Source organism: Cupressus sempervirens, chromosome 8, assembly GCF_028749045.1.
Source record: "Cupressus sempervirens isolate cs-2001-9-10 chromosome 8, ASM2874904v1, whole genome shotgun sequence".
NCBI lineage: Eukaryota > Viridiplantae > Streptophyta > Pinopsida > Cupressales > Cupressaceae > Cupressus > Cupressus sempervirens.
The window spans coordinates 479,282,710-479,354,798 of NC_143125.1; positions in this window are offsets into that span (position 1 = coordinate 479,282,710).

A 72,089-nucleotide genomic window follows, 5' to 3' on the forward strand; every position below is an offset into this window, starting at 1 on the left:
AGATTAATTTCCACATTTGTGTGGACTTTTTCACAACATCCTCAATCTTATTCTAGAGAATACTAAATGTTCTATATTTGGGTTCAAATTTGATCCCATGCTTCTTATTTGCCTTGCTTATTTTACCTTTAGTGAGATTAGGAATTACTCAAGCCAATGTTGATTCTCTTATTTCTTTCCCCATATTAAGGTAGTAATGCCATTTATTTTTAACAATAAAATATAACTCCTTAGGCATTGAATTGTTAAGCTTAAGTGGAGTGTTCTTGAACTTGGCTATCATAGTGTAGATAGATTCTTCAACTATGTTCTATTCTTCTCCACTCAATTTATTAAAATCAATGCCTTTTAAGCTAGATATGTCTACATTACCTCTAATGTTATCACATACATTTTCTAAATCAGATTTGGTGGTGTGACTTAACACTCTAAATTGGTCATTATCATCAGATTTAGTCCTTTCCTCATCTGATTCAGGATATGTAATATAATTTCTTCTTAGCTTCTTCTTAGCTCGACTTCCTACTCAGTATCCTTCTTCTTTTCTTGATCCTTAGCCTCCTTTATTGTAGCTCTTGTACTTGCCCTTATAGTAAGTTTTGCTGGGCTTGGCTTGGCTATCTTCTTGCCTTTGGGCAGGCTATTTTTGAGATTTACTTTTCTTTGGCTCTAGCCTAATAGGTGTCTCATTGAATTGTTCTTCTTCCTCAACACCTTCTTATTCTTTGACATCTTCATCGATGCCTTGTGTTAAAGAAAGTGGCCCTTGGCCCTATTCTTCTTCTTCTTCTTCTTCAGCAGTCCCTTCACCAAATTTGGACTTTAGTTTCTTGACCAATTTATCCTTCTTCTTTAGGGTTGAAGTATTCCTTAACTCCATCTCTACCTTGGATTTCACAACATAAAAATTACCAAAGGGCTTTGCAATTTTATCAATGTCTTCTACTAGCAATGTTGTGATTGTTGTTGATGCCTCATCAATGTTAATTTTGTAGCCAAGTGGCCTTAGCCATCTTACACTTGGTACTGCTACTTGGATGTATGTATAATCAATGTCAACCAAGAAACAAATATCATTTATATGTTGATCTACTAGAGATACTAGTTTTCTAAGCCATTTCTTCATAGACTTCTTGAAGTCTTCAAAATAGCTTGTTATTAAGGTTTCAAAATTAGCTCCCATCTGCTCTATATACTCATTAACTTGTACTGCTATAGACCTATTTTTTTTCCAACTTATTTTACCAAAAGAGGGGAATTCATTCTAAACATAGGAAAATATACATATCAAAATTGATCCAAACTTACACTGAGCACTCTTGGATCTCCTTATTGCTCCTAAATTTTCTATAATCTATTCTAGTTGTAGCTTTACTAGATCATATGTATGTTCATTCTTGACAAGTTTGTATTCTACATCAACTACAATGCATGAGACACTATTTAGTTAGTTTGAATAGTAGAATTTATTGGATATTATTCTAACAGAAAATTCTACAAGTGGATCTCTGATTGTGTCTATTGTCATGCCTCTTTTGTTCCATTTAGCCTTAGTGTTCTTCTCTATAGCTTCCTTTGAGTCACTCCTTAGGGTCTTTGGTCATTCTAGGGTTGGGTACCTTGTTACTCTATGTATGATTCTCTTTGACAACCTTATAGTTCCACTCTCCAACCATAGGCATGGGTCATGAATACTACTCAACACTATCCCTATACATTCAATTTTGAAAACTGGAAGGAAATGTAGGGCATGGGTTAAGCCCTTTCTCTCAACAATATGGAATTCCTTCTTTAATACCCTATTTTCGCAAAGTTTGTCATAAGATTTCCTAATATCCATTGTTACCTATTGCTCCAACTTTGCAATTGTTATATTTTCTAACATCTTGCACCATAACAACCTTAGGTGGGATAATAGATAAATTGCCAGAAGGATCATTGTTATAAGTGACTTCAAGAATTGCTCTGAAATCTGATTGTTTTACTTCATTGCTAACCAACTAAACCTCAAATGGTTCCTTATCCTTTGGGTTTCTAGAGCTGGATGCCATTTTTGAAAACTAAGGTTTCAAAATATGGAAATTTCATAACTACATAGCTCGACACTTAAGTAAGTACATTAGATCGTTGAAAAAATGCTAAATCTTTGCAAAAGCATCAATCTCTACTTTGAAATATTTTCTATGCTCTTCTCACTCTTGCTCTATCTTTGCAATGATGAGAAATGATCAAAAACTTGATCTTATACCCTTTATTTCATAGCATTTAATGCTTAGTGCATGTACAACAGTCCACTTAGCTTCTAATGCAATTCTATTTTACTCGGCCTCCATTGATTTTCCAACACTCAGCATCTATTAGAGTTTCCCTTACTCAACTTCAATAAGAATTTTCCTTTTACATGGAAACCATTACAAACTTAGCTCATACTAACTTTGGCAGACAACTTGACATACACTAGAATTTTACTTGGCATTTGACGGCAACTTTCCTTACTTGATAGCATTGTGAAAACTTTTAAAGTTTTAACCTTGCATCTTTATTCATGTTGATCTAAGCTTTTCAATGCTAACTCATTCTAGGAATTGACGTATGATAGAGCATTTAAATACTAGTCCCACATACCTTCTTGCTTAGTTTGATGAAGTGTGACCACTTAACCCTTTAGGTGAAGTGATCCCTTCATTTGATGTGCTGCATCCATCTTTCTTCTTCCATGTTTTATTCATCTCTCCTCTAATATGCTCAACATCTACCTTAACTTTTCCCTTGTTTGAGTTAGAGTTAGGTGCCTTTGTCCTTGTTGGGTAGTGCTTGCTGATGTGACTAGTCTTCAAACAACTAAAGCATGTAGTTTGGCTTGACCATCAACTATATCTTCTACTAAAATGTGTTCTTATGCAATTTTTAGGGATGTGTCCATACTCTTGATAGTAGTGATAGCTGTGTGTTGTGTTGTAATCCCAATTATAGGAATTTCCATGGCTTCTTCTCTTATTTGATGACCATGTAGGCTTGGATCTACATTCAAAAGATTTATGTTCATACTTTTGACAATTTTAGTAGCATCCTTCAAATCCTTGTGCATACATTGTCCTTATTCCTCATTCATGTGCTTGATGACCTTGTTTGTTACAGTTGTAACAATGTGTCATATTCTTTGGCTTAACATTGTGGCTGTCATTCTTGTTCCTAAAAACATTAGCTGTATGTCCTTTCTTACCACAAAATTGACAAGTGGGTTTGGAGTTCTTACCTTTGTCATTCCTTTGTTCAGTAGTTTTGGATGACTCACCTTCCTTAATACTTGTACAGCTCAAACCTGATGTGTCTTTACTGGATCTAGGGGATTTTAGTAGTTGGTAAAAGTACTTGATGGCTTCATTTGGCTTGTTGAAGCTTTTAGAAAATTCCTTCGCTCTTTTTAGGACATTTTGTAGCTGCTTATTTTGCAACTTCAATGTGGTTATTTTAATGTCCTTGACATTCAATTCATGATGTGCATTGACCATTTGGTTCAAGGTATCCAACTACATGTTTGACATCCTAGACAACTCTGCTAACTTTTCTTCCAATCTATTTGACAAAATTCTTTTGTCTTCTTCAATCAATGGCTTTCTTCTTTTGTTCAGTTACTTCAAATAGCAATATTACCTATGATTCTTGCTCCAACTTGAGATTTCTAATCTCTTCAATTTGTGCTCTACTCTTATCCATGAGATCTACAATTGTTGCATCAAACTCACATGAGGTACCATCTACAAATAACTTTGTGGTGTCAATATCCTTGTATTGAGTGTCATTCATAGCTATGGAAATCTCTTTCCTTCTCTTTAGCAAATGCCTCAAGGCATTTCTAGCTTCATCCAATTGTTGTAGTAGGAGGTGTATCTCAATCTGCTGAATAGTTTTTCCCAACTTGTAGACTTCCATGTCAAGATCTTTTCTCCATGCTGTAAGGCTTCTCCTAATGAGAACTAGGCTCTAATACCAATTGTTGGGAATTGACAAGTGGGGAGTATACTTTCGAGGGGGGGGGATGAATCAGAAGTATTAAACTTTGACCAATAAAAAATTTAACTTTAAAAACATTGCATGCATAAAAATAACATTTAAAGTAAATGCATCCATATAAACACTTGACACTAGATATGATTATCAAAAAACCCTCCAATGAGAAGCTAAAACTAGGGTGGGGATGACACCCACAACTATTCACTACTACAGCAATAAACTTCACCTATTAAGGTGACATATTTTGACCATTCTCATGATCTTCCCTGTGAAAGGTCTGCTCTGTTAAAATCTTACAAGGATTGTTAGATCCTACCCTATTAATAGATTTTAACACTCTATCAAAAGTGTACCTAGCTAAAAGACTTACAAAACATTCCCTTGGAATGTCACCATGTTAAAGGCTTTATATAATGGCTATTAAACCAACCTATCTCTATAGGATTTCATTCTTCTAATACAATTGTTAGAAAGTATAGTAGAATGTTTGACCTAATTACTTGTAATCTACTAATGCTAATTTTAGATGCTTGTTCTATCCAATCTGACCCTCACTGATCTGGTATGAAACTATTGTGATCTTGATTCACTGTTCTACTAACTGATACTGCAATTCTATCCTTCTTCTAATTCAATTCACTCCTTTTACTTCCTTCAAACTTCACTAGTATTCTCTCCTTGCATGCATTCTCTTCTCGTATCCTCTCTCATACATTACTGAATTATGGGGTTTCCACCTCTTTAAAAAGGTTTCATGACTTAGGGTTAGGTGTGAATCTACGATTGAGATTCATCCATCTTTCTCACTCAAATCTTTCCATTTTTCTGATTGCTTGCATGTTGATTGCATAGGGAATAAAATAGATTTGATCTTATCTTTTAATCCTTTGAGATTTATCCATATGTTGGCTTAAAAATGGTTTACATCTTATTTTTTGAGGGCACAAAATCTTATGTTGATTCTGTGTTACTTGACACTTACAGGTTATTGATGCTCGACACATACTAAATTCTATGTTGCTCGACACTTGTGTTGGAATATTCAAATATTGAAAGAGTACTTATGAGAGGGGGGGGGGGGGGTGTGAATCATAAGTATCAAACTTTAGCCAATAAAATTTTAACTGAAAGTAAATTGTATGTATATCAAATAAACATGTAACAAAACACATGCATCAATAACTCACAACACAGGAATTTCGGTAACCCAAAAACCCTCCAGGAATAAGAAGGTAAAATTGGGGTGGGGATGATACCCACAAAAATTACTACAGCAATATTGTTCAACCACTTCCGATGGTTTGCCCTGTTAAAGGCTTTACACTGTGTTAATAGTAACCTGGTTAGAAGATTTGCAAACACTTAACATGAAGTGTCACCTGGTTAAAGGATTTTAATCACCTAATCAAAAGGTTCTTACAAAATAGCTGTAAAGCTAACCTATCACCATAGGATTTTTATTCTATTACAATTGCTAGAGAGTATTAGATGCAATAAACCTGATAGATTACAATCCTTGATTGCTAACTACAGGCTCCTTTTCTGCCTTCTCCTAATCTTGATCCTTTGTGATCTGATAACTCTTGCTTCTAAAAATAAATTTGTGCCCTTGTATGTCCTTCAATATGTCTCATCTCTCACTATTACAGTGAAATTTCATCTTCCTTATAAAGACTCCAAAGACTTAGGGTTTGTTTTGGATCTACGATTCATATTGTCATCTCAATTTATCGCTCAATACTTGTCTTTTGCTGATTGGTTGCATGCTTTTTGCATTTTTCTTATTGGCCGCATACAAATTGCATAGGAAAATTAAAAGATTCGATCTTATCATTCAATCCCTCAAGATTTACCTTCTGTCAGTTTCAAAAACTATTTGTATCATAATTTGTGCAATTCCAAACTTTTATGTTGTTCTACTGAGTTACTCGGCTCCTGAAGTATTCTTGACAATCGACACATACTATTTTTTGAATAGCTCAGCACTTGAACAAAAAATGTATCACTCGGCACATGTTGCTCTCGGCACTTATTATCACTCAACACCTGTTGTCACTCGGCACTTGTTATATCACTCGACACATGTTGCGCTCGACACTTATTATCACTCGACACTTGTTCTTGATCTTGGTTAAGTGTATTGACAATTAGTTGTCAAATTTATTCTTTAAGCTAACAATCTCCCCCTTTGACATGAGTGGAAAAAAACTTAAATAAGATCCATGTGACTCAGTAATTTATCCTTTAATCAAACTTTGCTCCCAAAATTTGCTATCTCCCCCAAAATTTCACAAAATTTGCTATCTCTACTATCTCCCCCTATTATTATACTTATCATTTCATTCCTGTATTCAATGCTATCTCCCCCTTTTTGACACTTATGTCAATGGTATTTATAGTGAAATGCCATACTTGGCCAAAAATGAGCTATTTACTTCAAGGAGTACCTTCAGAGCTACATCCCAATTTGCTAATGCAACATCCAATGTCTTATGCTGGATGGCAATCTCTGCTGCTAGGTGTACAAGTCCATCAGATGAAGAAAGGTTGGGATCTTTCCTGAGGACTATCTCTGCATTTATCTACTCCTTGTGAAGTAACTCCAAATGAGGAGTAATTGATGATTGAATTTGTATCAATTTGGCTTTTTTGGTTGCCTCCTCTACTGCTAAAATAGCTAGCTCTCTTTGTGTGTGAAGCGATTGGACAAAATGCTTCTCACTCTGAGCTGGATCTATGGGGAGTTGCATGCTAGAATTTTTTAGATTGTTTTCCAATCTTAGTATTTTCTAGCTAGTGTCTTGTGTGAATGTGGAAAAATCACACAACTTGTTGTACAGGGAAAAAATGTTTCCTAGTACAGTTTTAACTGTTATAACTTTTTTTTCCAGTTCTTCTCGTGACAGTGCTATATCACCAAATATTTTACTATTTATTTTACCTTGGAACTTCTTTCCTAACCATTCAAGCAATCTGGCATTTGTTTCCTAGTATTCATTAGTCACCTAGTCAACTATATCAGATAGTTTTTCCATGATTGGTCTTGACTCATCTGGAGATTGTAAGAAAAAAGCTTCTGTGAATATGTCTTTAATTTCATTTAATGTAAGCTTATGCTTGTCTTCCTTTCATAGTGCTTCTTGTCTCCTTCTTTTGTCTAATGCACTCTGAATTTCATTAATCTTTTCTTCAGTAAGAGTGCTAGATTCATAATATGGGATCTTTATTTCTTCATCAAGCTTAGGAACTCCATAGTGAAGTCTCTTGACTACCTTTGATGAGCTCGAGCCTGGTGTCTTGATTTGCAACTGTAGTCCATCTGTGCTCGGTTGTTGAAGAGTTTGTGTAGGAGTACCAGATTTTGGTAATGCAACCAATGTTTGTATTGTAGTCTCCTCCTTTTTCTGTGTCTCTTTTTCTTCAGCTTGAATATCCCTTTTATGAATGCTAGGTGGGGTTGAACTTGTTGATTTTTCAGATATTTCTTTTATTTCACCTTCTATTGTACTCAGCACTTGGAGTGTATTAGTGATTATACTTGGTGGAGGTGGTGGTGGAAGGAATAGAATACCAGTAGTTTGTGTGGTCAAAGGTGGCACTTGTGCTTTTACCTTGACTTCTGGATTCTGTAATTCATCAACACTAACCAATACAGGATTTGAACTTAATTTTGCTACAAGTGATGATTGGTCAAGGATTTCCAAATCCTCTGTAGTTAATGGATTGATGTTTAGATTTGAAGTATCTGTAACATCCTTTATTTTTATGATATCTGTAGGTGTGATAGTGGCATGAGGAGGACTAGGAGGAGATGCCTGTATGTCTTGCATACTTTGATCTTGTGGCTCAAATGTATCTTTATCTTCCTCTTTCTCCTCATTGTGTGCCTCTTCTTCCTTTTCTTCTTTACTCTCCTTCTCCACTAGTTTCTTCTCTTTTTTTTTTGATGCTTTCTTTTCCTTTGTCTTGGCAATTGCTTCTGCCTTATATTCTTCATTATATACATCTTCAATTTTCTTGTAAACTATTTTCCACAATCTTGTGGATTTGGTAACTACCTCTTCAATTTTATTATGCAATATACTAAATGCTCTATACTTGGGAGTAAATCTGTTATTATGCCTTTTTATGGCATTTATTATTTGATCTTTAGTTAGATCAGGAAACAATCTTGCTAATGTAGACTCCCTTATTTCTTTTTCCATTTGTAAAAAAAAATGCCATTTATCCTCTATAATTTTATACAATTCTCTCGGCATAGATTCATCTAATTCTAGAGGTGTGTGCTTATACTCAGCCATCATAGCATACACAGATTCCTCTAGTTTATTTTGCTCTTCTTTGGTGAGCTTAGAAAAATTCAGGTTCTTCAGACCTTTTAAATCATTATTTCTAATTTTTGAACATAATTTATCAACAACAGTCTGAGGTTTGTGTCTTACCACTTGAAATTGACTATTGTCCTCAGACTCTGTTTTCTCCTCATCTATTTCAGGTTGGGGAATAAACTTCCTTTTCTTTATCTCAGTAGCAATCTTCTTTGATTCTTTCTTCCTTCCATTTGCCTCTTCTTGGGATTTTTGTGCTGTAGCCCTTGTGGTAGGTCTCTTTGATGCAGGGGCAGCCACTTTCCTTCCTTTGGATTTAGGAGCAGAGGGAGTTGTGGTCTTTCTCTTAATTGGTGCTTCCTTGGCTTCTTCTACCTCAGCACTTTCCTCTTTGTCTTCTCCTAACCCTTGAGTCTAACTTTGAAGTTTGAGTCTAACTTTGAAGTTTATCTCCTTCTTCTTCAATGTCTTCTCCTTCTTCTTCTGTTGTTCCTTCTTCTTCTTCCATGCCAAACTTTCTTTTGATTTGTCTCACCATTTTCTCTTTCTTCTTTACTGCTGAAGCAGTCTTCAAATCTATTATTACCTTTGATTTGACAACATCATAGGTTCCAAAAATTTGTGCATTCTTATCAACTTCTTCTACAAGTAGAGTTGTTATTGTTGCAGAGGCTTGATCAACATCAAGTTCATAACCTAGTGGCCTAAGCCATCTTATTCTAGGTATAAATTCTTGTATGTAAGTATAATCTATATCTACAAGAAAACAAATGTCTTTTTCATATTTTTCAGTCAGTGAGACTGGAATTCTCATTCTTTGTTTCATGGAATTTTTGAAGTCCTCAAAATAACCTATCATTTGGGCATCAAAATTTTCACCCATTTGTTCAATGTATCCATTAATTTGTTCAACAATTGTTTTATCTAGATTCCATTTTACTTTCCCTATAGAAGGAAATTCTTTCATTAGATAGAAGAACATACACATCAAAACTGATCCAAATTTGCATTGAGCTCCCTTGCTTTTCCTTATAGCTCCTAGATTTTCATTAATTTGTTGAAACATGAGCTCTGCCAGATCATAAGTGTGATCTCTTTTGATTATCTTGTATGCAACATCAACTGCTATACAAGGTACAATGTTCAACCTGCTTGATTGATAGAATTTGTGTGAAATAATTCTCACAGCAAAATCTAGTAGGGGATCTATGACTGTGTCGATAGTCATTCCTCTATTGTTCCATTTGGCACCTGTATTTTTTTTCTATTATTTCCCTTTTGTCACTTCACAGGGTCTTTGGCCGATCTAGGGTTGGAATACCAATAACCCTATGAACAGTTTTCTTGGTAAATTACTAGCCCTGATTCTAACCAAAAAGCTCCGTCATGTATTTGGCTCAAAATTATCCGTACCCATTCTGTTTTGAAAATAGTTGGAAATGCTAGGGTTTTGGTCAATCCTTTTCTTTCTACTATTGAAAACTCATTTTTTAGTACTTTTTTTTCACAATGTTTATCATATGCATTATGAATTTCTAAGTCTCCTATGGCACCAATTTTGCAATTGTAACATCTGCAAACATCTTGTACCATAACAACCTTATCTAGAATAACTGATAATGCTCCTGCAGGATCATTCTTGTATTCTACTTCTGGAATGGGCTTAAATTCAGGTTGTTTTACTTCGTTACTGACCAACTAAACTTCATGACTCTCTAAACCCTTGGTGCTTCCTGACCCAGATGCCATTGTTTGCTAAACTAGGGTTTATAATTCAAACAAGTTTATAAGTCCTACGTAGCTCAACACTTAAGTAAAATACCTTAAATTGATGAAATTTGTCTTGAATCGCTGCTGAAATCTTTTACGAATGGCTTCTAAGCTGTTCTTGATATTCTTCGCTCCTTTTTTGACTTTGCTTCTTGTTCGAATGGTGAGAAAATGATCAAAAATTGGATTTATGTACCCTTCAAAATAGAGTAATAAATGCTTAGTATGCTGCCAACTTTCTACTTGGCTCTTGAAAGGTTTCATCATAACTCTGCTCCCATTATGTTTTACTTTACTTGGCTCCTATTGATATTTCATAGCTTGGCATCAACTATTAACTTGGTCGTTGTTAGCAATCGGCTCCTGAAGACAATTTTGACATATTTTCACAAAGTTCTCAATTTTGATTTAGCATCTTTATTTATGCTGATTTCATTTTTGTAGCTCTTATATGTCTTGGGACTAATTTATGATGTAACTCAATTTATCAATCCCTCACACTTATTCTTTACTTAATTTGATGAAGTGTGATCACTTGACCTATTAGGTGAAGTGATCTTTGTATTTGATGTGCTAGACTCATCTTTCTTCCTCCATGTCTTATTCATTTCACTTTTGATATGTCCAACATCTATCTTTGCCTTTCCATTGCTGAACTCAGAACTTGATGCCTTTGACCTTGTTGGGCAATTCCTGCTGACATGACCAGTTTTTAAGAAACTAAAACATGTGGTTTGACTCAACCATCTTTTTTAGTTCCCTCTAAGATGTGTTCTTATGTAATTCTATGGGATATGTCCATATTCTTGACAATAGTGACAGCTGCTCCTGGTGTTGTAATCCCAAAATTCATGGTTTGATGTCTTTGCTGGTTGATTTACTGTCCACATAGGTTTTGATCTGCCTTCAAATGCCCTATGTCCATATTTTTTGCAATTATAACAATTTCCATCAAATCTTTGAGTCCTTGTAACATTGGATTTGCAATTTTGAGTCATATGTCCTTGCATGTTGCACTTGTGACAAAAACTTTTGGGTATTTTTGATTGATTGAATCTTCTACTCCTGCACACATTAGCTGTATGTCCCTTCTTATTACAGAAATGACAAGCGGGTTTTGAATTCTTACCTTTATCACTTCTTTGTTCAGCACTCTTTGATGATTCTCCAACTTCAGTGCTATTGTATCCTAGTCCTGATGTATCATGGGTAGATTTTGGTGATCTCAACAACTGCTCAAAATATTTGATTGCTTCACTTGATTTGTTGAGATTCTCTGCTACCTCTTTTTCCCTGTTCAATTCATTCTGCATTTGTTCATTTTTCATCTTCAATGTAGAGATCTCAATATCCTTTACATTAATTTCATGATGAAGATTCATCATTTGCGCAAGTGTATCCATCTACATGTTTGAGATCCTTGTCAGTTCAGTACATTTTTCTTCAAGTCTATTTGCAAGATTCCTTTTGTCATTTTCCATCATGACCTTATCATCAACTACTCTTTTCTTTTGTTCAGTAATTTCACATATCATTATAGCCTGTGATTCATGTTCCATCTTGAGAGTTCTTATTTCTTCTGCTTGAATTTTATTTTTCTCCATCAGTTCTGCTATTGCTGCATCAAACTCTTTTGTGTCTCCACTGGAAAATATGTTGGTGGTGTCAATCTCCTTGTAGTGTATATCATTTTCATCTATGGCTAGATCCTTCCTCTTTTTTAATGAGTTTCTCAATTTGTTTTCGAATTCCTCCAAGCTATGCAGAGCAAGTTGCACATCTATCACCTGATTTTCAATGATCTTTCGAAGTTTGAAAGCTTCCATCTTTAGATCTTTTCCCTCCAAGCTGTTAGGCTATTTTTTGTGAGAACCTGGTAGGCTCTGATACCAATTGTTGGAATATTCAAATATGGAAAGAGTACTTATGAGAGGGGGGGGGGGGGGGGGGTGAATCATAATTATCAAACTTTAGCCAATAAAATTTTAACTGAAAGTAAATTGTATGTATATCAAATACACATGTAACAAAACACATGCATCAATAACTCACAACACAGGAATTTTGGTAACCCAAAAACCCTCCAGGAATAAGAAGGTAAAACTAGGGTGGGGATGATACCCACAAAAATTACTGCAGCAATATTGTTCAACCACTTTTGATGGTTTTCCCTGTTAAAGGCCTACCTTGTTAAAGGCTTTACACTATGTTAATAGTGACCTGGTTAGAGGATTTGCAAACACTTAACATGAAGTGTCACCTGGTTAAAGGATTTTAATCACCTAATCAAAAGGTTCTTACAAAATAGCTGTAAAGATAACCTATCACCATAGGATTTTTATTCTAATACAATTGCTAGAGAGTATTAGATGCAATAAACTTGATAGATTACAATCCTTGATTTCTGAATGCAGGCTCCTTTTCCGCCTTCCCCTGATCTTGATCCTTTGTGATATGATAACTCTTACTTCTGAAAATAGATTTGCACCCTTGTATTTCCTTCAAAATGTCTCATCTCTCACTATTACAGTGAAATTTTGTCTTCCTTATAAAGACTCCAAAGACATAGGGTTTGTTTTGGATCTACGATTCATATTGAATCTCAATTTCCTGCTCAATACTTATCTTTTTCTGATTGGTTACATGCCTTTTCCATTTTTCTTATTGGCTGCATGCAAATTGCATAGGAAAATTAAAAGATTCGATCTTATCATTCAATCCTTCGAGATTTACCTTCTGTCGGCTGCAAAAACCGTTTGTATCATAATTTGTGAAATTCCAAAATTTTATGTTGTTCTACTGAGTTACTTGGTTCCTAAAGTATTTCCGATACTCGGCACATACTATTTTCTGGATAGCTCAGCACTTGAACAAAAACTGTATCACTCAGCACATGTTGCACTTGGCACTTATTATCACTCGGCACCTGTTGTCACTCAACACTTGTTATATCACTCGGCACATGTTGTGCTCAGCACTTATTATCACTCGACACTTGTTCTTGATCTTGGTTAAGTGTATTGACACTCAGTTGTCAAATTTATTCTTTAAGCTAACAACTTGAACTTTGCTTGACATCTATTAGTCACTCAACATTTGAAACTTGCTCAGCATTGTCTATTTTCTCGATATCTAAATGACTTGGCACTTGATGAATTTTTGGCTCAACACATTGTTACTCAACATCTATATTATACTTGGCATCAACTTATAAAATTTCTTAAGTGTTTTGATACTCAATTGTCAAAACCAATTTGAGATCAACAAGAGATTCTAAAAGAAGGGTAATAAGGAACATAACCACACAACAAAGTATCTTTATAATTTTCATAGTAAATGAAAGGCAATAAATGTTTCCCTATTTTATGGAATATATAGATTTTGTTTTTTTAAATTTAAAATGAAAGAGCATAAACTAAATCTAATTTTAATGCATTAAAGACGTAATGAAAGGAAATATAATAGCACAAAGCACAATAGGGCATCTAATTCCACAAAAGAGAGGGGATAAGTTTGTCAGATTCACCAAATTGAATAGTGATGGTGAATGCACAAAATAATATGAAAGGAAAACTAATGGAATATTTAAATCTAACAACAAAAAGAAAGAGTTGTCTATCACAGGTTCACCAAAATGAATAGGAAGAAAATAAGGTTTCCACCCTTAACCCTAACTTTTAATGTGATGATCCCAATTGATTAAGCACAAGAGAGTGATCACTAAAAACATGGATCATGCGATGGAAAATAGGGAGAAAGTAGGTTATATGATCTTTCTATTATGGGGGAGTATGTGCTTAAATCTTTAAATAGATAAAAGACAAATACTAACCTTGAATCTGGAAAATACTATTTTCTAATGTGTGTATGTAATTTCTAAAAAGTTTGTAACCTATTCTAGACTATAAATGTTGAGACAAACAAAACCCACAAATATTTTGTCTTTTTTATGGGAGGTTGACCATGACCCTATTGGCGGGGCATAATTGTACCCCAAAAATTCAACCTTGACTTGCACTACTCCAATTTTTTTTTGTTTGTGGTTCTCACAAGTTCGATGACAAGGGTATCCAAATATGCTCTCCAATTCACTATTCAAAACTTGTATCTATAAGAAAAATGGTTTTGTTTTTTGCATGAGAGGTTTTCCTTGGTCAAACCTCAATTTAGAATCAACCTTATGTTGGACTAACCACTAGCCTTCCCCTTCAAGATTCGTGACATGGCTTAACTGCCTCCTATTTTCTATAAGTCTGGTGGTTGTATCAAGCATTAATAGGTCAATCTTTTGGTGCAATGACAACTCTAGCTTCTAACAAGTGGTATCAAAACTTGGTCATAGGTTTGAATCTCCTAGGGTAACACTGATGGGGGAATTGTTGGACTAATTACCAACCTTCCTCTTTGAAATTCATGACATGGCTTAACCACCTCCTATGTTCTATAAGTCTAGTGGTTGTATTGTGCATTAATAGGTCAATATTTTGGTTCAATTAAAAATCTAGCTTGTAACACCTTAATAATGGAAGTGAAATAGAGAATGCTAGCAAGTAGTAGAAGTAAATCTAACAATAAAGCTATGATACTCAATAGATATGCAATTGTATTTGAAATGTAAACAAGTATATTGTTATGGAAGCTTGAACATAACATTAACAAATGTAAATTAAAAACTCCATTATTTTATGCTTAGAATTCATCTTGAAAGAAGTATGAATAGATCTTGAATATGAACAAAGGATCCTTAAGGAAGATCACACCATAATGATGTCTAGATGTAAGGTTTTGAATGATGAATCTTGAATCCTTGATAGAATGCTTTCTCGCTTGAAAAGTAGGTAGTTGCTCATATATTGTGAATGTGCTTATGAGTAATGGATAACTTGTAGATAAGCATGGATGCTCTTCATAAAGGGTAGATGTCAAAACAAGGGAAGCAAACTTCCTTATATAGTGATCTAGGGCACTAACTCCTCGAGAAGGATGCCATACAAGCATTAAATCCCATTTAAACTTAACATGAAAGTGCTTCTATTTTAAGATGATACAAAAAACTATCATAGAAGAATCATTATTTTGTCATTAGTGTCAAACCTACTACTTGCTAGTGAGAAAACTACTTTTTTGTTTGAATGTTATCATTTGTTTGATTGATGAAGATGATTTGAAAAGAAAGGATAACAAGAGAACCTAGAGAAAGGTTGAGTTACTTGGTGTATACAAGGAGCACTAAGACCAAGTTAGACATTGATGATATTATTTATTGTTGATCTACTTAAGGCTAAAGTAAATGGTTACTTAAGCTAAGCCTAGAAGAAGAATTTTCATTAAAAGTGCCTACCAAGCCTAGCCGAGAAAAAAATATAAGTTAAGAAAACCTAGTTTAGGCCTAGTAGGATTTAGTATGTTTCAGGCATTAGAAAAATATAGTTAGTGCCAAGCATCATGTAAATAACAATAGTGACTAAGTAAGGAAAACTTAGTTGATGTCAAGCAACCCAGTGTTGACCAAGCATCAGAAAACTATTATTGCCAATTGAACAGTGTGGATGCCGAGTGATAGGTTAAAAAGTTTAATCAAAGATTTGACAAATATGAGCTGACAAAGATAATTTATTCAATTGTGTGAAGCATGTGGAAGATTTATTTGATGAACTAGTGGCACAAAATTTAAGATAAACTATTTTGAGGTCAATTCAAAGAGGATTGTAGAAGAAGTTTCTAGAAGGGACTAAAATGGAAAAGAGGGTAGATTCATTAAATCTCACCTAACCCTTGAATGTACAATTGTGTTTGAGTGAAAAAGACCTAAATTATCTATTTATAGAGATAGAAGGCTAGAAGAAATAGTTGTCATGTGTGAGAACCTAAGGAAGACAACAAGTCTAGGGTGTTGCTTCATATCGTGACTGAATAGAAGAGTATGCAAAAGGCATAGAAAGCAAGAAGGCTTGAGAGGATGAATGCTTGAAGGGAAAACTAGTTGTCAGAGATAAAGAGTATGAATGGAAAGTAGAATGGAATACTGAACTAGAGTTCTGTAATCTACAAGTGAGTTGTGTTTATTATCAGGTCAAGTCCTATTATTACTTTCTAAAAACTATATCAGTTTGGATAAATCCTTTGGATTAAGGTTGATCTAAAAACCATATATAAATCTTTTAACTAGGTGAAATTCTAATGGAATGTTCTAAAGTCCTCTAAAAAGGATCACTCCTAATAGGGTGATTGAAATCCTTTAACCAGGCCACATTTAACAGCGTGTATTGTAACCTTTAATAGGGTTGGCCTTTCACAAGGCATCAATTCAAAAGAGTGAAAATTGGTAGCATGTTATTGATAGTTTTTTCCAAATTGGATTTCCATGTAAAATCCTTGTGTCAAATTGTGTTAATAAGTTTGTGGTATTTCATGCTTACATTTCTACAAAGCTATTTTGACCTAGGATAGTAACCTACTAAGTTAAGGTATTGGATGTTCTAATGTATGAATGCATGATATGGTTTATGGATATGAAATTTTTAAGTAATAAAAAGTTTTATTTGTACATTTAGACAATGGATAATTGATTCACCCACTCTCTCAATTATTCTAAACATTCCAACACCTAATTCAACAAACATAAATATTAAACATACCTGAATTGAAATGATTAGTACAAATACAGTTGCTTCAGCTAATGCACCTAATGTGGACTCCCAATTTGACATGATGAATGCATATAATTAAAGTAATAGAAATATGGAACATGCACCTAAATTAATTTGTAGAAAACCAAAGTTCCTTATTAACATTGATGAAAATATATTGAACGCAATGCATGATAAAATGTTAGAAAGAAATTGAAGAAAAATGTTAAAAATATTCGTAATAAATATTTAAAAAAATTAAATCAAAGTGGAAGAAGCCAACTTGTTGTTAAAATTCTTAAAAGTTTGAAATTTAGAGAGACAATGAGAATTTTGGGATTAAGAATATCTGAAAATAGTAGTGAAAGAACCATTATAAAATATCTCTTTGATGTATAACTATTCATTGGTTTCAAAAACACAAACTAAAGATGCTAATGTTAGTTGATGTATCCTCAAATCAAACATAATGAGAAAAGAAATGACAAAATATTGTATATCAATAAAAAACACATAAATCATTAAGGATAAGTAGAAAAATATTTGTCAAAGCCTTAGAGAGGTGAGAGAAACTTGAGAATCCTAAAAAGACTTCTTTTTAGTCATTTAAGGGTAGACTCTAATGTAAGAATAAGGTTATTATTGATGTACAAAGAGCATTAATTGAAAACTTTTAGTGTGAAAACACAAGGGCTGCACCAAACAAAAAGGTTATTGTCAAAATGAGAATTGAAAAAATAAACCACAATCCATATGAAAATTATTGTTTGGATATGACTCGAATAAAATTATATGAAATATTTCTTCAAAGATTTACTCAAATTAAAATCAATCAAATATTTTTTGAGATGATTGAACCAATCTAAGTTAAGATAAATCATACATGCACTACATGTTGTGCTAGGGTCCATATTGAGTTTTCTATGCATTATGATGTTTATCATTATATATGTTCTACTTTGCATAATAACAATATATTATAGTAGTGTGGTCTACAAGTACCTCATGAGTCACCAAGAGAATTTATTACAAGTGTACTATATAAATGGGATGATGGGTGCATAATACAATGCATTTGAAAGGTTGTTTCCTTGAATATAGTGGGTTGCAACACTTGCATAGGTTCCTACATCTAGATAGAACACATGAAATTTGTAAGACACTAGTTTATCTTAGAAAGTACAAGTCAATTTTATATGGTGTTAAAGATGGAAAATAATTAAAGAGGCACGAGTTAGTAAAAAATGATCTATGCGTAGCTATTTTTATGATTTTTTTCAAGAGAAAATAGTTTATGAGTACATATGTCATATACATAGAGCTATATAAAGATGAGAAAATCAAGTTTTGTAAGGACACTTTCCCCTGGGTATGATTGTATCTGTTGTTGACTTTTCTAAAAAGTATACACTAAAATCTTGAAATAAAGTGCAACAAATGTATTTCCACTCTAGAGAAGTGTCAATTTTTGTACACATGCATTTTCTCATGCACATGATAGCATAGATGAGTACATAAAGGTTTTAAGTGAATATCACATCTATATCAGTGATGATCAAACTCATTCATCAGATTTTGTGCAAGGATATTTTAAATTTTTTCTTTGAAAATTTAAAGAAAATAGATGTAAGATATAATTAACACATAATATGGTCAGATAATTACACCAAACAATTCAAGAACACAAGGATGCTCTATTGATTAAGTAGGATGCGTGTGACAAGTGGAGTGCAAAATTTTTAAAATTTCATTGAGGTAGAAAATGGAAAGGGAGAGAATTATTATGTTGGAGCATGTGTGAAAATATCTCTTGGTAGAGAGGAATTAAAGTATGAATGTGGCACAACATTAGAAAATGCAAAAACAATTATAAAATGGCATAACTCTATGATAAGACAAAGTAATATAGGAAAGTCTATGGTTTCTAGATATTTTTGGTTGATATGTTAACCTAATATTGAAAATATGCAAGATTTTTGTACATTTATGTGATGAAGTGACATGCATACATTTAGAAGTTCAAGTGTAGTATCACTAGCTATTCATACTAGAAAACTTGCATGCTTTTTCTCTTCTTGTATGCATCTTTAATGGGATGAATGTGAGTCAAAAGAGTGGGCTTACCAATGGTCTTGTAGAAATTTACATTGAATTGATTTATATCAACTCCCTACAACTCTATAGTCAAACTAGGTTGAAGCATCAATAGACTGTGACCATGTATTTGACCTAGTTGAACTAGACACTTTATCAATTTAATACTTGGTTAAAATAAATTTTTGCATAATTTTAGTTCAATCTCCATTTAAATTTTGAAATCAAATTATTATTCCATTTAATGCATGTCATGTATATGTTTACCCTAAAGGTAATCTAGTATTGTCAATTAGTGCAAAATATTTAGCCATTTACTAGGTAGTGTTAGTCAATCAACACCATGACCGAGTGATTCTATATAGGCCAAGTGATGTTATGGATAAGATGTATATGTTCAATTATTGTTAAGAAGTATTTAATACAAAGTATGTCAATAGTCAGCAAGGGCTCTAGTGAATGCTGAGAAGTTTAGTTAAATATCAGTATAGTTAAAGTTGAGTGGCAACATGGGAACCAACATGGAAGAGCATTAGAAAGGTGTATGTGTCGAGTAATATAGTTTTGTATATTTTTTTCTAATGACACAAAATATTATGTAAACCATTATTGTCAAGATGGAAGCATAATTTTATGATCGAGGAGAGAGTGAAAGAGGTAATTACATATGTAATTATGGATCATAAATCTTTGTGTAATGAGATCAACTAGTTAGAAAATTAGGATGAAGTAGAAAAAAAAGAAATTTGGATCATTGGTTGATATTTAAAAACTTCTAATATGGTTATTTGAGGAGGATTTCAACCCAATTTTTTTTTGTTGTGAGTTAGAAGTTTGGATGCGAAGCTGAAGGTGAATTTTAGAGGAGTTAAGTGTTAAGGAGTTGTAAGGCATCTGAGCAGTGCAAAGAGAAGCTATTGAAGATCTATCATAGAGAGGTGATATCAGATTGTATAAAGGTGTTATGTTATCAACATAAGTTCAAACCAAAGGATCAAGGTACTAATATATATTAACAATTATTTTAGGGTAAATCTCATAATCAAATGGTCCTAATAGTCCTTTGTAAATCTCCTAAAAAATGCTCATTTAATTGTGCAGTTAAAATCCTTTAATTAAGGTGGACTTAATAGTCTTGTAAGATCTCAATAGGGAAGATCCCTTATAGGGTAGATGATTAGAATTGATCAAAATTTGTAGCCCCAATAGATACACTTTATTACTATAATAGTGAAGATTTTGTAGGTCTCATCCACACTGCAATTTTTATCTTCTCCTTTGAGGGTTTGTGTTACCATATCTTGTTTCATGTGTTAATCATTGCTTATATGTTTTATTCATGTTAGATCTGATACTACATGTGTGTGGTGAATTAAGTATGAATGTGATTCATGTTTGAAGTGGTGAATTTCTCTTTTATAGATCCTTATTCACAACGCGCCCCCTGCACCCCCCCCCCCCCCCCCCCCCCCAGCATCTTACTTTTTCCAACAATTGGTATCAGAGCTTAGTTTTTTTGGAAAGAAGTTTAACCAATTGGGAGTCAAATATCTTGCAGATGGAAGCCTACAAGTTGGGAAAGGTTATTGAGAATAAAAATATTGATTCACAACTTGCATTTGATAAAGTCAAGGTTTCAAAGGAGGAATTCAAGATATCCCTAAAGAGAAGTAAGGAGATGACAATTCAACAAAAAGACACAAAATACAAAGAAGAAAGAATTGAATACCTATGTGATGAAGGTAGATCCTATGAAACTAATGTAGCAATAGAGGATCTTTTGGAGAATAACAACATTTTGAATGAAGAGATAAGATCACTAAAAGGAAAACATGAAATATAGTTAGTGAGGGTATGTGAAGTAACTAAACAAATAAAAAAGGGTTGAAGAAGACAAGGTGATGAGTGAAGAAGAAAAAAGATATATGGCTGCAAGACTTGATGAAAATATCAATGGAGTAGAAAGGATACCTCATAATCAATTTGACAATGTCAATTAGTTGCTAAGTACTAATCATGAGATTGCTAGGAAGGTAGAAGGGATTGAAAATCTAATATCTAAGAACAATCAAATCAATTCTAAATTGAGAACTATGAAGAAAATTATTGAAAGAATGAACAAACCTAAGGAGGCCATAAGACTACTTGATGAGAACATGCAAGAAAAAAGAAGACATCATGTTACTACTAGACTAGGTTATATTTATTTCATATCATTTACCAAGAAAGGAGATTCATCAAACCATGGAGATCAAAGGAATTTCTGCGAACCAGAAGCCTACATACTATCACAATGGAAAATGAGGCCATACCAGAGACATCTATAGGAGAAAAATTGGTCATAAGTACAATCCTCAGCCATATTTAATGGTAATTGTTTCAATAGCAATAAGCATGGACATTAGGCACATGAATGTAGATCAAAGACTAGTAAGACACAAGCTACATATGGGTTTGAAGGATATTGTAGCACATGTTAGAAGTATGGTCATAAGGCACACGATTAAATATCTAAAGAAAATAATAGTTGGACACATAAAGGTCAAGGCAATACCATAAGTTAGGACTACAATACTTGGGTCAATTGTTAGTTATGTGGAAAATATGGACATATTATAGAAAATTGTGCAAGGATATATCTTATAGGAAGATCAAGTAACTAGAGAAATTTTGGACCAGCATACTGTAACTATTAGAAGGTCAGTCATCTAAGAAGGGAACATATAAGGCAACATGAATGTAGGTATGGGAAAGTTTTGTCACATCCAAATCAGTTGAGTCAAGGTATCATCAGCATTTTATGATGTATTTAAGATATTTTAGTAGTATAATGGTTTTCATCATTGAGGAAGAGATATTTCAGGTTTTTTACAAAACAATGAAAGATAAGAGAGGTTTTACAATTGTAGGGAATGAGGATTCAAGTGGACACATGTCACTTCAAGATTAGATCTAGGATTCCATTCTTCCTCTATATCTTTCTCTTTCTCATCCATTGTAAGGGTTGGTTCTAGTTTTGGAGAAAATTTCTCACTTCTATGATACCTGGTTGGCTATTTTCACTATGAGACCATGGGTTCTAGTTTTGAACATACTTCACTTTTGTGATACCACATTCTTCAACAATTTCCCTTGTAATGAACAACAAGAAATAAGCATACTAATAGTTCTAATCTATTAAGCAATTTTACATTCATTTTCTTGCATTTGATTGTATTTGTTTCAAAGAAATGAATGAAAATGCAGTAGCAAGCTAATCTTCATTCTGATATCTTGTGTCCCAGTCAAGTTATTTGTGATCTTTTGTGTTTTGTAAACAAAGGGTATGAAACTTAATTGTAATCTGTTGGTTGTATATGTTCATTTATTTTTCTAAGGAGTTATGTAAATGCTTATTTCATCATCATAGGACTACAGATCTCATGAAGGGATAGGTCGAGTATGAGATTCAAAAATATGTAGATGTATGATTCACAAGGTGAATAGATAGATCAGGAAGCCCTAATGTATGGGATATGTCAATGAATTTCAAGGATGTGTGTTAAGGTTTTGTGGGATTTCCTAATAGATAAGTCACTGATCAACTACAAGATAAAAGTGTTATGTTGTTCGTATCATGTTCTTGCTGAAAACCAACATCATAAATCAAGTATTTTTCCTTTAATGTTGAAGAACTAAAATGTGATGCCCTCACTTAGCTTAGCAATTTCTTTGGCCATGTTATTATCTATTCCATTTCTAAAATATACACATAAGTGTTAGAAAATTTAGGGTTTTTATCTTGTTTGTCAAGATTCAAGTGTAGGTTTTAGCACTGGTACCATATAAATGAATATGAGGTACACCCACCTAGGTTTTATAGAGCCTAAAGTAGAAGAAGGGTCTAGCCTTATAGTTGGCCCAGTGTCTAAAAGGGTATGTTGAAAATGTGAAGTAGCTATCCCTAGATGTATCTTGTTCTCATCAAGGTAATTTGAAACTATGTTGTTTTAAAACACCAAGAAAATGGTGACTCTACTAGGGACTATATTGAATCTGAATGGTAGAGAAACCTTGAGAGTTCAAAAAGAGAAGATTCAATACAGTAGAAGAAGTGCATGAAAAAAGTTGCAATAGTAAGTTCTTTGATATGTTTTCCAATTTTCTTACTCAAATATCATGCATCCCAATGAAGCTTTGTTTAGGACAACAATATCTTTGATAGTTGAATGCAAATTGTATTGTTACTCAGTTTCATCTTCAATCAATTTAGTTGAGTATTGCTGTAAAGTCAGAGTCAGAATTAATCAAAAGTATTTTCTCTCTTCTAAGTGTTTAATGACTTGCAAGTTCTACAAATTGAAAGTTCAATTCACATTTATCATGTTATAAATCATGTTTTAAAATCTTTCTCACAATTGTGAGTGGTGACTCTCTAAAAGATATATACACTAGTAAAAATTGGTTCTATGTAAATGTTTTCAAGAGATTTCAACTAAATTTTTTAGATCTGAAAGTTATGATAAGATTTGGGAAAGAAGAAAGAATATACAAGTTCTTGATTGATAAGTTTTGAAGTGTTGAATGTGATCTATTGTCATAATAAATTCAAACGTTAAAATGGGTCATAGCAATGATTTCATTTTGTTCTCCTCAAGGAAATGGCGGCTCTACTTGCTTTTGATCAATGGTGTGAAGAAATGAAGTTTGCACCTATGCTAATCAGAAAATTAAGTTTGAAGGCATCAACACTCAAGGTATTTTTCCACTTTCATGAGACTTCCTTTCCATGAAAGTAATTTTTACAATATATTCTCCATCAAGTAGTATTTTCAACACTATATAGGAGAGTGGTTTGATACATCTCAAAATACTTTGTGAAAGATAGATTCAACCAATGTGTGTATATTTTGAAGTATGTTTGGAGTTGAAATTGGTAGAAAATGTTTTCAGATTTGCTACAAGTAATAAATTCTGAAAGTGAATTTGGTGAATGAGTTGTAAGTTTGTTAGAAATGGAAAATTTCTTTTCACCTAGTATGCAGTCCATGGATAAGAATTGTAGATCTATTTTTGCTAAGAGATACATACCATTAATATTTGATGGAATTCATGGTTTCTCAAACCCTATGCAGTATGATCTTAGAAAACATTTGCCTAAGTTTGATGGGAACCATGAAAATTCAACTAGTCATCATGTTTAGATGTTCAGTGATTTGATTGGTGATTTTGAGATTGCTCATGAAGATGTGCATATGAAGTTGTTTATTCAAACTTTAGAAGGTGATGCTAGAGATTGGTTTTCCTTTCGTCTAGCTTCTATTTCATCTTGGGATGAATTAATTCAGCCTTCATGAAGCAGTTTGGGAAAGAGTAAGCATCTTTAATTATTTTGAGAAGTTATTGAAGATTCACATTAGGATTGATGAATTAGTTCCTAAATTTAATATGAGATTTGAAAAAGTTTTGAATGAGATTTTTCTAAAAATTTTAAGCTGGATGATCAAGTGTGTTTGTTGGTTTACCTTGATGAATTTGATAAAAATATGAGTTATCTATTAAGAGATAAAGAACCTAAGACTTTGCATTAGGAATTCATGAAAACAATAGATAGTGAAAATAATATAAAGTATGGACTAACTAAGATTCATTTCTCTAGAAATGTTTGCCAGCAAGATGAAGTCATAAAGAGAAATCAATGTCATGAAGAGTGTCCAAAATTAGATCAGCATGTAGGTGCTACTATTGTTGTAAACCATCTTGTTGAGAATTCAGAATTAAAAACATGTGAAGATGAAGTTTCTTTGTTGCAAAGATGAGCTAATTCTTTTCTTAGAGAATATAATGCACATGTTTGTAGTATCACACTAGCAAATGACAAAATTGATTCACTTGATTAGTTATATGTACAATAAGAAATTTTAGTCACTCCTGTTATTGATTGATTGCATTATATTGAGAATGTTATTAACCTTGAAACTGAAGGATCTTCATCTCATTATGAGGAGGAAGAGACTAAAAGTTATTTTTCAAGTGATGAAGATAAAGTTGTTAATCTAATATATTATAAAGAAGCATAATGTGAAGACAATGATGAGAGTTGTTACTCGAGTTAAGAGGAGGACAATGATAGTATAATTTCAACTTCATACATTTCTAATGAAAATTGGGAAGAAGAAAGCAATAATGGAAGTGAGTACTCTTATACTAGTAGAAGTATGAGTTCTTTTTCTAAATCTGAAAGTGAAGTTCCATTTTAGAATTATACAAATCAACTTGAGGTTGAAAGTTGTAAAGAAGAGTTGTCTACACAATACGAGGATAAAGAGATCATTTATAAGGATGAATTGCTTAGTTGTGTAGATTAACGTTATGAGGTTGTATGGACTAGTGATCAATAGTACATGATTGATTATGAGATTAATACATCACCACCTATTAATAAAATAAAAAATGATTGGTTTGCAAGACATTTGAATGATCTTAGTGAAGACAATGTAAGTAACATTGATCTATATTCTACATGCTTCGTTGATGGAATGAATGGTGCGTCTTTGTGTGATGATTTTGATTTCTCTTCTTCATATGCTGAAAATGCCCATGAAAATGATGTTAGAAATGGTTTCAAGGTTTTCATTATTTCATTGTATGGTGAAGAGTTTGATGTTGATCAACACATCACTTGTCACAATGTCTACAAAGGAGCTTTCCATGGAGTTATCAACTTGCTTTTTGAAGAGCACATTGAATGTTTAGATTTAGTTGAGGATGATCTTAATGGTGATACACTATCCTATTTCTATAAGAGATCATATTGTTCTTCTTTTGGATATGCTAGTAATCATGATAATGATGTTGTATCTCATGATGTTGATAACAATGTGCTTGACAAAGTTGCTATTGAAAATCAACATGCACCTTGCAACACATTCTATGGTGAATACTCAAATGTGATGACTAATATGTTTTCTGATTTTAAAGGACCATTTGAGGACTTTGGATTAGTCTCAAATTCTAACATTTATGACATTTGTGAGTATAAATGTGATTTCTCATTCGAGTATCATTCAATTATACATAAGGATACACAATTTCAAGGTATGTGTGATCTTTTTACTCAAGTTGAATATGAGGCTTTCATATTCATGATTGATAACATGCATGATTCATTCATTAGAGAGGAGTTTTAGTTTTAGTTTGATATGTTTGAGCATGTTGATTAGTACTTTCATAATGGGCAATTTGTAGAGAGTGATCATAATTTTTATATGCATTATAGAAGTGAATGTGTAGGTTCAGTTTTGCCAAGTAAGTTGATTCATAATGCTAATCTAATTCATGAAAGATGATGTTTCTAGCTTATCTCAAGAAAATTTAGATGAAAACCAAATATATGATAGAGGTAAAAGTTTTTGTTAAAGTTCGGTGGCCCGCGACCATTGTTTGTATAGTTTAGGGATAGTTGTTTTGCATTCAATAAGTTGTTTGAGAGAATTTTTTGCTGTCAAGCATGTGGTCTTCTTCTTCTAGATATCTAAATCCTTTAATGCCCATAAGGGACATGCATCCCCAGACAGAGCCACTATTGGGACTTGAAGCCTTGATTTTGAGTACCATCCTAAAAATCAAGCCCTATAAGTGATTTTTGATGCATGTGTACTTGACTGTCCATTTGATGCCTAAGAGCTGTTTAATGTTTCTAACACCTTTAATTCAATATATCCACTCATCCCATGAAGATAAAATTTCCATTTTGAGTCATTTTGTGAAGTTTCATTTTGAGCAATGTCCAAATTTGCATTTTTGCCCAAGCATCAAACAACGATAGGAGGCCTCATTTGCATTTGAATATCTCACACCAGTAATGTTTCATGAATCTCCACTTTGGGATTATTTAGTATCCATACCAAAGAACCTATGTTTCATATTTTGAGTCATTTTGATTTTTTTTGACTAGGTTTTGAATCCCTTAAAGTTGGTCATTTATTTTTGTCATGCTGATGCAAATTGTTTAGAATTCTAGGAGGCTCTATTTGACTTGTTCTAACTTTGACCCAATTAACCAAAATGAGAAAATTCCTTTTGTCAAAGAATTACTATGTTTGAATGTATAGTTTATGAGAAATCCATTTGATAAGTTTTTTAATGCAATTTGTAAAGTTTTACTAGTGTCAAGAAATGTAGATTATCGATACCCCTATTCATGATGTCATAACGCTAGATCTGTGATAGGTGAGATCAAATGGATTGTACTACTATGTGCTACTTTGAAAATATTTTAAGTGTGCTCCTTTTCAAAGCTTGATGAATCCATGTACATACTTTCCCAAGTCCATTTTGTTTGCAAAAAATGCTTTTTCTGCCGGTATTCCTAGTCTGCAAATTTGAGTAGCTCACTTTGAAATTGCCAAATGCATCTGTTATTTGTCATGAGCCAAAATCCTAGAGTTATACTCTCCTCATGATAGTGAACCAATGGCCCAATTTGTGTTCTCTCAAGTGTCAGTTTGTGCTATTTTTGAAGCCAAATCTGAACACGCTTTATTATTTTTTGACATGTTTTCTTGCAGGCAATTTTGAGAGGGAAAATTCAATAGTCAATATCTTTTAATTGAGAGTTTTTCATGAGATTAGATTTGGCAGGGTGCAAGAATGTAGAAAAAATAATCAATAGTTTTATTTTAGAATCTAGCTGGGTGTTTTGGTTAGTTTTTAAGGCCAGTAAAAGGACCTCTTGGCATGAAATTGATAGTTGATAGTTAAATGGTAAAATGAGCTTAATGGATATTTCAATGATGTAGTAAGGGTTAAATTTGATTACAGTCAATGTCAGAGGCTCATTAAATCATTTTGAAAGTTTAGTTGTTTGAAATAGACTTTTTTTAGTTAGACCCACTTTGAGGGCCCAACTAATTGCACCAGACTGATAAAATAGCACTGTGAGGACAATACATTTTAAAGTTAGGAATGATATATTGTTTTCTATAGTGGGTATTAGTAGAATAAAACTTAAAAGGGAGAGAACTCAATTTAAATCCTTCAAATAGTTTTTATGCATGTGTTAATGAAGGTACTAATTCATATCAAAGCCTTTCAAAAGATTCAATGGCTATTGAATAACTACATGAATAGCCAATAGGGTGCTTGACTGAAAAAAAAATGATGTCAGAGGAGAGACTCACACTAATGTGGATTACACAATAAATTTCCTACATGCCACTAAATAAAAGGATAACAAAACCCATATTGGTTGGCTTGATAGTTGGATTGCTATGTGTTTTAGAGAAGAAAAACCACCTTGGTACATTTTTGTTGTAGGACGAGCCCTCTATAAAGCATCAAAAATGAGTGCAACAAAGGTCTTTGAATATATTAGGTACCTTGAGAGAGGGAAAATTATTCCCAAGAGTATCTTTTTAGTAAAATCTATAATATCTTTAAACATTGAAGGGAGAAAATATGTGACGGTAGTAGCCAGATTGTGAGGTAGAAGGTAGAGCAGGATATTAGCACATTCACGCCCTAAAAATGAGCCTTAAAAATGAGGATTATTAAAAATAGGTCTCTAACTAATGCTCATTTTAATAAAATGATTATTTTCACAACTGAGATTCCTTGGCATCCCCTTCAACAAGCCCATCTATGATTAGAAACATTGTTTATGGGGTAATATTTTCTTGTGGTATTGTAGTCATCTTGGTTAATTTCCCAATGCTAGGTTGGGAAGGAAAATTTAGCCATTTAGGTATGTATCAAAGCCTTGATAGGAGGTGGCATAAAGCTATGTGTGTTTTTAACAACATCATGCGATCTTACATCACCTTCAAATAGAGAATGTTTAGAAGCTGTGAAGAGGAAATAGATGGCAAATGATAATGGTGGATGTGGGGAGTTCATGGGAGCAAAGGGAGATGCATGTTAGGGAAATCAATGCATGGATCACTCCTGACAATAGAGAAAGGTTGTACTTTGCCTACTCTCTATTCCACCTACTTCTAGGTAACATTTATGATGCCATCATCAACATATTAACATCTATGGATGAAGAGGGAAGGATAGAGATAGATGTATTTTAATAGCTGTGACATTTGGATGTATTTCACATGTGCTGATGTGAAAAGTCAAAGAGTCTAATGCCATTCAGAGCATTTTTCTAGTAGAGGGGCAAACATTTTGTAAATACACCCAAGTCTATACAAGGTATGATGTGGAAGCCACAGTCAATGAGAATAGTGTTTTATAGTAGCAAGGCTACATTTAATAGAGTTATGGATATGAGAAAACACTTTCAAATGTCTATCTAATTTCACTATAGGGAGCACCATTTGTAAATGAATGTGATAGCACCTCCAGATCTCAAACCTATTCCTCAATCACCTAGTGAGATCTATCCATCGCATGCATATTTTTCTTAGAATATGCAAGTCAATGGAAGAAGTTTAATTCTACATTCCTTGTAGGGGGGTAGAGTGTGAATGTTTAAATATGTCAACACTCCAATACTAAATTTCCTAAAGACAAAAAGGCTTTTGGAGCCTTAATCATGCACATGGGACTCACTTGGCTAGCAAGTGAGAAGTCAAATTTTAACCAAACACGTGGCCTATAGATTGATGACATGGATCTCCAAGCAAATCACAAAGTGACAAGTGGCAATATGTGGTGGCCAACTAGATTAAGATGGACCAATCAGAAATCAACAAGTGGTGGAGGCTCCTAGACATGGCACACTTCTTGAGGTGTTGAGGTCGTGGAAAATGCCACATGTCGCAACATCACTATGTCACAATGATGTCACAAAATGCTAACTAGGATAGCAATATAACGATCAATGACATGGTAGGCTAAGGTGGCACAATGATAGGATAGTGATGTAGTGATGCCAATAGGGTGCTAACGTGTCTACAAATGCCACATGTTGCAAAGTTTCTATGTCGCGATGATGTGGAAAAAAGTTGATTGGGATAGTGACATAATGATCAATGACATGGTAGTGACATGGCACGATGATGTGGCCACCACATGGTGGATAGGTAACTAATGAAATGGTGACATGTGGTGCCCAAGTGGTGGGTGTCAGGTGACTAAGTAGGAAATGGGCCAATCCAGTGATGAAATGTGTTAGATGGCCAGTCAAACTAGTTTGAGCTGGATGGAATTTTAGAGGGAAAAATCAACAGGCATAAAATAATAATTTTTTATTATTCTCCCTTTCTGGGCATGTAGAGAAGTTTTAAATAACTTTGAATTTAAAGCTATAGTTCAAACTTTGAAAAATATTTAGTATTTGCAACCAAGTGCAGTTTCAGACCTTAGTAGAAGCATGTTTTTTGTTTTAAGATTCTAGGAGTTCCTGACAAGCAAATATGACACCATTATATATCACCAAAATTGAGAGGAAATGAACTTTCCATTTATAGAGTTTTTTTTCACATAGGAGTCCACTAGTTCAAGTTATTTGAGGTTTTGTCCTAGGTACCTGATTTCTAGTTTCATTTAGTTAGGGCAGTTTAGATCTGATTTCCAATGAAATGATGAACTAAGTGAACATAAAAGGTAGCATGAATGTAGTTATGGGTGAGTTTTATCAAATCAAAATTAGTTGAGTCAAGGTATCATTAGCATTTTATGATGCATTTCAGATATTTTAGTAGTAGAATGGTTGTCATCATTGAGGAAGAGATATTTTGGGTTTGTTACAAAATAATGATGAAAATCAAATCAGATTTCATGGGTAGAAAGATGAGAGAAGTTTTACAAGTTTGGGGAATGAGGATTCAAGTGGAAAGACCCCACTTCTAGATCAAATCTAGGATTCCATTCTTCTTCTATATCTTTCATTTTCTCATCCGTTGTAAGGGTTGGTTCCAGTTTTGGAGAAAATTTCTCACTGTTGTGATACCTGGTTGGCAGTTTTCACTTTGAGACCATGGGTTCTAGTTTTGAATATACTACACTATTGTGATACCACATTCTTCAATAATTTCCCTTGTAATGAAAAAAAAGAAATAAGCTTATAGATAGTTCTAATTTTTTAGGTAGTTTTACATTTCATTTTCATGCATCATATTGTATTTGTTTCAAAGAAATGAATGAAAATGCAATAGCAAGTTAGTGTTCATTCTGATATCTTGTCTCCCATTCATGTTGTCTGTGATATTTTGTGCTTTGTAAACAAAGGGTATGAAACTCAATTGCAATCTCTTGGTTGCATATATTTATTTATTTTTCTTATGACTCAAGGAGTTATGTAAATGCTTGATTCATCATCATAGGATTGTAGATCTCATGAAGGGATAGGTCAAGTATGGGATTCAAAAAGATGTAGATGTCTGATTCATAAGGTGAATAGATAGATTAGGAAGTCCTGATGTATGGGATATGTCAATGAATTTCAGGGGTACGTGTTGGGGTTTTGTGGGATTGCTTAATAGATTAGGCACTGATCAACTATAGGATTGAAGTGTTATGTTGTTCATGTCATGTTTTTTTTTCAAAAAATCAACATAATTAATCAAGTATTTTTTGTTTAATGTTGAAGAACTAAAATGTGATACCCTCACTTAGCTTAGCAATTTCTTTGGCCATGTTATTAGCTATTCCATGTCTAAGATCTATGCATAAGTGCTAGAAGATTTAGGGTTTTTATCTACTTTTTCAAGATTCAAGTGTAGGTTTTAGCATTGGTACCATATAAATGAATCTGAGGTACACCCGCCTAGGTTTTGCAGAGCCTCAAGTAGAAGAACCATCTAGCCTTATAGTTGGCTTGATGTCTGAAAGGGTTTGTTGAAAATGGGAAGTAGCTACCCCTAGATGTATCTTGTTCTCTTTAGGGTAATTTGAAACTATGTTGTTTCAAAACACCAACACATCTGAGAGCATTTAATCAAGGATTGTGAAGATTTGGTGCATGTTGCTGGCTATTGAAGTGAATTATTTGCAATTGTGTGGAAGCCAAGTTGCATAGAATTTTGTGATCAAACCCTAAGCTTGAAAATGAAATCAAGTATGTACTTAATTGAGAAGAAGATGGAGTTAAAGATTATGAGTGCTAAATTAGTTAGGAATGAAGCTTGTCCCCAACCAAAATTTATCCTAAAGTTATGATGAACGGTGATTCATTGGGTGCCCTATCATCAATCTCACTAAGGGTAATAATGATTCATGATTTGAGATCATGCTATATGTGATAGGTTGGAGGATTTGGATATTTTGAGGTGAGATTGATATATGAAAAATTGTGTGAAAACAAATAATTAAAGGACAAACACAAGATTGTTGGTGAGAAAGGGTTAACTCATGCCCTAAATTTCCCAAGGAACTTCAAGGTAGTATGAATTAAGTTTTTTATGACCAAGAGTCATGACATTAAACTCTAGCTGGAAGATGGACCAGTTAGGATTAAAAAGTAGATCATCCATAATGTCACAAGTTACCCAGTTACAAATAGGGTAATGACAATTCAGTTTCAAGGAAAATATGCAATTGAGGGCAAGACACTAGAAAAGTGGAACAAAAGAGGAATGATGATATCTAATATTGAGGACGTGGAGATTGAATTCATCATTAGAGTCATCACACACAAGTTTTATTAGTCAATTCAGCTTGATAGCATGCCATGTGTTGTTGTTGATGTAGCATGGAAGATTCTCAGAAAGGATCACACCGATGACCTAGCTGATTTAAAGTTGAAACATTTGGCAAACAATTTGGATACCATCATGAAGAAAAAGAATAGTATTTGAAAATTTGGTTCTTTGATTGTTTATTTTATATTTTATGTACAAAACATGTTTCACACCATTAGTGATGTTGTCAAGGATAAGATGAAGCAGTTACCCTACAAATCAATGAATTTATTAATTAGATGTGTGATAATTTTGAAACTATTATGGATGGTTAATTTGAAGAATTCAAGAGGAAAATAAATAATAGGTCTAGGATATCACAATCCCTAGTGGACACAAATTATGATGATATATTTCTTGGTAGACACTAATTTTACCTAGGAACAAGTAGTTCTACCTAAGGTTGCATGGTTGAGACCTCTATCTTATGAGGTTAACATAGATGAAGTGACTTTAGTGATTAGTGCTTTTCTAGATCAGGAAGTGGATAAGGATGTCAATACATTTTACAAATATGAATAGGCTAAATATAAAATTACTATACAGATTAATGCTCCAAATGTGGAAAAGTAAAGAACGAGTATGATTGAAAATGTCAAGACTTTAGGCATTAGGAGAAGGAGACAAGAAGGAAAATCCACTATAGATTACAAAAGGAAGAGGGAAGGATAAATCTATAAGTGATGAAGATGAATAAAATGAAGAAGAAGTGAAAAGTAAAGGCAAGGAGATAATGGTTTCCAAGATATAGGAAAGAATAGGAAAATATATAGTCATTGTTGAGAAAAAAGTGAAGAAGAGTCTCAAGAAAATTGTAACTAGTCCCACTCATAGCCCAAGGATCACTAGGAAGATAACTAGAACAATTACCACTGTAATAAAAATTGAAATAAAGGAAGAATTAGCCAAGACTACTAAATTTTTTTAGAGTAAGATTCTAAAAAAGAGGAAGAATAATGATGAGGAAAAGCCAAGCAATCTTGCTAAGAAGCTGAGGACAAGGCTTGTGGTTGAAAAAGATGATGATGATAATAAGGAAATGAATGAATTTGAAGATTCTAGTAATTTTAGAGTGGTAATTCACAAGAAACTCCAAACGTTAGATGAGGTACATGAAAACATAAGGGGGAGTGCAAGTTTCTCTAGATTTCAATTTGTAAAATATGATAAATTGAGCAAGGTAGATAAAGAAAAAGTTAAAAAGGAAGTTGCAGATATGATGTAAAAAATTAAATATACATCATTGGAGTTAGGGAAAATGATTCAAGATGAGTTATATGATGGAATTGATTAGCAATAGAAATTTTCACTAATGACCAAGAGGAAAATAAGAGAGGGCACACTTGCACAAATAATGCATGACATGAACCAAAAAAAATTGCTAAGGCAGTCAAGAATAGAATAATATATTTATTCCTAAAAGGAGAGAATTTTTGGTCTTGAAGAATAAAGTTGAAACTATTATAGAGGAGAGTAAAGTTTTGTGGAAGAAAATATTTGGTTTGATACCAGATGATGAACAAAAGAATGAGGAAGAAAAAGATGAACATGTAAATGTGGAACTAAACAACATTGAAGGTATTGATGATGGTTAAGATAATCTTGTTGATGTATTAAAAAATTTGGTGGAAATAAGTGAAGGGAAAAAAAAGGCTATGGTTATCAATGATGAACCTAAAATAAGTCTTTTTGGAAATTAAAATGTCATGATTGAGCTAGAAAAAAAAAGTGTAGGTCTAGTTTAGACCAAGTCACAAATGCTAGTCATGAGAAGTTGGTGGGTCACAATCCCATTATTGTGCAAATAAAAGAGTACTCTAAGATTAGTGCAGAGGGGTCCAATCAACTAATTGATATAACTTCATCTATTTTTGTGAGTTTACATGTCAGAGATGATGGTGCCAAGAAACAAGGTGTCCCAATAAATGAAGGAAACAATGCCCTAGAGCTTTCAAAGCAACAAGATGCAACAAAGGGAAATATTAATATGAGCATAGAAGGTGAGATGAAAGATGAGAGAAAAAATGATAGAGTAGATGAGTCTACTATAGGTCAAACACCAATTACCTGAAGACCTTAGATTAAGAAAATAAAGGAGTTAGGGTAATTGAGTTCCGCTAGTGAGCATGAAACTAATATAGGAGAGAATAAACAAGTAAATATGTACAAAATATGGCTATAGATGTGAGTATATTGAGAAGAAGTTGGAAGATGAGTCAAAGAAATATGGTATAACCCAAGAGTCATAGAAGCCAACTTTGGAGGTTCAAACTCATAACCTACAATAGATTATGCTGAGCTCCAACACACTAGACTCAAAGTGTGAGAAATTAAAGAAGAATGTGAAACACTCACCACAATAAAAACAAGGTAAACCAATCACTCATGATTAAGAAAATTTTATTCTTGATTGGGATAAATCTGACTTGAGTGAGGAGCAGATGACAATATAAAGTGAACTATTTGCAAGGAAGGCTAAGAAAGTTGAGTTGAGGAGAGAACATCAAAAGAGGCACATATTGTATGATATTAAAGACTTTTTTCTTGATACTATAGTTGTTAATGATTTAGATGGAAAAGCTCCAATTATTGAGTAAGTTGGTCAAAATTGTGGAGAAATTTAATGATCTTGGTATAGATATTCAAGAGAACTTGATGCAAAGAGTAGAGAGGAAGTATGCTAATAGAGTGATGGAGAAAGTATCTAGTGAGATAGAAATCAAGAAAGTTGAGCTTTCAACTCTTGTTATTGAGCTAAAAAAGTTAGTCACAAATGCAAATACATTATTTTTAAAGTTCTATGATGGTATTCCCTCTTATGACAAGAATATAAGGGAAATGATGGATAAGATAGATGCAGATCTATAGAAAGGAATAAAAGAATTGAACATGTATCCAAATGCCATCTTATTTTATTATACACAAATCAAATTCTTACAACAGAATCAGTAAAAAAAATTGCATGAAGAATGTCATTTAAGAAATGAGATGAATTCAATTCAAGCAAGGTTGCTACCTCATATGTAAGTTATACAAAGGAATCTACATGCTACTAAGGATCTTGTAAAGAACCAAAACCTATCCATTGAAAATAATATAGTGAATCTAGTGGTCAATATAGAAATAAAAAATAAGTACTTCACACTTTGAAGGCCAATTAGGATGTCAAAATGAAAATCATTATCAGATTTCATCATCCATTTTTGTAGGAATTCATGGTCCTCCTAGATCCTCAATTGAAAATCACTTCAAGTCATAACTGAAAAAAACAAGTGGGAATGATGCATGATCAAATCAAGTAAACAAGTGTATGTGTATGTGTATGTGTATGAAAAAGGGGAATTATTTGATCATATATGTATGTTATCCAATTTTGAGTTGAAACTTTGTTGTATATATATTTTGGCATAGTAAAGAGTCAGTTACTTTGATTCTTAGATGTGAGAATTCAAAAGTTTTTGAAAAACATTTTGAAAATTCAAGTACTATTGTAGTGCCTACCCCTAGTTTGCATTTTATTGTTATTGCCGAACTCTTTTAGGCCAATTTTATGCTTGATGATTAGTAGCATTGTTTTGAGATTATTAGATATTGTTTCAGATTTAGTTGATTTATGATTTGATTACTTGGTGCTCTATACTTCATGTATGCATGATGATTATTATTATAGTGTTTTCAGTTATTGATGATGATTAGTTAGATGGATTATCATATGTGTTTTCATATGGATACTTACCCCATACTGCATGTGTATGGTGTGCGTGTATGTTTTCTTTATGTATGAAATTTTTGATGTGGTTAAGGAAGGGAGTCGTAGTCACCTACTAGTCAGAATCTAAACAATGCACCACTTCCTACCATTACCTATTTAGTTTAGAATATTATGTTTGTACATGCATGGATTTTATGCAAATTGCAGGTACTAGGTATTGACTTCTCTGAATTGCTAAGATGAGTGTACCCTATCGCATTATCTCAATGGTAAGATATGGGAGATAAATTCCTAAGACCAAATCCTAACCTTTAAACCCATTTGTCCTAGAAAATTAGGACAAGTATCTGAGATGTTTACCTTCTGAATGCGTCGTATGATGTAAATTCATGATTATAACCCTTTAGTTTGATCTTGTATGTGTTTTCTATGATGGGTTTTCATATTTTGTCCTATTAGTCTTTGATGATTTTTATATTAATTAAGTCAAATTAAATGATTTAATTAATTAAAAAAAATTATGATATTTTTAATATTTAATTAATTAGGAAATTAATTAAATAAAGAAGTATTAAATTTCAAGATAAAAGTTATAAGTTTAATTTTAGAAGGTGATAATATTTATTTAATTTAATAATAATATATTTAGAGTTCATTTTTAAATAAATACTAAATACTATTATTATTTAAGTTAAAAAATATTTTATTAATTAACATTTCGAAAATAAATTAAAAAGTGAAAAAGATATTAATTTATTAAAAGTTTTAAGATTGCATAAAGTGTGCATGAGATTAAAATTTAATCAATTAATTAAAAATAGAAGTCTAGTAAAATTAAATAAAGTTTTTTTATAATTCAATAAACATGCATGAAAAAGATTAAAAAAGGTTAATAAAGAGTTAAAGTCTATTAAGCAAGGAGTCCTCTTAGGTGATCATACAATTAGTGCCCTGAATTTAGGAGAGAACTCCTTATCAACAATTGAGGGTTCATTTCCAAGGGAATGCGAATTTTGGAAGAAGAATTTTTTGGAAGAGAGAAGGTTTTGAGAGGAGAAATTTTCTCTCACAAATCTTTTTGGGCATTGCGTTGTTAGCATTAGAATCTAGGTAGATTCTTGTGATTAATTCGCATAGTTAATTACGTTATTTTTTTTCCTGTCTTCTTCATGTTTGTGAAATGGTTGTCTAAATAATTCTTTGTGATGGTTGTTTCAATTTGGAATTACTAGTATGCATGTAGATTTCTTCTACATATGTAGAGATTAAATGTCTTAAATTCCCTAATCAACAATTTGCAAATTAGATTGAAATCGGGAAGGGTTTTGAAATTAAAAAGAAAATTTAAAGAGAAAATTTGACTAGTTGGTTGTATTTTCCCTATTAGATTAATGCTAAAACTGTTATTAAAAAAAAAATGTGTTATTAGAAAAAACGGAATTTTCTTTATTTAAACTTTATATTTATAAAATTTTATAAAATTAAAATTAATTAAAAAAATGATATTCTTTTTAAACAATACTTAAACTTATATATAACATTGGGGAGGGTGGAGAAACCCCACACCCCCTCGTACTTATTGTTAGCCTTTGAATGGGCTGTAACAGTAGTTGTACTATTATCTATGGCAACAAAGGTATCAACTGTCGCAGGTACATGGCCTGTGACCTTTCTAAAGGTGTCAATTTTATTAAGCCGACTTCCTTAATTTGTTTTTGTAATTTATTTTTTTATATAAATTGGTTAATAAAAAATTTATTAATATTAAGAATTTAAATTATAATTTATTTAATAAATTTTATAAATATTTATTATTAATAAATAATTATTAAAAGATTAAGATAATTATTATATATAATTATTATTTAATTTAATTAAATGAAATTTAATTAAGTTCAATTAATAAAAGAAAGTTCTTAATGGATTTAGAATTATTTTATTAATTAATTTTAAATGTGACTCAATGACTTGGGATCCTTAGGGAATGCAATCTATTATGTTTTCTTATGTATGATTGTATGTTATTGCTTCTGCTACTTTATGATTGATGTGTATGTTTTTCTTTCTTTAAAAAAAAATGTGTTTGGAAAACTTAGTAAAACTTTAGGTTAATTTTTTTGGATCCCTTAACGGGGCATTACATTTGGTATTAGAGCCCGAGTTTCTATGTTGGGAGCTCTGAGTATATTGGAATGTCACTAGTTGCTAACTAGTTGAATTAAAACAAAACTTGAATTGTTATATGTATCATTACAAACTTGAACACTTGAAAACTTTAGACTTGATACTTGAAACATAGAAAAAGGAAAAACTTGTGAGTTGGATTTCAAACATGTTTTCTTATGATTGTACGTTAAGGTGGTATGCCTTTGATTGATTTTGTTAACATTATGTTTTTCTTATTTAGGTGTATTTAGTAGAGATACAAACTTGAACCTAAACAGTATGAAAAAAAAAAAAGCAGTGGAACTTTTTAACATTGAACTTGGAAACTCATAACATTTATGTTCTTGACTTTACATTTATGCCTATACATTATAACTTGTATGTTTTCCAATGGATTAGGGATGTTGACCCTTTGTTTAGAGTGTTTAAGGAATCTATTTTAGTATTTTTTTAAAGAATAAATGCTAGATCAATATGGTTTTCAATTTACTACCAAACCAGAATCATATTGCTCTAAGTAACTGAAAGTAGTCTATTTTATGGTTATTATAGCACCTTATTACCTCAAATATTATTGTTGTAGTGTTCTTAGTAGAGTCATATCCTCCTACAAGGGGAAAGGGTCCAATGGAACCCGCATAATGAGTTCTTTAGTTTTACCTTTCTTGTAGGCTTCTAGGAGTAAGCCTAAGTCTAGGGGGGTGGATGTAGTGTTTGCCACTAGTTTGCATTTTATTGTTATTGCCAAACTCTTTTAGGCCAATTTTATGCTTGATGATTAGGAGCATTGTTTTGAGATTATCATGTATTGTTTCAGATTCATTTAATTTATAATGAGATTACATTAAAAAGTGAAAAAGATATTAATTTATTAAAATTTTTAAGATTGCATAAAGTGTGCACGAGATTACAATTTAATAAATTTGTTAAAAAGAGAAGTCAAGTAAAATTAAATAAAGTTATTTTATAATTCAATAAACGTGCATGAAAAAGATAAATAAAAGTTAATAAAGAGTTAAAAGTCTATTAAGCAAGGAGTCATCTTGGGTGATCACATAATTAGTGTCCCAAATTTAGAAGATAACTCATTATCAACAATTGAGGGTTCATTTTAGAGGGACTGTGAATTTTAGAAGAAGGAATTTTTGGAAGAGAGAAGGTTTTGAGAGGAGAATTTTTCTCTCACAAATATTTTTGGGCATTGTGTTAGCATCAGAATCTAGGTAGATTCTTGTGATTAATTCGCACAGTTAATTACACTATTTCTTTTCTTATATTCTTCGTGTTTGTGAAATGGTTATTTGAATAATTCTTTGTGATGGGTGTTTCAATTTGGAATTACTAGTATGCATGTGGATTTCTTCTGCATATGTAGAGATTAAATATCTTAAATTCCCTAATCAGTAATTCACAAAATAGATTGAAATTGGGAAGGGTTTTGAAATTAAAAACAAAATTTAAAGAGAAAATTTGACTGGTTGGTCATATTTTCCCTATTAGATTAATGCTGAAATTGTTATTAAAGAAAAATGTGTTATTAGAAAAAGGAATTTGTTTTATTTAAATTTTATATTTATAAAATTAAAATTAATTAAAAAATGACATTCTTTTTAAATAATACTTAAAATATTAAAATACATATATTACATTGGGGAGGGTGGGGAAACACCCCACCCCCATACCTGCTATCAGCCTTTGAATGGGTTGTGGCAGCAGGTACCCTGCTACTCATAGTAGCAATTGTACTGCTATCTGCAGTAGCAGAGGTACCGGCTGCCACAGGCACATGGACGACAACCTTTTTAAAGGCACTGACTTTATTAAGCCAACTTCCTTAATTTGTTTTTATAATTTAGTTTTTTAATATAAACTGGTTAATAAAAAAATATTAATATTAAGAATTTAAATTATAATTTATTTAATAAATTTTATTAATATTTATTATTTTTAATAAATGATTAATAAAATATTAAGATAATTATTTTATAAAATTATTAATTAATTTAATTAAATGAAATTTAATTAAGTTTAATTGATAAATAAAAGTTCTTAGTGGATTTAGATTTATTTTATTAATAATAATATTGAATTTAATAAAATTGAAAATTAGTTTTATTGGAAGATCAATAGATATTATTTTAATAATTTAAATAAATAAGTGATTATCCTTAGAATATTTTAGGAATTGACTTAATATACAATGGGGGTAATTCTATTTTTTTCATTCAAATAAATGAAAGGGTTAACTTGTAGGGTAAACTGAGAATCTCTTCTACTTGAAACATACTTGGAAATGAAAACTAAAACCTTACATTTAACTCAACAATATGCTTTTTTCAAAATCAAACCAAACTATAAAAACCTACACTTTGTTATCTATATGTTGTGTATGTTTTGGGTATGGGTTGACTAGAGTGTTAACCAATTTTAGGATGTCTACCAGAGGCTTGGTAGTTTTGTGAATTTGGTATTATGTTGAATTGATCTTGATCTTTTAAAATCAACCATGGTAATGTGTTGGTATGCTCTTTGATGAGTTGTTTATATTATTGGTTATTATTTTTAGTGTTATTATGGGATAATGGGATGAAAGTTATGACCTACTTTACTTAACCTTTTTGAGTCTTTGATCAGTTGTATTTTGATTGCATTCCAATCCCTTTTATAGGACTAATGTGTTTGTATTATTTGTTCTTGGTGATGTCATGCTATGACATATTTGACTTAACCATTTTGAGTCTTCGATCAGTATTTTTGGGATGCTTTCCAATTGCTCATAGAGAACTAATGTGTTATTGTGAATTATCTTTTGATTCTTTCTAGTCACTTGTATAGGACTGAGGTGAATTTTATATGATTCTTTGATTTATACTTTTATTAGCCTAGGGTAGGTTATCTATATGTAATGTTGGGAAGTGGCTTGCAATGGAGGCAGGGGCCCTAAGTGGCTACTAGGGTAACCCCATTGTAAGTTGTTTAATAAGTGAAAACACTACACTAAATGAGAGTAAAATGAACCTAATAAGAGTCTTTTTATGTTATCACCCATGCCTTAAATGCTGGTACATACTAGGATGGGAGTAGAGAGAATGCTTGGTTGCAACCATGCATCATTAGCATGCCTTGTCAGTACAAGAGGATACTAGTGATGCATATGGATCACTAGGGGGTCAAGGTCTTGAGAGACTACCAGGGTAAATCTAGGGTTGATTCATGCGATGACACTTTCCCACTTACAAGGTATATATTCTATGAGTCCTTGTGTGCCTTTGGGTCTAGATGTCGATTTATCTTGGAACCTTTGAGTTAGACTACTTTTAGGGTTTCCTAGACTTTGAGTTTACTTTTGATTTTTGGATTGATATCCTATTTGGGACTTGAAACTATCTTCTTAGCATAGTGGGAGTGTGCCTTTTCAAGTTACCATGTAGTCGGGTGGTAGTGCTTTTTACTCTTACCATTGAGATCCATCCATTGATGTCATGGCTAAAGTTTCCTTCTCTACATTTCCTTTCATTCTATCTCTATGTATTATGATGGATGGTTGTATCTTTATGATGGATAGTTATATCTTATGATGGATTATTTTACTTATTGTATTTTACTTTGTATCATTGATTTGAAAGAGATGATGTAATATTTTTTTATAAGTGTATATTCTTTTAGCCTTTCATACCTTGTGACATGTATAGTGGATGATTGAGCATTCCAAATTTTATTGCCAAGTGGTATTCAAAACAATTGTATATTATTTAAATGGACTTTGGACATTTTATTAATCTTTCATGTAGATGTGGTAATTGTTAGACTTAGTATTAATTAAATATAAATGTGATTCAATGCCTTGGGATCCTTTAGGAATGTAATCTGTTATGTTTGGTTATGTATGATTGTATGTTATTTCTTCCACTACTTTATGATTGATGTGTATATTGTTCTTTCTTAAAAAAAAATGTGTTTGAAAAACTTAGTAAAATTTTAGGTTAATTCTTTTGGATTTCTTGGTAGGGCATTATGACTATATTATTTATAGACTGAGCTATAGGTATGGATTACATCCCAAGGGGGAGTACATATTTTTAAGTTTGGAATGTCAAGTTTTGATCATGACAATTTTTTTTGCCACTAATGCCAAAGGGGGAGATTATTGATTCTAAAGGAAATCTAGTATTATTAGTTAGTACAAAACACTTATTTATTAAGTAGAGTTAGTAGTTCAACACTTGGATTGAGTGATTCTATATAGGTTGAGTGATGTTATGGAGAAGATGTACAAATTCAGTTATTATTGAGTAGTAGTTACTAGTGAGTATGTTGGTAGTCATCGAGGACTCCAGTGAATGTCGAGTAGTTTAGTTAAAGTTGAGTATAGTCAAAGTCGAGTGACAACATGAGAACCAACATGGTTGAGCATTAGATAGGTATATGTGGCAAGTAAGATAGTTTTATATATTTGTTTTTAATGGCACAAAATTTGATGTAAACCATTTTGTCAAGTTGGAAGCATAATTTTATGACTGATGATAAATTCAAAGAGGTAATTAGGCTTGTAATTATGGATCATTAATCACTATGTAATGAGATCAACCAATTATAAAATTAGAAGTGATAAGTAGAAAAAAGGAGAAATTTAGGTTGTTGGTTGAGATCTGGAAACTTATAAGATGGCTATTTCTAGAGGATTTCAACCTAGAATTTTTTTGTGGTGAGTTAGAATTTTAGATGCAAAGATGAAGGTGAATTGAAAGGAGCTAAGTGTTAAGGAGTAGTAAGGAAACCAAGAAATATAGAGAGAAATTATTAAAGATGTATCATACCAGATTATATAGGGGTGATATGTTATAAACATTCAAGTGCAAATCTAAGGATCAAGGTATTGATACATTTTAATAGGTGTTTCATAGTAAATCTCTTAAAAAGGTGGTCCTAACAAGCCTATGTAAATCTCCTAATAGAGTGCTCACTTAATTGTGTAGTTAAAACCCTTTAATCAAAGTAGACTTAATAGTCTAGTAATCTCCTAATGTGTTAGACACCTCATAGGGCATATCATAATAAGTGATAAAAATTTATAGCCCCAACAAACACACTTTATTGTTGTAGTAGTGAAGATTTTATAGGTGTCATCCCCACCATGATTTTTACCTTTACGTTTGAGGGTTTCTACGTTACTATATGTGGTGTCATGTGTTAATAATTTCTTATTTATTTATTCATGTTAGTAGATGTTAGATATGATACTACATGTTGATGTAAGATATTACATGTTAAAGTTTAAGGTTAAGGAAGGGATGTGTGTGGTGAATTAAGCATGAATGTGATTCATGTTTGAAGTGGTGAAATTTTTTATAGATCCTGATAACATATGTAGTTATTGTAGATGAAAGTGATGAACACAAAATTGATTACTTCTTATGTCATTGTATTGAGGAAAAATAAATTGATAACTACAATCAATGATGGTGAGGGTATTGAGTACCCAATAGAATACGTCGTTGTGACATGCACATAGCTTAGAAGGTAGTATATCTATGTCCAATGGAATTAAGACCTATTTAAGTCAATTTATCATTTTTTATGTATCAATTTTGATAATTATTTTTATAATCAAATGTAGGTACCCTATCAAGAATTCTAGCACCTAGATGTTTGAGGATTTTGAGACACATTCATATTCCTCATTACTCTAACCTTATTATTGCAATGTATATTCAATTGATACCATATTGTGGTAGACCTCTTAACAAGAACTTGTGGAAATTTTTTGAATTTAATCATGAGGCAATAATTGACACAATAAGGGTTAGAGAAGATTTAGAAGGTTCCTTTCATTGATTGTGTGCTATCTTGCTGAATTACTCTACATATGCTAGAGTAATTTTGAGAATTTTGTATATATCTCCTACAAAATGTTGTTACTTCACAGTGATGTACATATGTAGATGCCAATTTTTGTATATAAAAAAGGAGAATAATGTAACATGTGCATATTTAGATGCTATATTTTGTATCAAAAATTAACAAGAGATGTAACATGTGTATATTTAGATGCCAAATCTTGTACATAACATTAATAAGATCTATTTAAATTGTGAACATTTAGATGCCAACTTTTATTTTTTTAAAAAAGGAGATGTAACATGTGCATATTTAGATGTCATTTGGTTGTTGAAGACATAGACCTCGATATGTAGGAAGGCTTTACTATTAAAAATGAGTTTGATAATGTTTGTAATCACCAAAAAATGGCCATCTAGACAATAAGAGCCCTTTCTAGTTTTTTTCTTAATTTATCTATTGCTCATCTTTGATCAAATCCTTGAAAATTTATTTATTCAATTATAACCTAAGGTTTGACCACTTTATCCTAAATATTTTATTTAATTGAAAGAACTTGCTCTACTTTAATTAAATAAAATCCCTCAAGTCCACTTATCCTAAGTGTGCATACATAAAGAATTATTCCTATTTAAAAATAAAAATAAAATACATTTTTGTCTCGCATGAAGTGGACACTTTCCAGGGTGGGTGGAATCTTTAATTCTTCTCCACACATATTTTTTCTTTTAAACACCACTGTTGATCTTGCTTAGGTGAGATTTTTTTGCACATCTATCACTCAAGATGCATCTCCCACCCTTGATTCAACTTCTCTTGCCTCTTGATCTCAATTATCTAATTTTCTTTAAAAAGGAGGGATCTCTCCTCATTCTCCATCTCTTATGTTATGTATTAATGTTATGCTACATGATTTTTAGGTTAGTTTAGATCTTTAGAGAATTTGGAGCATTATTGAATTTAAACTCTCATATTTGTTTTCTCATTTCTTGCATAATGGCATTTTAGCATACTCTTTCTTTATGCTCACAACTTAGATCACATAGTATAAATAAGAAGCTTTGTAACTCTTCATATTTTTTATCTTAGCTTGCATCTTTCACATCATTTTAGTGTAGCTTACATTACATTCCATTCTTATTGTGATTCTTGGATGCTATAACTCTTGCTCTCATATTTGAATCTCTTGTTCCATGGTGCACCTTGTAAGGGTTTCATAGCAAGGTTCATTTGAGAGCCACCATACTTCTATTTGCACCTTTACACATCATAGATAGAGATCTATAAACTATCTTTTGAGATGCTCTCTTTCATTGGCATTATTGAGAATACTAGTTTATATAAGTGTGCGGCATTTTGGTATATATTTTTTTGTAACCACCGTGGGGCTTGAACCAAGTTTCTAGCTGCATTTTCTTGCATTTTTAAAGTTTAGTAGTTTAACTTGCTTTCATTTTAGTTGCACTTCTTATTTATAGGCTTTCACAACCACCTATTGGATCTAATAAAGTGGTTTTGTAGGGTTTCTACTTTGATTTTTAAGGCTAGCTTTTGTGTAGATAGAGTTGAAGGCCAAAACCCTAGGTTTTGAAAGATTTGATCACATCTTCCAAATGACTTGGCATTTAGATTTGACATTGTTTTTGAAGGTTGGAGATGGATCAAAGATGATTCAGTCCAAAATTAAGTTTTTTGAGCTTGTTTGCGTGATTTATAATTTTATTTTATTTTTCATGAAATAGTATTTGTGGTCACAAATCAAATTTTAAAAAAATAAATTAAACTTTTGAAAATCTATCTAAATTCCACTGGGGGTTAATCCTTTTTATTTTTAATTTAGATGTCATATTAGGGTTCAATAACTTGATTTGAAAAAAACTATGTTATTTTGGGAAAATGAGTCCCTAGGGCACAAATTAAGAGATGTTGCTAAAATTCTTGCATTTTTGGAAATATCTTTGATTTTCAATATAGGTCTCTTCTTTGGATTTTTATTTTTAGCTTCAAAATCTTTGCATACAAATCCAATCTTGTTGTCTAGGTAAAAAAAAAGCATTTGGTGATTAACTTGCGCTTTCTTGCACATGGTTCAATGCATGATATGATTTGTCATTTTGTATGGAATCAAATATTTTAGTGTATTTTATTTTAATTTTCTTATTTCTTCATGATTTCATACACTTGATTGAAGTTTGTGAAGGAAACTTGGAGGTTAAAGGAGAAAAAAATGAAAAAATTCAAAAGCTTGCAATCAAGTTGCATTGTTCTAAACCTTCTAATTTGAATTGTAAAAAGTGGACATTGTCTTCTTTTTCATGATAAAATAATTTCTTTCTTTTTGTCAACTTGTTTGGTGTTTCTTCCTAACATTGAAAAAATAGAATAAAATCAATCATTCACATTTGGATTTGGGTTTAAAAATAAACCCATTTGTCTTTTAATCCCCAAGGTTTTGTATTCATGTTTTGTTCTTTCATCCTTGTTAAGGAGTTTGAGGGGAACATAAATAAATGATATTGGTTTTTATTTTTAGGGGTCTATCCAAAGAATTGATCACTCTAGGGGATAACCTCAACTCCTATGTTTCAATGGAGTATAAATAGAGGGGCTTGAATCTAAAAATAGGCCTCTTAGAAGTAGCAATATTGTCAATATTGGTTAAGACCCAAAGAACTTTATACTTTTGGGAAGTGAAGGTGGATATTGGTTATCACTTCCTCCTATATATTTGGCAACATTCTCTTTCATCTATAGATTTGAGCCTCATGTACCTTGCATATATCAAGGATATCCCCTAGTTGAGCTTGTGCATCCTTGTAGAAACTTGAATAGGTTGTGTGTATTTGATGTGCTTGAATATTTAGAACCTACCCCACTTGGAAAAAAAGGGACACATCAACCAAATTGAACCTTAATATTTTTTGTTTCTCTTTTCAATGGTTTCAATGTGTTTTTATTCAAAAATCCCAAAAAACATGAAACTTCAAAAACAAAAATCATAAAACTTCAAAAACAAAAAAAAATTCAAAAAAATTCAAAAAATCATTTTTTTTCCCTCCAAGTCAAAATATCAAGTCTAAACATTTTGTTTGTGTTTCTTCTAGTGGGGGGTTTCATCATTTGACTTCTCTTTGCTATGTCTCTAGTGCTTGAAATTTCTTGGAATGGCTCTTTTGTCTTAGAACTCCTAGTATTTTCCACCTTCTTGGTCTATGTCAACATAGTAGGGCCTTATATTTGGCTGAAATGGTTAACTCAATCTCTTACCTACACTCTTTGATTAGGAAGGTTTTTCACTTGTCACCCTACTTCCTTTATCTATTTGGCTATTTGGCTTCTTTCCTAGATCTTGACTTGATTCATTGGTGTTTTAAAATGTTTGGACAGTTTTCTTGACAAGTTACTCTTTCATTGCTACCTATCTTGGAAAGTGAACACTTTACTTCTCCAGTTTCTACATCAAGTTATCTTGTGTCACCTTACTAGCTTCCTCTAGTCTCCTTCATGCTTAAATTTCTATCTACCCTTTGTTAGGATAAACCACAGATAGAAATAAAAAAACTACATGCAAATATAAACAATAATAGAAAAAATAATAGAACACATAGAAATGAACACAAGGCACCAAGATTTAACGTGGTTCACCCAATCCCTGGGCTACATCCACCAAACAGCAAGTCTAATCTTATTACAATCCAGTGATTACAACCTGATTACAATCTGTAATCCCTTACAGCTCAATACTGCCGCAAGAACCAATTTCGCATCACAACCTTATAAAAAATACCCAACCCTAAGCCCTTTTATACAAGTATTAAACTGCTTTAGGGTTATAACATGTCGGCCATATGTCGGCCATAATATGTCGGCTACCATGTCGGCCACTGCCCAAAAATATTTTTTGGGGCGATGCCCTGAACCCCACTATTTATGAAGTATGTACAATACTTTCCTGATTAGTCACCACAATCTAACAATCTCCCACTTGGGGACTGATCAAGCTCCGCACTAGACAACAATATCCCACTTGGAGATTGATCCTGTAGCAATACCACTACCACATGGGGCTCCCACTGGATCAAACCATCCTGGACTCTACTGTTCTTTTATTCATGTTCAGTCTAAAAGACCAACTAAAGCTGAAGAGGAGTTCAACTTCTCCCTTGTTACAACCTTTGTCAACATATCTACTGGATTGTCATTGGTATGTTTCCTCTCTAGCTTTAACTGTCCATCCTCCAAAATTGACCGAATGAAATGGTACCACAACTGTATGTGTTTGGTCTTAGAATTCAAAGCTGAATTCTTAGCAAGATGAATGGCACTTTGACTATCTATAAAAAAATAATTATCCTTTTGAGGATGTCCCAATTCTTCCAAGAAGAACTGAAGCCATATCATCTCCTTGGCTGCCTCTGTAGCAACAACATACTCTGCCTCTATAGTGGATAAAGCATTAATCTTCTGTAACCTAGAAACCTAGCTCACGGCTGCCCCACCAACAGTAAAGACATAACCTGTAGTACTCTGCCTAGTATCAATATCCCCTACCAAATCTGAGTCAACATAGCCCAGTAAATCAGTAGTAGAGCCCCCAAAGTGTAAACACTTATTGGATGTCCCTCTCAAATATCTGAGAATCCACTTGACAACATTCCAATGCTCAAATCCAGGATGACTCATATACCTGCTAACGACTCCCACTACATGTGCAATATCTGGCCTAGTGCATACCATAGCATACATCAAACTTCCTATAGCTGAAGCATAGGGTACCTTGGACATCTTATCCTCCTCTTCTTGTGTCTTGGGACACATCTCCTTAGTCAATTTCAAATGACCATGTAAAGGTGTGCTGACAAATTTAGCATTCTCCATACAAAAACATTGAAACACCTTATCAACATAATCAGCCTGAGATAGCGTCAAGGTTCTGTTCTTCCTATCTCTGCAAATCTTCATACCAAGGATTTGTTTTTCTGCCCCCAAATCCTTCATAGCAAATGCATGTGCTAACTGGCGTTTTAGCCCCTTAATATGATGCATGTTAGACCCAGCTATAAGAATATCATCAATATATAGACATAAAATAATGTAGCTATCATCATCCAACCTCTTAAAATAAACACAATAATCTGAATGACACCTGTTATATCCATGCTCATGCATAAAACTGTCAATTTTCAGATACCATTGCCGAGGTGCTTGCTTCAAGCCATATAAACTTTTCTTCAATTTGCACACTAAGTTCTCCTTACCTTTGACCTCAAAACCCTATGGCTGAGAAATATATATTTATTCATCCAAATCACCATGAAGAAAGGCTATTTTAACATCCATCTGCTCTAAATGAAAATCTTCAATAGCCACAAGACTTAAAACAGTACGAATAGAAGTCATTTTAACAACAGGAGAAAATATCTCATCAAAATCAATTCCCTTTTTCTGTGCAAATCCTTTTACAACTAAACTGGCCTTAAATATTTTCTTACCTCCTTCCTCTTCTTTCAACCTGCAAACCCACTTATTTTTTAAAGCCTTTTTACCTATAGGCAACTTGTAGAAATCCCATGTCTTATTTTTTAGCAAAAAGTCCATTTCATCTTTCATTGCAGACTCCCACTAAATCTTAGTATCCACCTGCACAGCTTCATCATAACTTTCAGGTTCACCAGCATCAGTAAGTAAAATAGAATACAAAGAGGGAGAAAACCTTTGTGGAGGTCTAATGTGCCTTGTTGACCATCTAACATTTACTAGTGTGTGTGGTATTTGTTGTTGCAGTTGTTGCACATCATGAGGAATGGCTGGAACATCAGCTTTTGGAGTATCATCCAAAACTACATAATCATCTTCTTTCTTCTCATGTTGCTGCAATAGATCTTTGTACAACACTTTCTCATTGAATATGACATCCCGACTTCTAACAATTTTAATATTTTCAAAATCGCAAAGCCTATAACCAAATTCATTAATGCCATATCCAACAAAGACACATTTCTTTGATTTAGCTTCTAGCTTGGTTCTATTTTCAGAGTCTATATGAGCAAAAGCTTCACAACCGAAGGTCTTGAGAAAAGAATAAGTCACCTTCTTACCAGTCCATGCTTCCTCTAGAATACCACAGCCCAAAGGAGTAGAGAGACCTCTATTAATCAAATATACTACAGTATTGATAGCCTCTGCCCACATGTGTAAGGGCAACCCAACATGCAACCTCATGCTTCTTACGCGCTCCATTATAGTCCTGTTCATGCATTTAGCCACTCTATTTTCCTCTGGAGGCCTTGGAACAATTTTTTGTCTATGAATACCATTAGTGGAGCAATAATCTTCAAATTCATGACTGCAATACTCACCACCATTATCAGATCTAAGACATTTTAATTTCTTACCAGTCTCATTTTCAACCAAGCATTTCCATTTCTTAAAAGTTTGAAATACATCAGATTTTTGTCTAAGGAAATAAACCCATACTTTTCTAGTTGCATCATCAATAAATGTAACATAATAATGAGAGCCACCAAGGGAAGATACCTGAGCCGGTCCCCATACATCTGTATGCACAAGCTCTAATTTCTCCTTTTTGTTTTCCTTCCCTGTCTTTACAAAACTCACTCTCTTTTGTTTTCCATACACACAACTTTCACAAAAATCCATATTCACACATTTTAGAACTAGTAAAACTTTCCTTGAATGAAGTACTTTCATACCTTTCTCACTCATGTGCCCAAGTCTATTGTGCCACAGTGCTGTATTAGAAACTACAGTAGCTATTTGTTCTCCCTGCTCAACTGCAGTAATTGTTCCTGAATATTCATTTTTCTCTGAAACAATCAAAGTAGAAGGAACAATATGACCTGTACAAAGATATAAGGTGCCTACTTTCACACCTTTTGCTACTACAAGGGAACCTTTTGAAACCTTCCAATTTTTATCATTAAAAGTAACTACACAACCCTCATCACCAAGTTGCCCTGCTGAAATTAAATTTCTACTTAGTTTTGGAACATGTCTTACCTCATGTAGTAGCCAATGATTCCCATTCTGCAACTTAATCTTAATTTTTCCCTTTCCAACAATCTGACAGGGTTCATTATCCCCCAAATAAACAAGCCCAAAATCCCCTTGGACATAATCAATGAAATAACCTCTATGAGGTGTAGCATGAAATGGAGCACCAAAATCTAAAACCCATGAATCATCAACACTCTCTAAAGACAGAAGCAAAGCATTCTCTTCGGATTTTTTACTTACCACATTTGTCTCCTTGTCTCCATCTGATTTATCTCCTTCATTTTTCTTTCAATTCCAACAATCTTTCTTTTTGTGCCCTAGTTTCCCACAGTACCAGCAATCATTTAGTCCTCTCGATTGAGACCTCCTCCCCTTTGATTTTCCTCTTGATTTCCCATGATTTCTAGAGTTACTTCCTCTTTCAGTCATTTTGCCCCTACTTTGTGCATTTAAAGCACTTCCTAATGTAGATCCACCTGAGGATTTTCTATGAGTTCCCTTACTTAAAATAACATCGATCACATCATCATATTTTAGGATACTAGATCCAAGAACAAAATTACTCACCGCCATTACCAAGCCATTCTAGCTTTCAGGCAAAGAACACAAAATCAAGAGAGCCCTAATTTCTTCATCAAAATTGATACCCACAGAAGATAATTGACTAGTAATAGTATTAAACTCATTTAAATGATTTGCAACAGATCCACCTTCTGCCATTTTCATATTAAATAAACGCTTCATGAGAAATACCTTGTTTGAAGTGGAGGGCTTTTCATACAGTGTCGCTAGGGTTTTCATCAAATCTTCTGTCATCTTTTCTTTTGTAATATTAAATGCCACCGATGGTGCCAAGCATAATCGAATGCTTTCAAGTGCCTTTCTATTCAAAAGATCCCATTCAGCCTCTGACATAGTTCCCTGATTCTTGGCTTTTCCTTCCAACGGCTTCCATAAATCCTTCTGATATAGATAGTCTTCCATTTGCATCTTCCATAACTGGAAGTTCTGCCCATTAAACCTATCAACCCTCAACTTACCCTCATCTGCCATCACTCCCACTCAACCATGAGACTCCCACTTAACCATGAGACTTTCTTGCAGAGGATAACTAAAAGACAACCTCGCTCTGATACCACTTGTTAGGATAAACCACAGACATGAATAAAAAAACTACATGCAAATATAACCAATAACAGATAAAATAATAGAACACACATAAATGAACACAAGGCACCAAGATTTAATGTGGTTCACCCAATCCCTGGGCTACGTCCACCAAACAACAAATCTGATCTTATTACAATCCAGTGATTACAACCTGATTACAATTCGTAATCCCTTATAGCTCAATACCGCCGCAAGAACCAATTTCGCATCACAACCTTATAAAAAATACCCAACCCTAAGCCCTTTTATACAAGTATTAAACCACTTTAGGGTTATAACATGTCGGCCATATGTCAGCCATAATATGTCGGCTACCATGTCGGCCACTACCCAAATTTTTTTTTTGGGGCAATGCCCTGAACCCCACTATTTATGAAGTATGTACAGTACTTTCCTGATTAGTCACCACAATGTAACACCCTTATGGGCTTTAAACCTTTCTCTTTCAAACCTCAACCAAGTATAGATGATCATTAGTTCCTACTATTGGAACTACACTTTTGGAATAATTGTCATGTTTTCATTGATGTCAAATCTTACTGGTAAGACATTTAGTAATAATTTAGAGTGCCATATCATTTGATTAATGAAGAGGATTTGAAAAGAAGAGATCATGAGATGACCTAGTGAAAGGTTGAGTTGAGATATGATAATTTGATAAAATTACAATGGGAACTTGATTAGTACTTCATAAGATAATGTGTTGTTTATTCACTACAATAAGAAAGGAATAAAGATTAGTTGAGGAGCAACAAAGTATCTGAAACATGAGATTAAGGAACTTAAGCATTGCAAAGAAGAACAACATTGGCCAAGTATTAGTATTGGATGAGTGATAGTAACAACCAAGTTGCATAGTGTAAATTGAGAAAGACAATTTAGTGATGATTGAGTGATCTAGTGATGACTAAGAAACATAACATAGTAATCGCTGAGTGTTAGCAAACTAATAGTTTGAGTAAGGATCAATATTTGTGGTTGACATAGTTGAATTTTCAAAATAATCAAAATGTGTTAATGATAAGGATTGATGAGCTAGATTATTTAATGCATGGAAATGATCAGTTGAGTGATCAAAGACTAAGATTTGAAGGTATGTTTCTAAAAAGTTCAACAATTAAGAAGAAGAACAAAATATGGGTAGATTTATTGAATCTATTGAATCTAATTTTAACCCGAAGATCTCTGACCTTATGTTTAAGTGGAAAAAGATCTAAGCTTCCTATTTAAGGATGCATATGTAATGTTTTTGAGGGTTCTTGGAATAGAATTTGTTAAGACAAGTGGAGGATAGACTTGAAAAGGAGAGTGTGAAGTTTGTGATGTGGGAGATTAATTGAAAAGTTTCCAAGAAGATCTGACTTGTTGAGAGAGATTGAGTCCAATCAATAAACTAGAATTGTGCTAAATGGAGATTTGAGTTTTCAAAGTGAGTTGTATATTGTTGGATCAAACCTAGCTATTACTTTCTAATCATTATGGTAGTAGTAAATCTTTTTAATTAAGGTTGATGTAACAATCATTTGTAAATCCTTTAACAAGGTGACATCCTAAGGGAATGTTCTAAAGACCTCTAACAAGGCCACTCCTAATAGGGTAATAAATACTCTATTAGGGTCACTCATAATAGTGTATTTTTTAACCTTTAATATGGTTGGCTCCTAACAGAGCTCACTTTAGAAGAGTGAAAAGTTGTAGCATGTTACTTGGTGGTTTTTCCCAAATTGGGTTTCCATGCTAAATGTTAGCATCAAACAATTGTGTGAATGTTTGTTATGTATTTTTGGTAGTTATTATTTTAAGTTTTAAGTTTATTTTTCACTACCATATTATTCTCCTAGTTGGCACATATACTCAACAAAGAGCTAAAATGGAATTAATAAGTTGAACAATGATGAACAATTTTATTTTATATGTTGTTCATAAGTTTTATTAAGTTTTATAGAGTTGTTAAAAGTTGGTTTTATACATCTAGACTTGAGGATAAATTATTTATCCCCCCCTTAGTTATTTTAAATATTCTAAAAATTGGTATTAGTGCATTGGTGCTTGTGTGAAAATTTTGAAGGACTTAAAGCTAAAGATCAATATGTATAAAAGAGAGGTACCCAAGTTGAGCAAGGATAATTTATAAACATGGAAAAGGATGATGAAGTTGCATCTATTTGGCATTGGAGATTTTTCACTTTACTATCTAAATAAAATATACATTGAAGTTCCTAGATGTATGACAATTAAGAAAATGAAAGAGAAGAAGGAGAATAATCAAATGATGATTTAGCTTGCATCCTCCCTGAGTTATTCTAATTTTGGAGAAGGAAAATATTTTAATAATGCAAAAAAAACATGGTACAAGTTGGAATTGATCCATAGAGGAGAAAAAAATGTGTTAAGAGCTAAGGTGGAAAGTTTAAGAGGAAACTTTGATGACATGAAGATGTCACAAGGCAAGAATGTGCCACAATATGTTGGGAGAATCAAAGAAGTGGTGAACACAATCAGGAGTTTTAGTGGTATCATATATGAGGAAATAGTGATCACCAAGATGTTGAGAAACTTACTTCCTATCTATGCTATTAGAGTTTCTACAATACAAGAACTTAGATGTACACTTGGTAATGATCTGACATTCGATAGTCACAATTAGAAAATTTTGATAATTGCATACCTACTAATGTTGAAACTACTTTCAAAGAAAATATAACTCTTGATGAATCTAGAGGAAAGAAGAAAAGAAAGCATGTGAATAGTTACAATGAATTAGGTGATGGATTTGATGAGCTTGAGGCATTATTGGCTAAAATGCTACCAAGAGGGAAGGGCGAATACAAAGCTAAACTCCTCATTATCTATTTTACATGTAACAAAGTTGGTCATATTGCAGAAAGGTGTCCTAAAAGAGAATATAAGGATGAAAGGAAGGAAAATATATATCAAAGAATGAGAGACAAAAAAGAAAATTAAGGATATAAAGACTATAAGGGAAAAGGTAAAAAATCCTATTACATTGTTGAAGAAACTATTGATAGTTACACTAATGAGAATGATGAAGAAGTTGTCTATGTTTCTATGAAGATGAATCTGATGATGAAATGAATGAGAAAACTTATTTTATCTCACATAAGCATAAATGGTAGATGGATAATTGATAGTGAATTTTTACATCACATGATAGGTGATACAAGTAAGTTTGATAAGGTAGTACACTATAGTGGAAGTGGTGTCAAGTTTGGGAATGATGCACCATGTCTTATGAAAGGGAAAGGATCAATTATACTAAATGATAAGATCAAGTGTGATAATTAATATTGGGTTGAAAGTATGAAATATAACTTGTTGAGTGTGGTGCAATTTACTAATTTATGTTATAGAGTTTGGTTTTTGAATATGAGAGAAAAGATCTATGGTGCTAGTGGTGAACAAATTGGAAGTGGAGAGAAAGCTAGATGTAACTTGTTCTAGCTACACTTATTTGATGAAAAATGTTTGTTTGCATAATTTGATGATGTTTGTGTTGGAAGATTGGTTTGATGATTATATGTTACATTCATGACTAAGTTTGTCATTGATGTCAACATAACATGTTTGATGTTTTTTATGGTATCTAATAGAAGAATAGCGAAGAGATCAAGTTGATACATGTGACTAGTTGAGCATGATAACCACCCAAGGTTATGGGAAGCACTTTTGAGTATCTAGAATATGAAGTTAACATTAGAAGTAGAAAGGATAAGTCTAGAAGAAGTTATGTAAGTTTTGGTGATGTTTATTTTGAGATAGAGTTTACAGAGGCATGTTCTGGTAAACTTGTGATATCTCTTAGAAAATTTGATATCTTGAGGATCAAGGTTAAGGACATGGAGAAGAGAAGTTGAGGATAACATGGCTAAACTCACTTGTCATAATATTGTGTGTATAGAAAGTTATTCAAGTTGCAAGGTGGAAGATTTGTGTTATTGCTAAGTGTAATGTGTTCTTAATGTGGTCCTATAATAATTAATTGAAGACTAAAAATTGACTCAAGGAATTGTTTTATGGACTTGGTATAAAGGAAGGACATTTTCCTTTATCATGGCATGGATATAAGTGAATTGTGAATGTTCTAAAAGTAGTAAAAAGTGTGGAATGAAAATTTTAGAAGAGAAATGTAGAAGTGAAGGAAACTTCATTGCCAAGGTTTTGATGAGTGATCTAAGGTTTGATATTTGGATCCGAAGTTCATGACTTGGTCTACAAGTTTTGACAGTGATTGGTCTAGTTGATAAGATAGAGTAAAGAAGAAAATAATAGTAAACTATTTGTTTGAGCAGTGATCTCTTCTTGTAGTTGAAATTTTATGTTTGGGTAGTGGGATCTTCTTGCATACATTATACCACAACTCCTAAAAGGGTTGGCAAAACTCCTAACAGGGATTCAAAGTCTCCTCACATGGATTCATTGTACTAAATGTTGTAATAGACTCCTAACAAGGTCCATCCTCTAACAAGAAATATTTATATTAGTACATCATCTTGTGGGCAGCTTTCCCACTAGGATTTTCCCTCTAATCAAGGGTTTCCCTAGTCAACATATCTGGTGTAATTGTTTATGTGCATCTTTGTATGGTTATTGTTTAATTTAGTTGAATGGTTAAGTTTTTTTAAAGAAGATAAATATTTTAATTTTTGGATAACTAATTCACCCCCCAGTTATCTTGGTGGACTATTGTTCCTAACAATTGGTATAAGAGAAATAGGTCCTTGAAGAAAAAGTTTAACAACTTTGGCAGATCCATGGAAAACATGTTCAGGAAAAATAGTTCAAAGTTTGATGAAACAAACTATGAAAGCTAGAAAGAAAATATGAAGATACATTCATTGTGTATGGGTCTTGGATATTGGATCTTGACAAAATTTGCAAAGATAATCTTTGAAGAAAAGGATTTGGAAAGTTGCTCCAAGGCAAAAAGAGATCTTTTCATGTGTGACATGAGAACTAGAGAAGTACTATTGACTGCACTTCCTAAAATTGAGTACAATCAGGTAAAATCACTTGCTACTTCACATTTGATTTGGAAAGCTTTGGAAAATATTTTTGAAGGTGATGAACACTCTAAGAAGTTGAGGCTAAAAAATTGGATTTGTGCATTTCAAGCTGCTAAGATGATGGAAGATGAATCTATAAGAACATATATAGGCAGGATATCATAAATTATTGTAGGTATTAAAGCTCAAGGAGGAACCAAAGATGAGTATGAAGTTATATGGAAGATATTGAAGACTCTAACACCATCATTCAAGTCACTAGTTTAGATGATATAATTGTTGATACCATGTTCCAAAGATTTCACAAAGGCGACATTACTTGGAAGACTTGAAGCAGTTGAGAGTGAACTTAAATAGTTTGGAGAATTAACCAGAATAGATATAGTTTTTAGTTGCTTAAGCATTCAACCTAACTTATCAAGGAGCACAAGTACTAAAGGAGATTTTGCTAGTAGCAAAACATCTAAAGAAGATAGAAAGATTGATGAAGTAATAGCCCTTTTGGTAAGAAGAGAAAAAGGAGATAAGAAAATCTTTAAATGTTGGACTTGTGATGAATATGGTCATTATGCATCTAAGTGTGCTAAAAGGGGGAAAAAGTATAAAGGAAATCATAAGCCTAAAAAAGATAAAGATTTTTTTTATGCAAATGAAGATTCTAATTTTGATGGAGATGCATTAAGTTCTAGTGATGATGAAATTGGATTTGTGGTAATTAAAGAAGAAATTTTAGAGAAGGTAATTTTGGTATCATAAGTTGAGAAGAAATCTGATTGGATAATTACCAGTGGTTGTTCACATCATATGACTAGAGACATGAACAAGTTTGTTGACTTCAAAAGTTAGGATGCAGGAATTGTCAGAGTTGGAAACAATGCACCATGTCAAGTAAAAGTTAGTGGATCTATAACTCTTGATGGTAAAAATAATACTAAGGATGTATAATTTATTGATGGTTTAAAGCACAATATTTTGAGTGTTGGACAACTAGTAGACAAAGGTTATCAATTGTAATTCACAAAAAAGACATGCATTATCAAAGATAAAGATGGAAAGGTAATTGGAATAGGAACAAGATGTAGAGGTAATGTATTTTAGCTAAATCCTACTAAAATGACATGTTTGGTTGCAAAGATAGATGATAGTTGGTTATGGCATAAGAGATTCTATCATATGAACTTTGATAGTATTATGAGGACAAGTAGAATGTTTGCTATTAGAGATTTACCAAAGATTGTAAAGCCTACTAATATAATTTTCAAAGAGTGTGTTTTGGCAAAGCATAATAGTGTAGACACCTAAAAACCTTTAGAAAATAAAGTATTTTTATTTTCTGAAAAATTCCTGATGATATCATCATTTATTAATTAATTATTTATTTAATTAATTTATTTGCCATTAAATCCCTTTATCTTAATTAAAAATATTTAATTAAGGAATCTCTCCCAAAAATGTTTAAATCTTATTTAAACATTATTTCCTTATTTATTAATTATTTAATTAATAAATTGACCAAAAAACCCAAAATAAATAAAAAATTTATTTTTTGCCCAAAACTTGGCCAATTTCCTTAAGACCACTAACCTCTTCCAAAATCTTCTAATCCTTCTTTAATTTTGATTAAAGGCTAATCCCATCATTTCCTAACCCTAATCCCAACTCAAAATATTTAATTAAGATTAAATATTAATCCTCATGTTTATTAAAAAAGTTTTAATAAATATCTTGACAAATCTTGACGTGGAGGGCCTCCGGGCGTGCGCTTGGCAATTGAGTTTCACACATCTTTGTTTTGGGCTTAAAAAAAACTCACACTCAATCTTGAATGCCTAACAATCAATGAACATTGCATGGTTTGGACGCATTTTCAATGATGCTCGCATTTCTTATGTTGATGATCTCTCAACTTTCATTATACTGACGATGCTGTCAAATTGGAATGAACATTGTATGCCATAATCACAAGTGTCTTCAATCATAGCTTACAAAATCTAAATCATCAATTGGAATAAACGCGTGTCTTTTAAAGCCCAAGATCATGTATGTGGTCTTGTTTTACACTTTTGAGGAGGCCTGCTTGGGGGTTTCATCACCCCTTGGGACAACCTCAACTCCAACATTCCGACGGAGTATAAAAATTGGGAGGTGAATCCAAAGACACCTCTCTTGGAATCAAGATTTTGTCACTCGGGCTAAGCCTCAAGGAACTTTATACCCTTGAGAAGTGAAAGAGGAGAAGTGGGTTACCGCTCCTCTCAGCTATGTGATATCTTTTTGGTTTCATCTACGAATTTGAGCCTCACATACCTTGCATATATCAAGGACTCCCTAGCTATAACAAATTTCATCCTTGTAGAAAGCTTCCTAGGATGTTGGTGTGTTTGACATGCTTGCTCCAAAATTTTGTTTGCTTGTTTGTTCATAGCTTTTGAATCCCGAAAAAGCAAAAATCTCCCAGCTCAAGGCATACTTAGCGTAGTCACTGACTCATCAAAAAATCATCCAAGCTCCCCCGCTGCAACCAAATCTATCTAGTTCCTTGCTTTAGAACAATCCCAAATCCAAAGTCTCTCCAAATCATCCCCCCTAGCCAGCTAGCAACCAAATCCAAAATCACACCCAAGCCTTCAGAGAGTTGTTGTCATTCTGCTAGAATTTGCTATCCAATCAATCTAACCAATCCACTAGCCTCACCAAGGTTATCCCTTTGACAGAGCTTTGTCTAGGGTAATCTAGCTTTGTCACTTGTTATCCCTCATCACCTTGAGCTAAAGGTTGGGATCCACAAGTGGTTAATCTCATGTCATGCCCATAGGATCATTAGTCTATCCTTAAGTTGACACAATCTCCACCAATCTAGTGCATAGGAAAGAAAAACTCTCACTTTTTGACAGCATGCTCTTGAAGTCTTCCATCCACAGGAAAGCCAAAAATCTCTAGCCAATCCTCATTAGGTCTGTCATACAACTTTGACTCTCCCTAGAAAATCCTTCATCAGCCAATCCAAAATCTACGCCTAATCCAAATCCAACCATGAGCTTCCATGTTCATCCATATGCAAGACCCCATCCCCATCTGACTCATCATCAAAACATGAAATCCCAAACCTATCATGATGTGTTCAGTCATATTGTCCTTGCTCTCACCACCTCCTATTCCAATGATGATGAAAATCTTGTTGATTATGACGGGTATATTGAAAGACTTAGAAACATTCCCCCAAGCATCCCACAAAATCCATGCATTCTTCCAAACTATCTAGTCATGCCATCTGATATCCCAGCTTCTCCTCCATCACCCAATCAACCAAGCTTCCAATCTTCCACCCCCATCACACTAGCTATTCCTATCAATCCACCTCCACCTCCGACACACAAGTCTCCAAGGAATCTCCTAGAGGAAATATAAGAAAAGTTTCCTCTAGCAGTTGATAAGCCATGTCATCTAATCCAACCATGTGAAGTAGTCAGTAATGAAGCTTCCCCATCTATAATATCACCTCCATCTAACATAGCTATCATCCCCATACCATCCATCAAATTGCTTAAAATCCTTCCACTTCCTGCAAGCATCAAAATCCCACCATTTGTCAAAACCCTCCAAATCCTATCCACATCACCTCCAAGCATTTCCCAAATCTCCCATAATGACCCTTATGCATCCATCTTCTACTCACCCATCTCCACTACTGAATCTCCCATCTATCCATCCACTTCCTTTGAAGAATCCATCCCTTCACCTCCTATCGCACCATCCACTCCAATCCAATCCTATCAAGATCTTACCCAAAAGCATGTTGACATCCCCCAAAGCATAAATGAAGATATCATCATACCATGTCTTCCATCCATATTGCAGTCACCATCCCCTCCATATCCAAAACCTCAAGTCATACCTCCTCTACTGCAGGATATCTTTTCATCCCATTAGCTAAATCAAGATCCTATCCTACCATTTCATCCACTCCATGCTTCCATCTTACCACCTATCCAAGCTATTTCACCATCTATAATATATCCTCTTGGTTAACTTACATTCATCCATAGTGGCCTCCTCTCAGTAGAAGAATTAAGAATAGTATCTCACTATTGCAGTACATATGATAAAGCACTTCCACCATTTTCTGCAAGCAAAAAGTATCCTTAGCTAGTTCAAATGCTCAATTGATGGCATTATCAAGGTCAAGGTTTAGGACCATAAGAGCAAGGAATCAGAAAGCCTATTATTGCACAAAAGAATCCAGGATTTCATGGTCTTGGATATGTATCCAAAGGCTCACCATCAAAAAGTGTTGGGACATGCCATCGCCAAACCAAGCCTATCTCAAGGCCCACCATACCATCCTCCCATCATTCCTTCAAGAAATATTATGTCATCTCCCCTCCACCATCTTTGCAATTGAAAACAACCTACCATATCCCCCCTTCATCTGCTAAATCCATTTTGGGTCCCTATGTACCAAAATCTACCATTAGCCATCCTCCTACCATCTAGCATAAAAATCCCACTCCTTTCATTCCTATTCAAGATCAACAAAGGCACATCTCTTTACCTATCATCCATCATCCTCCCACTATAAGCTCCTACATATCCTCTCCATCTTGCAAAGCTTCTCATAACCATCTTCACAAAGCTTACCACAACAATGTGAATGCCAACTTCAAAATGCATAAAGCTAAAAATCCACATCCTAGGAAATCATATGTCTATTCTAAAAAACATACTCCAAAAAGGCAAAATCCAACCAAAGAATGCAAAACAATGCAAAAGCCTATGAAAAGAAAATCCAAAACCATGTGGATCCCAAAGAAAAAATTTGAAACCCAATGCATCATGGCATCCACCATTGCTAATCCCCCATCTAGTGACTCATGTCCACCATCTCCTAACTCCATCTTGGGTGCCTATATCCCCAAGCGCACTTCCACAAACCCTCCATCAAGCCCCCGTCTACCATCTATTCCCCATCTGTTCTTTTCACACCCATCCCAACATGTGCCACTGTTCATCCTACAAGCATCCCCATCTTATGCTCCTTTCCAACCTTTTCATCCCTCCATCTCCTACCATCAATCCCATCTAATCCAATCTATTGCATAAATCACACATCCGGTGTACCAACAGCTAGCAACAAAATTGAACATTCCAACAGCCAGTGAAAAATCCCAAAAAAGCCAAAATAGCTGAAGAAAGCCAAAATCATTCTAGCTAAGTCCAAAGTCAAAAAGTCAAAAAAAAGAAAAAAGAAAAATAAAGCGTCCATTGGTGAAAACTTGGCAATTCAAGTGCCTTGGATAAGTACCATGATGAAAACTTGGCAAACAAGCATCATGTGTAATCCAGCCATCCCCAGCTTAGCCTATCATCCTCATTCTTTTGGTCACATCTTGACATCCAACTCCATCTTCCAATTTATCCACCTATCCTCCACCCTCCATCTTCCATTTCACACCATCCACTTATCTCCTACAGCTTTAGCCAACCATCCCAGCTATCATCCATCTCCCTAGCCCCTTTTGCTTTTTCCATCCTAGCTTCAATCCTATCACATCCATCATAAGACCTCCTTTCCAATATTATCTTCTGATTGGGGGAACTATATTCCTTGGAAATCTTGTCTTTTCCATCCTCCCTTGTCATTGATATCTAGATTTAGGCTATCCTCATGCAAACCCAATGTCATCTCTTTATATCCATCATAATCCTAGCTATCTACCATTCTATCCAGCCATCTCATCCTACTCCTCTAGCTATCCTTGGTCACAAAATCTATCATCATCATTGGATGCATCCTACCAAATCCATATCTTTCGCTATCACCCCACCCTTAGCTTTCACATCTTGCACAACATCAAACCATCTCGCTATCCTATCATCCTAAGCTTTTGCCTGCTTGTAACTATCTTGGTCAGCTTCAGCTTGTAAATATCTTGGTCTGTCAGCTTGTACATCCTCTTTAGCTTAGTACCATTGTATCTATCCAGCTTTCGTGTCAGTTCCTCCTTGATCAACGTCTTGCACAGATCACACAACCCTTGGTTAGCTATTCCAATGCATCCTTTAGCTAGATCTCCTATCACCAAAGTGTTGTCCCTTCTTAGTTCAGCTTGCCAGATGATCACTCACCCAGATCCATTGGCTTAGGTGCTCTTTGATAGATCCTTGTAGGATATAGCTTTCCTCATGTCTGATATTGGTCTGTTAGTACCTTGTCCTATCCATCTCGTTGGCAAATGGTTCTCTTTTGGATTTTCACTTTCTTTTGATTCAGAATCTTCCCTTTTGGGTCTTGAGGTATCTTTTCTAAGAAATCTTTTTGTTCCCTCCTCAAGGTTGCCATGATCTTCCATATCATGGTATGCTACGAATGGGGCACTCTGAGTGTACGGTTTTGATCAAGTCTTTCATTTGTTTCTTTTTTGCTTGTGGGTTACCCAGTGTCAGTTCCACACTGTTTCCTCCAGGTTTCATGTGTAATGCTGGGGCAATCCTTGTGTGTTTTTTTTGAGTCAGTCCATCAGTCCTCTGGACAGTTTGTGAAAAGGCCTTGATGTTCTTGGTAACCTTGGCAATTAACCAACAGTCCTATAGTAAATCTAGTTCTCAACTACATGGTGGTACTTCTCTTTGAAGTATCCCCCTGCTCAAAAAAGCTTCAATGGTTTTCCTTCATCTCCATTATCCCCCATCCATATCCAGCATTCGTCTCTCCTACCCTAGCTTATGCATCAGTATCTCTTTGAATCACTCCTCACCTTTAGCTTTAGGGATCCACAATCCTAGTCTTAGGGATCCACCAATCCAAATCAATCCACCAAGCCTCATCTTTCGAGATCCACAATCCTAGTCCTAGGGATCTCCGAAACCCATCTTTCGCCAATCTGATTCTTTGAAATCCTATTGCATTAGCTTTTTAGTCCCCTCATCCATCTCCCCATCTTGGATTCCTTTTCTAGCACTCTGCTCCTTCATCCTCTGCAATCCCTGAGATCTTAAGCTTGCTTCCTCTTGTGCCTCTGATTCTCCCTTTATCATTCTCCCATAGTGAGAGTTTGAGCTAACTAAACCTCTTCTCTTAAGCCAATCTGAGTCTTCTTGCTCATCTTAGATTCTTGTACTTTTCAAGATGTCGTCAAGCCTCGCTTTTTCTCCCCGCCGCCTTCTTGAGGGGACATCTTGCAATCCATTCTCTCCTCTTCTACTCTAGCCTTGGGCATCTTATTTTCTTATCTTTGATGCCATGCCACTTGGGGCATCACATCAAACAGGGGCAAAATGTAGACACCTAAAAACATTTAGAAAATAAAGTATTTTTATTTTCTGAAAAATTCCTGATGACATCATTATTTATTAATTAATTTATTTATTTTTATGCCATTAAATCCCTTTATCTTAATTAAAAATATTTAATTAAGGAATCCCTACCAAAAATGTTTAAATCTTATTTAAACATTATTTCCTTATTTATTAATTATTTAATTAATAAATTGACCAAAAAACCCAAAATAAATAAAAAATTTATTTTTTACCCAAAACTTGGCCAATTTCCTTAAGACCACTAACCTCTTCCAAAATCTTCTAATCCTTCTTTAATTTTGATTAAAGGCTAATCCCATCATTTCCTACCCCTAATCCCAACTCAAAATATTTAATTAAGATTAAATATTATTCCTCATGTTTATTAAAAAAGTTTTAATAAATATCTCCTCAACCCAAACCCTTGAAATAAATAAAACTTTATTTATTTCCTAAAAATCTAATTTATCCTCATCCTAAGAAGTTCTAGACTCTTCTAGAAAGTCTTCATCCTCATCCTAGGAAGTTCTAGACTATTTTAGAAAGTCTTTATCCTCATCCAAAGTCTAGACTCTTCTAGAAGATGTCTTTAAACCTAATCCTAATCCCCTCCTAACCTTGTCACATTCTCTAAACATGGGTTAAGATTTACTAACCCAAGCCAAAGTTAACAAATATCTCCTCCTTCACCCACCCTCATTAAATGCCATCCACTTGCCTATCCCTAAGCTAATCCTAAACCATCCTAATCCATCCTCTAATCATTTGCACAATCCTAAGAAAGCTTGAAACCTTCCTAATCAAGCCTAAGTCGAAATTCCTCTCATCTCCCTCAAAATATCCCAACCATAAAACTTTATGAAGCCCACTAGGCCATAAATGACTCTTCCAAGTCCTTTTATTGCTCTTACAAGACATTATGAGGGTCTTTATGAATATTTTATCCCTTGAGCCTCTTTTGTTGACTCATCCTTCCCCTTTCCTCCATCCTCTCACCCTATGACATGTGTCACTCCCTGATTGGCTGTAAGGAAGCACAATCCATGTGCTCTCCTCTCATGCAATCTGAGCCCTCCATGAGCTTTTTCCCATCCTTGCATCTTAGCCCTCAATCCCTCAAGCCTCTTGCCTATAAATTGGATCCTTCCCCTTTGCAAAACAACACAATCCATGAAGTAAAGTCATAATGCCATTTTAAGAAGCCATTTTACATCAAAACCATACACTCACACCCAAATTCCAACTCCATTTGAAGCCCTTTTTGAAGCATAAGCTTGAGCATACATCCTATCTATTTAGACAAAGCCACTCAACAAGAGAGCTTCTTATTGAGAGAGTCCATTAATGGCTCATATTCTTAATTGAGAGCTCATCTTAGTCTATCTTGAAGTTTATGATTTTTTTTTAGTTTCTAGAAGCTTTATTTAAATTTGGTTTCTATTAGCATACTAACATTGCTCATATACAAATAGAACTTCTTTTCCTAGCAAGAAGTTTACCACTACAATGAAGTTGGAGATTGTACACACAGATCTCACCGGTCCTATAAAGACTAGAGGATTCTATGGTGAAAGGTATTTTATGATTCTAGTTGATGATTTTTCTAGAATGATGTGGGTTGCATTTCTTAAAGAGAAATCTGAGGTATTTGAAAAGTTCAAGACATTCAAGCATAGAGTTGAGAATGAATCTAGTATGAAGATTAAATTTTTAAGATCAGATAGAGGAGGAGAAAATGATTTTAACATGTTTTGTAAAGAAAATGGAATTGAAAGATAGCTATTAGCTCTAAGAACCCCTAAACAAAATGGCATTGCAGAGAAAAGGAACAAGTCTATTACAAAAGCTACAAGAGCTATGTTAGTATATAATGATGTATCCAAAAAATTTTGGAGAGAAGCTATGAATACAATAGTCTACACTACGAACAAAGTGCAAGTCAAGAAGGACACAAATAAGACATGTTATGAACTGTGGTTTGGTCACTCACCTATAGTTAAGTATTTTAGAATATTTGGAAGTAAGTATTACATAAAGATAGATTTTGATATTGGTAAGTTTGATTATAGAAGTGATAAAGGTATGTTTCTTGGTTATTCATTGGAAAGTAAGGCTTATAGATGTTATAATTAGAGAACTAAGACTATTATGGAAAGTGAAAATGTGAGAATTGATGAGAAGTTTCAAATACAAGAAAGAATAGTTGATTACAATTTAGATGATGATATTGTTACTAATCCAAGGAATGATGAGATATTTCTTGAGACTAAAAATGATTTGTAGAATGAAGGAGAACTAAGGTAGCAACAAAGCTCAAAACCTTTAGTAGAACCAAGAGTTGAGATAGCAACTCCTACTTTAGGAAAGCACATGATAAAGAATCACCCATTTGAACAAATCATTATAAGCAAAGAAAAAGGTGTAATGAAAAGGAGTAGAGTGAATGAAGAACTATGCTTGATATCTCAAGTTGAACCAAAGAATTTAGATGAAGCATGTAAAGATGACTACTAGAAACAATCTATGAAAGAGGAATTGGATTAGATAGAAAAGAATGGAACATGGGAATTGGTCCCTAGACTAGTAGAGAAGATTGTGATAGGAACCAAATGGGTATTCAGGAACAAGATGAAAGAGCAAGGATAAGTTGTAAGAAAAAAAGAAAGATTGATATGTAAAGGTTACTCACAACAAGAAGGAATAGATTATGAGGAGAATTATGCTCCAGTGGCTAGAATATAAGAAATAAGACTATTTTTAGCCTATGTAGCACAAAATAAATTAAAAGTATATTAGATGGATGTCAAGTCAGCATTTTTGAATGGAGAACTTGAAGAAGAGGTATACATTGAGCATCCTGAAGGATATCCTTTGATAGATGACAAGGACATAGCATATAAATTGAAGAAAACATTTTATGGATTGAAGCAAGCACCTGGAACCTAGTATACAAGGTTAGACAAGCACTTGACAAAGCTTGGATATAGAAAAGGTATGGAAAATAGTAATCTGTATTGGAAAGAAACTAATGATGGTTTGATGATTTTCATAATATTTGTTGATGACATTATATTTGGAGGTAATGATGAAGAAAGCAAGAAGTTTACAGAAGAGATGAAGAAAGAATTTGAAATGAGTATGATAGGAGAAATGAAATATTTCCTAGGATTGCAAATAGTACAAAATAAAGAAGGAATATTTATTTCTTAGACTAAGTACTTGAAGGATTTATTGAAAATGTTTGGTTTGGAATCATGTAAACCTATTGGAACACCTATGGTAATTGGACACAAGTTATCTACAAAGGATGAGACATCTACTATTGAGCAAAAGAAGTACAAACCTATGATTGGAGGTTTGCAATATCTAACTCAAATAAGGCTAGATATAGAAAATGTAGTTAGAATTGTTGCAAGATTCTAGGATGATCCCAGAGAAGAAAATTATGTAGCAGTAAAGAGGATATTTAGATATCTAAAAGTTAGCATTTGGATTATGGTATGATAGATCTAATGATTTTACTCTAAGTGCTTATACTGATGTAGATTGGGTAGGCAATATGGATGATAGAAAGAGCACCAATAGAGGAGCCTTCTTTCTTGGAGGAAGATTGGTTTCTTGGTTAAGCAAGATGGCTTGTACATCTCAAAGTACAGTAGAAGTAGAGTATATTGCAGCGGCAAACAATTTCAATCAAGTTATTTAGATGAAGTAGATGTTGAAGGATATAAGGATAGAAATTAGTGAAAAAGTTGTTATACATTGTGACAACACAAGCATGATGTAAATATGTCTAAGAATCCAATGTTTCATTCAAAGACTAAGCACATTTCTATTAAGTTTCATATGTTGAGAGAAGAAGTTGCAGAAAAAGAAGTTAGATTAGAGTACGTGAGCCCAAAAGAGTAGATTGTAGATGTATTCACTAAACCTCTTCCCAAAGAGACTTTTGAGTATTTACAAGGTATGCTTGGGGTTATGCCCCTTCCTACATCAAAGTAGAAGATGCAAGAATGCATCAATCTAGGGTAACTAAGCACCATTGTTTGTCTGGTCTAGATGCTAATGCTTCTTGTATGGGGGAGTATCTACGATGGATAGAATCATCTAGGACTCTTGTTGATATTATTGTGAACATTGTCTTTTGACACTCAAGTTGAATAAGTATCAATTGTTGTAGAGTTTGATGCAGAGATATTGGTTATAGAAACCTTTGACATTGATGTCAATGGGGGAAAATTTTGGCATGAAAAACATTATGCTAAAAGGGAGAAGTATTGTAGGAAAATAATATGCTAAGAAGAAAAGGTTGACAATATGCTAAGGAAGATGTTTGTCATAAGCACAGTATGCAAAATAATAGTTTGATCACATTGAGCTGTATCAATGGGGGATTATAATTGATGAAGAGGATTTGAAGATGGATAGTCTTTTGTTGGTATTCTTGGAGCTAGATGTTTTTCATCTATATTTCCATCAATGCCAAAGGAGGAGATTGTTGTAAGATTGGTTTGATGATGATATGCTACATTCATGACTGAGATTGTCATTGATGTTAATATAGCATGTTTGATGTCTTCTATGGTATTTGAAAGAAGAACAACAAAAAGATTGAGTTGGTATGGATGGCTAGTTGAGCATGATAACCACTTGAGGTTATGGTAAAAAATTCTAAGTATCTGGCATATAAACTTAACATCGAGAGTAGAAAGGATAAGTTTAGAAGAAGTTATGTAAGTTTTGGTGATGTCAATTCTGAGATAAAGTTTACTGAGGCATGTTTTGGTAAACTTGTTATATCTCCTAGCAGAGTTGATATCTTAAGGATCAAGGTTAAGGACAAGGAGAAGACATGTTGAGGATGATGTGGCTAAGCTAGCTCATCATAATATTGTGTGTACAAAAATTTATTCAAGTTGCAAGGTAGAAGATTTGTGTTATCACTAAGTGTAACGTGTTCTTAATGTAGTCGTATAGTAGTTAATTAAGAAGAACTAATAGCCAACTCAAGGAATTATTTTATGGACTTGGTATAAAGGAAGGACATTTTCCTTTATCATGTCATGGATATAAGAAAATTGTGAATGTTCTACAAGCAACAAAGAGTGCAGAATGCAAAGTTGAGTAGAGCAATGTGGAAGTGAAGGAAACTTCATTGCCAAGGTTTTGATGAGTGATCCAAGGTTTGATATTTGGATCCAAGGTTTGTGAACTAGTGTACAAGTTCTAAAAATGATTGGTCTAGTTGACAAGATAGAGGAAAGAACAAGGAAAGAAGAAAATAATAGTAAACTATTTGTTTGACTAGTGAGTTCTTCTTTTAGTTGAAATTGCATGTTTGGGTAGTGGGATCTTCTTGCATGCATTATACAACAACTCCTAATAGGGATTCAAAGTCTTCTAATAGGGACTCATTGTAATAAATGTTGTAATAGACTCCTAACAAGGTCCATCCTCTAACAAGGAATATTTATATTAGTACATCATCTTGTGGGCATCAATCCCACCAGGTTTTCCCTCTAATCAAGGGTTTCCCTAGTCAACATATCTAGTGTAATTATTTATGTGCATCTTTCTATGGTTTTTGTTTACTTTGGTTAAAGGTTCAAATAAGATAAATGTTTTAATTGTTGGATAACTGATTCACCCACCCCCCCGTCTTAGTTATCTTGGTGGACTATTATTTCTAATGGTTTGTCTATGGCATAGAAGGTTGTGTCATGTGAAATTTGATAATATTTTTGAGATTAGTAAGAATAATAGAGTAAGAGAATTATCAAAACTGAGTAAACTTGATAATGTGATGTGCAAAATTTGTTAATTGGAAAAAATGGAAAAGTCTACTTTCAAGAAAAAAGTTTACTCTTTTGATGATGTTTTGAAATTGTTTCACACTGATTTATGTGGTCCTATTGGAGTGCAAAGCTACTATGGTGATAAGTATGTCATCCTATTTATGAAGGACTACTCTAAGATGATGACTATGATGTTTCTTAAAGACAGATTTGATGCTTTTAAAATTTCAAGGAGTATTTGGCTAGATTTGAGAATGAAACATGCAAGGGTTTGAAATTCTTAAAATTCAATAGAGGAGGAGAATTCATATTAAATGAATTAAAAATATCCTTCAATGAGAGAGGTATCATAAGGAAAATGTCTACATCTAGGACTGCACCACTATAATGATATAGCTAAAAGAAGGAATGGATCTATCATGGATTGTGCATGAACACTGATGATGGAAAATAATATCTCAGAAAAATGCTAGAGAAAAGTTGCAAGTACTACTATTTATACCTTGAATCGAGTACAAGTCAAGAAAGGAATTGATAAAACACATTTTGAACTTTGGTATGGTGATGTACCTAATGTGAATTACTTCAAATTTTTTGGAAGCAAATGTAATATTCTAAAAGATACTAGGAAAGGTCAAATTGATGAAAATAGTGAAGACACATTTCTATGATATTCCACAAAGAATAAGGCATATAAGTGTTTGAATTATAACACTAACAAGATTGTGGAAAGTGCAAATGTTAGATTTGATGAATTTGCAAAAAAGAATGGAGCTAAATTCAAGAAGGAACCTAAATATTACATAATTTTTTATATGTCTATGAAGGAGAACCTAGTACCATTCCTAAACCTAGGAGACCAACTAAAGTGATGCAGATTTAATACATTACCGTGTCTCAATAAAGGAGTGTTGTCGAGAAAAAACAACCTCCTAAGCATTAGATTGATGTAATCAACCAACAAGCAATGAATGCAGACCATTAGATGGATAAACATGTGAGACAACCAAAGATATAATAAGAGGGACATGGAGATAGTGAACATGATACACCAATTGGAATACCACAAGAAGTAAGAAATATTTGAACTTGTGACAATAAAGTATGTAAGGAGACATCATACACTAGATCAAATCATTAGAGATAAATATTTAAGAGTTATAACAAGAAAAAAATTGAAGAATGATACATGTGTATTGTGTTAGTTTGAACCTAGAATAGTTAAGGATGTACTTGAGAATGAAGATTGGATAAGAGCTATGAATGAGGAAATAGATTAGATTGAAAAGGACAAGACATGGATGTTGAGATAATAGATGTTGCACACATTTTATAATATTGTTATTTCTATTATTATATTCTTTTATGTAATGTTGCACATATGAGCACCTAGACAGATGTGCAATATGTAGAGATTCCCATGGGATATAATTGATGAGTTGTATTATAGCATTGTGGTAATATTTAATGTAATTATTTAATATTGGGGAAAGATTTAAATGTCCAATATTAAATTTGAGGTCAATGGGTTAGGTAGCACATGGTTTTAGCACATAGTTTATGTAATACCACTTGGCAGTTTTGTGGGACTTGCTACTATATAAGTAGCTACAAGGGTAGTTTTTG